General features: G+C 37.9%; 1 protein-coding gene and 1 pseudogene across 3 annotated transcripts; both read right to left on the bottom strand.

Annotated features, from left to right (window-relative positions):
* Positions 1-26270: 26270 nt before the first annotated feature.
* Positions 26271-27098, bottom strand: LOC308416088 (caspase activity and apoptosis inhibitor 1-like; annotated as a pseudogene). Its single transcript has one exon. The product of its transcript is annotated as a caspase activity and apoptosis inhibitor 1-like (transcript).
* A 7067-nt stretch (positions 27099-34165) lies between these two features.
* Positions 34166-51561, bottom strand: LOC308416089 (vomeronasal type-2 receptor 116-like; the record flags this gene model as incomplete). Of its 2 annotated transcripts, none has more annotated exons than XM_080942578.1 (6): positions 34166-35052; positions 42903-43026; positions 46607-46831; positions 47638-48441; positions 48804-49086; positions 51359-51561. In XM_080942578.1, 6 exons carry the CDS (start codon positions 51559-51561, stop codon positions 34166-34168), a joined length of 2526 nt encoding a protein of 841 aa, XP_080798704.1. The 2 variants fall into 2 exon arrangements, with proteins under 2 accessions (XP_080798704.1, XP_080798705.1); XM_080942579.1 differs by having other exon boundaries at positions 34166-35049.
* Positions 51562-63730: the final 12169 nt, after the last annotated feature.

Here is a 63730-nt window from a genome sequence, read left to right as displayed (position 1 = left end):
TTTTTGTACATCAATTTTGATGTTATCTTTTAGTTAGGTAAAAACACTTTCCCAGTTTTATTTTAATAAATACCTCAGTTTTTAAATCTTTTCCAAACTTTAAGTGATGCCTGAGCACTGAGAACTTTTCTCCATATGAAATATTTTCATCTGTTCAACACTCCATTAGCATATATGTTGCTATTAGCTATATAAATTGAAGCACGTTATACTGAAACCAAATTAAACAGTGACACATTTGAAACTATTAAAATAATGATTGATGTGCTATACAATTTTCAGTGGTTCCTCATGCTACAATGAAAAGAACATGACAGAATCCCACAGCTTATATGTACAGATATAGATTTATAATTTATGACATTAAAGTACAAAATTAGACTTACCTAAAACTGATAACATCATTGTAAAACTTTTCATCCATAAGTTGCTTGCTTGGGAAAAGAAGAAAACCACAGTCACTACGAAATTCTTCATTATCTTCATTATTCTGTATCCTCCAGAAGCAATGGGGTTCAGTCACACTGCACAAGATGAGAGAAAATATCAAGAGCAAGAAGAAAACGTTGAAAGCACACAGCTTCTTCATGGCTGCTATGACCTAAGATGGGGCGGTTATGAAATACGTTTCTTATGCAGACAAACATCACACACATTGACACCTATGTTTCTGTTTTAAGGGTTTTGCTGTCTGGAGATCCACTGAATTATATTCTACAATTTCTTTCCACTCATCCTGTGTCATAGTCCCTGGATATATCTGGAAATTTGTGTCCTCAAGCACTACATCTGAGGTCTGAAATCTTTTGATCAAAACACTTCTGAAAACATGTTGTGAAGGTCATGTTTTTCATCCTCAGGTGCCATGATTTCATTAATATCCCATGGCAGACACTCCAGGGACCGTCTTCTCCTGAGTAGCTTGGGAAAGACTATGTATCGACAGCCATATGTAAGAACACTATTGGAAATTATAATGAAGTTCATCAGAAGTTTCATATTAAACAAAGAATTGAGAAAGTTATAAATATCCCATGTTATTCAGACTTTGAGTTGATACATGGAACATTACATGTTCCACTGTCTAGTCTAGAGAAGGGCAATCTCATATGCAACATGAGCCAGGAGCCAAACATTCTGTCTGTTGCATATACACTATTCTATGTCAGCCATATTTGGAAAATCTCCTCCAACTTTCTGTGATTCCTGTCAGCTGGAGAATCTGTGATCATGTTACATCCAGTAATGCCTAGAATTACAGGGATTCAACACCCTCCTGTCCAATATCACTACCTGTGATGACATTCACTGAGTTATAATGCTTATTGCTTGCCTGATAATCAGTCCCTGGCAGTCAGTGCCATTTAATGAAACATTGAATTTGGTTGATGTTTATCCATATATCATTAAGATGATTAAGAACATTTTTATATGTTTTACTCAAAGGAATGAGATAATTTCATTGTCATTTATAAGCAAATTTAATCTGTAATATTAGTATAAACCTTACCTTTTTTTTTTCATTTACTCGGTATTTGTTTTCATACAGTGCTCTTTTGGATGACTTTGCAACAACGCAGTTGAATGTCTGATATACTAATTTATGTAACTTGTTTCAATTACAATGAGTTACACAAATAGAGCATTGATTTTAATTTGTAATAGTTTGAACTACCTTATATGTATGCTCATGATTGCCACACTGAATCCTATCCCCATTAGAAATTGTTGTTTTTAAAACTATCTATTCAACACCACTGAATGAATTTTAAGAATGGTTGATACTTCATTGGCTTAAAATAGAATCTTTCTATTGAGCTTGTTGCACTAAATGTGTTAATCTGAATAAAAATTTGTCACATCCTTTGGTTAAATTATACCTTTGTCAGTTTAAATACTATTTCAGTACTTTTACAGACCTACTTACTAAGTAAATTTGTATCATTTTGTACACTGGATGTATACATTTCATATAATATATGGCTATGTTTAATCTACTAATAATATACATTCTGTCTATAATGGAGACAGACTGTGAAATCCATTGTGGTTCTATGGAAATGCCATCCCGAGTTGTGGCCGTTCTAAGCATGTCAGCTGGTTTGCTTGAGCATTGGGCTGGGATCCATAAAGTACTTATTATATGAAGCCATCTAATCAAACATTCAGATTCTTCAATAATGTTGAATTTTATTTTGCAAAAAATGAGATATGAGCGTTTTTGTAGTCTTCTGAAAAGACAAACTCTATATTGCTTGGAACACACAAAGTGTTACTTGAACTTTCTCTTTTTGCCTAAAAGTTATGTTACTGGCTTGCCATGGTGAAAAAATGCACACCACGTACCACATGTCCTTTCTGGTTATCAAGGAATGGTTTCTTCCTTTCCATTTAGGCTATCCTATTGGCTGGAAATGTTAACATATTCACTACTATGCTTGATTAGTATGTAAAATGAAATTTGCTGATACATTTATCAGCTATTATTTCACAGTTTCCTTCAGGTTTGTTGTCTCATTACTTCTTGTTCATACCAGTTCTCTGATGCCATGTTTTTCTATGGGCAACCTGTGATAGTCTCCATCCCCTTCACATTGTGTAGAATACTATTAGAAGTATTGGTGTTGTATTTTCACTAAATGTTTGATACCATTTGTTAAAGAAACATCATTGTACTATTTGTTCCCCATCAGTTGGACACACTTTATTGATTTTTAAACCACTTAAAATATGGTGAGATACAGCACAGAGGCAAGATTTAGTCAAAGCACTGAAGCAGTTAGGAGAATCCACAGTCATTATTTTATACAGATGAAAAAATATCCTCTTCCATGATTGAGACATGCAATACAACAGATCTCACTGATTACCCGCTGATATTTTGCATACAATATCCTTGTGGTGTACTCACTCTTTACATATGGTTCACTGAACAGCCTTGACTTGATGGAAGTGGTGAAGAATAATGTAGGTATAAAAGTGGATTTCAGCTCTACAGATGATTAAGAAGATTTTGATCTGGGAAAGGCCATTCTCATGACTAAATGCACAGGCTCTCTTCCACTTGGACCTGCAGAGATCCTGGAGCACAGGCCTGGTGACTTTGCACCATGAGTGAACATAGCACAGAGAAGGCTTGGAACCGATCCCGGAAAAGGTTCCCCTCAGGCCCACAGTAAGGGTCAGGCCTCTTTCAGAGGTACTCAGAATCTGTCCGGGAAATGCCATGCTTGCAGAATAAATGCACAGTCTCCTTTCAACCTGGACCAGTAGAGATCCTGGGGCACAGGCCTAGTGAGTTTATGCCATGAGTAATCAGAACACAGAGAGGACTTAGCAGTGCTTGTGGAAAAGGTTTGTTTCCAGCCCAGAGTAAGACTCAGGCCTTTGTCAGAGGAAACTGGGGTGTGACCAGGAAAGGCAGTGCTTGAAGATCAGTTCCACAGGTTCTCTTACACCTAGACCTACTTTTCGAAAAACAAGCCCCAATGGATATAAGAAGATTGAAATACTCCCATGCATCTTATCAGATCACCATGAACTAAATGGTCTTCATTAACAACAAAGACAACATAAAGCTCACATACACAAAGAAACTGAACAATGTTCTGTTCATCGATAGCATGGTCAATGAAGAAATAATGAAATTAAGGATTTACTAGAATTTAATGAAAATGAAAGGACAACATACCCAAACCTTGGGGATGAAATGAAAACAGTTCTAAGAGGAAAACACATTGATATACAGAAATTCATCAATGTATTTCACCATTTAAACAAACTAAAAAAAAAACCCACATAATCATCTCAATAGATTTCCATATATTAAACTATCCCTACGTCCAAGGAATGAAGCCTACTTGTTCAAGGTGAATGATAGTTTTGATATGTTCTTGGATTCGGTTTGCAAAATTTTTATTAAGTATTTTTGCATCAATGCTCATAAAGGAGATTGGTCTGAACTTCTCTTTCCTTGTCAGGTTTTGTGTGGTTTAGGAATGAGTGTTATTGTTGCTTTGAAGAATGAACTTAGTAGTATTCCGTCTAACTTTATTTTGTGGAATAGTTTGGAGAGTATTGGTATTAGGTATTCTATAAAATTCTGATAGAATTCTGCACTAAACGCATCTGAACCCACTTTTATTTTGGAGGCTTTTGATGAGTGCTTATATTCTGGAGAAGCTTGGAGCAAACATTTAAAAAACTAATAGTCACATAACAGCGATCTTTCTGAAACTGCTTCAGTGGGTCAGTAGGTCCCATGTTCTGATGCTATATGGTGTGGCAAAGAGGCGGACATAGGGAATGGTCTAGAAAGTCTGCCATGGGAATCTTAAAGATACACATCTTTACAGATTCCAATAGGTGTCTGTATTTAATAAACACTAATGTTTAAATAAAAAAAAACACTATCAGAAACTACAGGCAAGCACCTTTAAACCTTTCCTTACACCTCATAATACAATGGGCTTTGTTTTGTTTTTTTTTTAACGACTTTATTTTGCAAAACAAAGATAAATGTACAGATTTTAAACATTTTTTGCTTGAAATTATACATTTTTGTCAGTACTGTTTTTTCAGACATTAAAATAAATTTTACATAAAACCATGTGAATATATTTTTTAGTCAGTACTTGATTTTTTTCAAAGGCTTGACAGTATGCATTGCAAACCTACTAGTTACAATAAGCGTAAAGTACATGTAAAACAAAACGCAACATGGAAATAGTCAAAGTCTTCTTGTTTTGTGAATATATGTATATTTTTTTGTTTTCTTTATTTCTTGGACTTTATACAGTCTGTGAGTTGTTTTGGGGGAGTGCAAGCCTCTGGGGTTAGCATCCCACTATCAGTGACTGCATATTATCTCTGTTCTTTTGTGACTGGGTTATCTCACTCAGGATGATCTTCTCTAGATGCAGCCATTTTCTTAAGAATTTGGTTAAGTCATTGTTTCTGGTGGCTGAGTAGTATTCCATTGTGTATATGTACCACAATTTTTGTATTCATTCGTCTTCTGAAGGACATCTAGAATCCTTCCAACTTCTGGCTATTATACATAGAGCCGCTATGAACATTGTGGTGCATATATCTTTGTTGTGTATTAAAGTGTCTCTGGGGTATATGCCCAGAAGTGGAATAGCTGGGTCTTCAGGTAGTACTATATACAATTTTCTGAGGTATCGCCAGACAGATTTCCAGAGTGGTTGTATTAGCTTGCAACCCCACCAACAATGGAGAAGTGTTCCTCTTTCCCCACATCCTCGCCAGCATCTGCTGTCATCTGAGTTTTGGATCTTGGCCAATCTGACTGGTGTGAGGTGGAATCTTAGGGTTGTTTTGATTTGCATTTCCCTGATGATAAGGATATTGAGCACTTCCTCAGATGTTTCTCGGCCATTCGGTGTTCCTCAACTGAAAATGATTTGTTTAGCTCTGTACCCCATTTTTTAATAGGGTTATTTGATTCTCTGGTGTCTAGCTTTTTGAGTTCCTTGTACACCATGGATATAAGGCCTCTATCTGATGTGGTTTTGGTAAAGATCTTTTCCCATTCTGTTGGTTGCTGTTTTGTTTTCTTGATGATGTCCTTAGCCTTACAGAAACTTTGCAATCTCATTAAGTCCCATTTGCTAATCTTTGACCTTAGAGCTTGAGCCATTGGTGATTTGTTCAGGAAATTTTCTCCTGCGCCTATGTATTCTAAGGTTTTCCCTACTTTCTCATCTAATAGTTTCAGTGTATCTGGTTTAATGTGGAGATCTTTAATCCATTTACACTTGAGCTTTGTACAAGGAGATAAGAACGGGTCTATTTTCATTCTTTTGCATGATGAGTGCCAGATGGACCAGCACCTTTTGTTGAATAGGCTGTCCTTTTTTCCATTGAATGTTTACTGCTCCTTTGTCAAAAATCAGGTGACCATATACATGAGGGCTCATTTCCGGATCTTCTATTCTATTCCATTGATCCACCTGCCTATTTCTGTACCAGTACCATGCAGTTTTCAGCACAATTGCCTTGTAATATAGCTTGAGGTCAGGGATAGTGATTCCCGCAGATGTTTTTTTTGTTGTTGAGGATGGATTTCGCTATTCTAGGTCTTTTGTTATTCCATATGAAATTGCACATTGATCTTTCCAATTCCATGAAGAACTGGGTTGGAATTTTGATGGGGATTGCATTGAATCTGTAGATTGCTTTTGGTAGGATGGCCATTTTTAATATGTTGATCTTTCCAATCCGTGAGCATGGGAGATCTTTCCATTTTCTGAGATCCTCCTCAATTTCTTTCTTTAGAGGTTTGAAGTTCTTGTCATACAGGTCCTTCACTTGCTTAGTTAGAGTCACACCAAGGTATTTCATAGTTTTGTAACGATTGTGAAGGGTACCTTTTCCCTAATTTCTTTCTCCACATGTTTGTCCTTTGAGTATAGGAAGGCTACTGATTTGTTTGAGTTAATGTTGTATCCGGCCACTTAGCTGAACTTGTTTATCAGCTGTAGGATTTCTCTGGTGGAATTTTTGGGATCACTCAAGTACACTATCATGTCATCGGCAAAGAGTGATGTTTTTATCTCTTCCTTTCCGATTTTTATCCCCTTGATCTCCTTTTGCTGTCTAATTGTTCCAGCCAGGACTTCCAGTACTATGTTGAATAGGTAGGGGGAGAGTGGGCAGCCTTGTCGAGTCCCTGATTTAAGTTGGATTGCTTCAAGTTTCTCGCCATTAAGTTTGATGTTGGCTGTTGTTTTGCTGTATATTGCTTTTATTATGTTTAAATATGGGCCTTGGATTCCTGTTCTTTCCAGGACTTTTAACATGAAGGGGTGTTGGATTTTGTCATATGCTTTGTCAGCGTCTAGTGAGATGACCATGTGATTTTGGTCTTTAAATTTGTTTATATGGTGGATTACATTGATGGATTTCCTTATGTTAAACCATCCCTGCAACCCAGGGATGAAGCCTACTTGGTCATGATGAATGATGGTTTTGATGTGTTCTTGGATTCGGTTTGCAAGGATTTTGTTGAGTATTTTTGCATCAATGTTCATAAGTGAGATTGGTCTGAAGCTCTCTTTCCTTGTAGGGTCTTTGTGTGATTTAGGTACGAGGGTTATTGTAGCCTCAAAAAATGAGTTGGGTAATATTCCATCTGATTCTATCTTTTGGAATAGTTTGGCGAATATTGGTGTTATATCCCCAATAAATGTCTGATAAAATTCTGCACTGAACTCGTCTGGACCTGGGCTTTTTTTGGTTGGGAGGCTTTTGATGACTTCTTCTATTTCTTAAGGTGTTATAGGGTTATTTAGATGGTTTACTTGGTCCTGGTTAAACTTTGGGACCTTGTATCTGTCTAGGAATTCGTCCATTTCCTCCAGATTTTCCAATTTTGTGGAGTATAAGTTTTTGTAGTAGGATCTGATGATTTCTTGAATTTCCTTAGTTTCAGTTGTTATGTCACCACTTTCATTTCTGATTTTGTTAATTTGGATACTCTCTCTTTGCCCTTTAGTTAGTCTGGCTAGGGGTTTATCAATCTTGTTGATTTTCTCAAAGAACCAACTCTTTGTTTTGTTGATTTTTTCAATGGTTCTTTTTGTTTCTATTTGGTCTATTTCTGCCCTAAGTTTGATTATTTCTTGCCGTCTACTCTTTTTGGGTATATCTGCTTCCTTTTGTTCTTGGTCTTTTCGCTGTGCTGTCAGGTTACTGATATGAGCTCTCTCCAGTTTATTTTTGGAAGCATTTAGGGCTATGAGTTTTCCTCTCAATTCTGCTTTCATTGCATCCCATAGGTTTGGGTATGTTGTTTTATCGTTTTCGTTGAATTCTAGAAAGTCCTTAATTTCTTTCTTTATTTCTTCTTTGACCCTGCTATCCTTTAACAGAGCGTTGTTTAGTTCCATGTGTATGTGGGCTTTTTGTTGTCTTTGTTGTTGTTAAAGGCCAGCCGTAGACCATGGTGATCTGAGAGGATGCATGGGAGTATTTCAATCTTCTTATATCGGTGAAGGCTCGTTTTGTGTCCAATTATGTGGTCAATTTTCGAGAAGGTGCCACGGGGTGGTGAGAAGAAGGTGTATTCTTTTACTTTAGGATAGTATGCTCTGTATATATCTATTAATTCTAGTTGGTTCAAAGTCTCTGCTAGTTTTGCAGTGTCCTTGTTCAGTTTCTGTTTCCCTGATCTGTCCATTGGTGAGAGTGGGGTATTAAAGTCTCCCACTATTATTATGTGGGGTGAAATGTATTTTTTGAGCTTTAGTAGAGTTTCTTTTATGAATGTGGGTGATTTTTTATTTGGAGCATATATGTTAAGGATTGAGAGTTCCTCCTGACAGATTTCCCCGGTAATGAGTAAAAAGTGTCCTTCTTTATCTTTTTTGATAACTTTTGGTTGAAAATTTACTTTATTCGATATTAGAATAGCCACTCCAGCTTGCTTCTTGGAGCTGTTTGCTTGAAAGTTTTTTTCCCACCCTTTTACTCTGAGATAGTGTCTGTCTCTGTCTCTGAGATGAGTTTCCTGTATGCAGCAAAAGGCTGGATTTTGTTTATGTATCCAGTCTGATAGTCTATGTTTCCTTATTGGGGAGTTGAGACCATTTATGTTAATAGATATCAAGGAATAATTGTTTCTGTTTCCTGCCATTTTTGCTTTTTTGGGTTGAGTTGTGTCTGTGTTTTTTTCTTCTTTTAGTTTTCTTGTTTAGGAGTTTTCTTGTTTTTACTAGGCTGTATTTTCCCTCCTTGTATTGGGTTTACCACCTATAATTCGTTGTAGTGCTGGGTTTGTGGTCAGATATTGTGTGAATTTTGATTTGTCTTAAAATATCGTTGTCTCTCCATCGATGGTGATTGATAGTTTTGCTGGGTATAGCAGCTTGGGCTGGTACTTGTGCTCTCTTAAGGAGTGCATGATGTCTGTCCAGGCTCTTCTAGCTTTCATAGTCTCTGTTGAGAATTCGGGTGTGAGTCTGATTGGTCTGCCTTTATATGTTACCTGACCTTTTTCCCTTACTGGTATTAGTATTCTTTTTTTACTTTGGGCACTTGATGTTTTTACTATTATGTGTCGGGAGGTATTTCTTTTCTGGTCCAACCTATTTGGAGTTCTGAAGGCTTCTTTTATGCTCGTGGTCATCTCATTCTTGAGGGTAGGGAAGTTTTCTTCTATGATTTTGTTGAAGATATTTACTGTGCCTCTTAGTTGATACTCTTCTCTCTCTTCTATTCCTATTATCTTTAGGTTCGGTCTTCTAATTGTGTCTTGTATTTCCTGGACATTTTGGGTTAGGAGCTTTTTGTTTTTGCATATTCTCTGGCTGTTTTGTCTATGTTTGCAATGTTGTCTTCTGCCCCCGAGATTCCCTCTTCGATCTCTTGTAATCTGTTGGAAATGCTTGCTTCTGTGACTCCTGATTTCTTATTTTGGTGTTCTGACTCTAGGGTTATCTCTTTTAGAGCTTTCTTTATTGTGTCAATTTCTGTTTTAATTTCCCTCTTCCATTTTTTTATTTCTTTGGTTCTGTTTTCTTCTCGTTCTTTGAGTTCTTTGAGTGTTTTTCTTGTTTCTTCTTCAAAACCTTCTGAATTTTTTTGCTTTTCCTCCCTTTCTTGTTTAAGTAACTCTATCAGCATCTTGAGGCATGATTTCAGGTCTGTGTCTTCTTTTTCTGGAGTGTTTGGAATTCCGATGTTTGCTACTATGGGAGAGCTGGGTTCTGGTGTTGCTAGATTGTCTTGGTTTCCTTGGGATATACCCTTTCTCTTTCCTCTTGCCATTTTGTTGTCAGTGATATGTTCTTGCCTTTCCCTTGTATCTAGTCTGTGTCCCTGGTACACTTTCCGTGTGCACTCCGCAGAGAACTCTCTACTCCCCGGCAGCCCAGGTTCTGGGTGGCAGCTGGGCCAGGCTCCACTCTGCGTCCTGAAGTCACCTCCGGGTGGAAACAGACATTCCTAAGATCTGTTCCTGGTCACAGATGCTCAGCCTCTACAAGCTGCCTTTCCGGCTGGTAGGTGGGCCAGGCTCCGCTCTGTGTCCTGAAGTTGTCTCTGGGTGGGAACAGAAGTTCTAAGATCTGTTCCCAGTCACTGGATCGGGGAGGACAGGGCAGGTCAGGGAAGGGGTTGCCCTTTCCGTGTGCACTCCGCAGAGATCCCTCTGCTCCCCAGCAGCCTAGGTCTCCCACTCACCAGTTGCTCAGCCTGTACGAGCCGCCTTTCTGACTGGCAGTTGGGCCAGGCTCCGCTCTGTGTCCTGAAGTCATCTCCAGGTGGGAACAGAAGTTCCTAAGATCTGTTCCCGGTTACAGTCGCTCAGCCTGTAAGAGCCGCCTTTCCGGCTGGCAGTTGGGCCAGGCTCCGCTCTGCGTCCCGAAGTCCTCTCCAGGTGGGAACAGAAGTTCCTAAGATCTGTTCCCGGTCACTGGATCGGGGAGGACAGGGAAGGTCTGGGCAGGGGGTGCCCTTTCCGTGTGCACTCCGCAGAGATCCCTCTGCTCCCCAGCAGCTTAGGTCTCCCACTCACCAGTTGCTCAGCCTGTACGAGCCGCCTTTCCGGCTGGCAGTTGGACCAGGCTCCGTTCTTACAATGGGTTTTGTATCTCCGGCCAAAAATCATTAGTCTGTTAGAGCAGCTCCTGGAGTCCTTGTCTGGCTTATGAGGGCCTTTATGGTACTTTAAGCTCTAGTCCCTCTTGCTTATTTTGGTGCCTCTTATTTTCTCAAGTGTAACAAACTGCTTTAGAACTGACGCCTAGGCTCACTCCATATCCCTGCAGTAATGGGCTTCTAGGAGCAAACAGAAGTGGAGGTGTGGCTGTAATCTCTGAGTCTACTCCTCCATATTGTCATCCCCTTAGCAAGTTCCCAAAGGCAACACAGTGAATTTGTAGCTCAGACTTCCACACCCATGGATTCAGCATAAAAAAACCTGGCATGACATACAAACCTATAATCTCAGCCTTCAAGAGGCAGAGGCAGGAGGATTTTCAATTCAAGACCATCCTGTGTTACACGTGAGATTCTACCTTAATATATCTCTGTCCTCATGGGAAATAAAGAAATGGAAAGTAAAAGGAAATGTAGAAGAATATAGATGAGGAAAATGGAAGAAGGAGAGAAAGGATAAAATGACTATTTAGAAGATGTTATTTCTGCATCAAACATGCAGAGATCTATCTGTGTGTCTTGATTTCCAAAAAATTCAATGTGTTTTCTTAGAATCAATATTGTATTGAAGATTATAAAATATCTACGTTGATTTCCCATGTAAGAAGGATTGTGTTTGGGTTCATAAAGTTTACATAAAGTTTACATAGGAGACCTGGCCATCCCTAGATGTGATATTGATGAGGGGGCTGAAACCAAAGTCCCATTTATACTGAGAACTGACTGTTGATTGTTAACTACATCTTATGGAAATTGTCAAGGTGACAATCAGAATCTAGGGAAGATTCATTAATACAGATGAGTCATTCTGTCCCATGTATGATCAGACAGGGTGAGAGTAAAGAAGGTGGCACAGAGTCAAACAGTGAGCACCAACAGCCCTCCCATCTTGTCTCTTACATAGTATGTTCTATGACAAGAGTTGTCCAAAGGAATAAAAAAAGAAGGCAAAACCCAGAGTTAATAGCCTTCATTGTTCTCTGCTTTTTAAATTCTTTCTGAAGATATGTTAGGAGCCCACATACAGAAAGTATATTAAACAGCATCTAACAGAAACCTTACCAATCTCTCCCCTTCTGTGCAGAGCTAGTACCCATTACTCAGAGGTGCAAGAGTACTTTTCAAGGGAGGACACAGGAAGAAAGGTGGGATCCACTTCTTCTGCTTGCCATAGGTTAGCCTATTTGTGGTCAGTTGAAGCAAGATTTTTTTTGCATTCAAAGCAATAAAACATCTATTGCTGTATGCTAAGAGTCGCGGCTTTGGCATAGTGTGTTCTATTTTTAAAAATTTCATTTTATGTATGTTAGTAAACTGTCATTGTCTTCAGACATACAAAAGAGGGCATCAGATCACATGACCAATAGTTGTGAGCCACCATGTGGTTGGTGGGAATTGAACTCGGGACCTTGTAGATTGTCCTGTAGCTTGTTTATATTTTAATGATAATGCCACTTCCAGAAGAAGGCTACAACTGAACATTCCCATTTTAATTAGTAAAATAAAGGAAAGGCAGTGACTGGGTGGGGTGGGGGAAGTATGAGGGCTGAGAGGTTGGAAGAAGGTCAGAGGATAGAGGTTAGAGGTCGAGGCAACATGGAGCTCCACAAAGGCCAGCTGGGCCAAGGTGGTATTTATTGGTGTTAAAAAGCTATGATCATTTAGGATTTTACAGGTCTAACATCTCATAAAAAAGGTCAGTTTTATCTTTGTCTATTTGATGCAATCTTGTTGTGTAGAGAGTTTTTGGATTGAGAGTTGAATATATAAATCGATATGAAAAGCTATTGGGCTGTAGAGTTATGTTTGTGTGAGATTTTGGGGTACAGAATTACCCTGGGACAGAGGCAGAGAACAGGTGGTAGAAAACTGCCAAGGGAAGGGAGTTGCACCAATGAGTTGAGCCATGGTGGCAACTCAGACTGACACCCTGTCCTACCTAAAGCATTGAGATTCCATTAGGTTTCTATTATCACATCTTTGTAAAGATTCTTCTGTGAAGGATAAAGCAAAGCCCATTCTTCTTGAGTGAAGTTCACATGCACATCATCATAGGTCACTGCATCCTAAAAGTTCCCATACATTTGTAAGACAGAAACCATGATACAGAAAATCACATAAACATATACTTTGCTGACAATATATTCATATAATTCTGGTGGTTCTTCCACTTATTACTTGACCTAGAGGTTCTTATGTAATCACCAGGTGATCCTAGAAGTAAACTGTCATTTTTTGCTCTGTGAATAGGATATAAATATAGCCTTGCAAGAGAAATGTCAACACAGAAGGGGGGTGGTGAGAGAGGGATGAATGGAGAGAAAGAAGGACAGAAAAAGAGAAACCACAACAAGCAAACAGTACTAAGCACACATCAGAGAAATTATATGAACAATTACTAACTACAAAAAATGATGGGGAAACTGGATGTATTGACTCTTGCCTTCCTTTAATCCCATCATTCAGGAGGTAGAGCGAGGTGTATCTCATTGAGTTACATGCCTGTCTGGTCTATCGAGGACAGACACAGATACATATTAAGATCCTGTCTCTCCTATGAAAAACAATCAAACAAGAAATAGGCAAAGAACTCAGATGTTTTACTAAAGATTATTATACATTCATTCTAGTTGTGTATTCATCTTCCAAAATCTTCCAAAAGTGCCCAAGTTTAAACTGTAACATTAATAAGATCTTACTAAAATGGATCTATGTTTAAATAGTTACAAATAAACAGATAAAAATATTAGTAGTGTAAATGTTGATTCTCAATAACCAACATAAGACAGGAGAGTTGGCTCGGCAGTGAAGAGTTCTTGCTGGACTTGTAGATAATTGCACTCAATTGCCAGTACTTACAAGGGGCCTCTCAACCATCCATTACTCCAAGTTCAGGAAGTCTGAGGCCATCCTCTGACTACAATGAGGAACAGGCACACATGAGGTACTTATTCATGCATACAGGCAAAGTACTCGCATTCTTTATGAAAACCAAAAACATCCAGAACAGGTAGGAAGAATGTTATACAGGCACAGTTCAATGACTTCAGAAGCTCAGGAAATATAAATGTCATGAATACATGCCATCCATAGACACAATATTCTCTCTGCTAGATTTCAAGTCACATGGATGAAGATCAATACAACAGCATATGCTTGACATGTAGCTAAATCTACATTTCAGGGCCATCAGCCAATAATATAAAAACAAACAAACGGACAAAAAAACAGCTAGGCATGCTAACCCACATTTAATCCCAGCACTGGTGAGTCAGAGTCAGGTGGAACTTAAGTTTGAGGCTTACATGTTCTATATACATACTTTCAGGATAGCCATGGCTACACAGAGAAACATTGTCTTCAAAACCCAAAATAAAAATAAAAAAGCAGGCTATCAAAATAGCATAGCACTGAGTAGTAATTACTTCTGCTGCATCTCATGTGACTTATGGCTATGGTCTATAATGGGGAAGGTATGACAGCATGAGAAGGAAGCTAACCAATCAGTTTCACCCACAACACAGTAGAAACAAAACACAGGAAACGGATCAAAACCCATGCTCAATAAGAAATCTAGAAAGGTTTTTCCTACAAAAACTTCTATAACCTGCCTAGAGAAAGTAACAAAGGAGAGACAAGTGTTTAAAGATACCATTCTATTTGGGAATTCTTTTTTTTTTCTTTGAAAATTTCATTGGATATTTTGTGTAATTATATTTCAAATGTTATCCCCTTTCCCATTCCTCCTCTCCCCTCTTTCTGCTTCTATGAGGATGCTCCCACTCCCACCCACCCTCTCCCAAGTCAACACCCTAGCATTCCCCTACACTGGGGAAATGAGTTTTGTACTTTTAAACATGATTAACAAATGGGACTTAATGACATTGCAAAGTTTCAGTAAAGCTAAAGACATTGTCAAGAAAACAAAAGGGCAGCCAACAGAATGGGAAAAGATCTTTACCAACTCCACATCAGATAGAGGCCTAATATCCAAGGTATACAAAGAACTCAAAAAGCTAGACACCAGAGAATCAAACAGCTCTATTAAAAATAGTGTACAGAGGTAAACAAAACATTCTCAATTGAGGAATATCAAATGGCTGAGAAACATCTAAGGAAGTGCTTGACATCCTTAGCCATCAGGGAAATGCAAATCACAACAACGCTGAGATTCTACCTCACACCAGTCAGATTGGCCAAGATCCAAATCTCAGATGACAGCAGATGCTCTCGAGGTTGTGGAGAAAGAGGAACACTTCTCCACTGTTGGTGTGGTTGTAAACTGATACAACCACTCTGGAAATCAGTTTGGCGATTCCTCAGAAAATAGGACTTAGTACTACCTGAATCCAGCTATTCCACTTCTGGGCATATACCCCAGAGACACTCCAATATACAATAAAGATACAGGCACCACAATGTTCATAGCAGCTTTATTTATAATAGCCAGAAGGTGGAAAGAACCGTGGTGTCCTTCAGTAGATGAAGGGATACAAAAATTGTGGTACATTTACACAATGGAATACTACTCAGCCACCAGAAATAATGACTTAACGTAATTCTTAAGAAAATAGTTGCATCTAGAGAATATCATCCTGAGTGAGATAATCCAGTCACAAAGAAAAGACATAATATGCAGTCACTGATAGTGGGATGCTAACCCCAGAGGCTCGGACTGCCCCAGAAACAACTCACAAGCTGTATGAAGTTCAAGAAAAAAAAATTAGTCTCAATCCTTACACACTAAGAAAACATTCACTATTTCTGGGTCACATCCTGTTTTGCATGTACTTTTTGCTCATTGTAACTAGTAAGATTTTAATTCAGAGTATCAAACCTTAAAAAGATGCTTAACATTTGTACATTTATCTTTGTTTTTTTAAAAAATAAAGTTCTATATAAAAGAAAAAAGAACCGCCAATGTTGTGTCTTTCCTTTTGTAATGAGGTTGGGCACGACATTATTCCTACTCTAGTGCTGGCTTCCTCAGGGACATATGGCACTCTGGGGATCTCTAGCTGGGTGCTTCATGCCACCTCTATGAACTCAGGCATGGTTCGTACCACCACTCCTGATGCTTCTGTCCTAGATGTCTTATGGCTTCCTCAGTGTGTTGATTTCACTCACTTTCCTTCATCACCCAGTAGGAATAAAACTCACAACCATTATGTTATCGAGCAGGTTTAGATGTTAAATTCTCAACCCACAAACTTTCTATACAATAAACTTACAACCAATAAAGAATGATATAAACTGCCCATCTATATGAGATAAAATGACCCATAGAAACCCTTAGAAATAATAACAACCATATATATAATGAAGAGATGCACTTAGAAAAACATAAACATCTGCCTCCATCTGCCTCCATCTCCATTCCTCCTGGAATCTCCCCCTCTTTCTCCCTCCTCTTCCGTTTCCTAGCCTTTTCTCCACCTACATTTCTACTGTCCAATCGTATATCACCTAAGCATAAACCTACAAATTTCTTGGACAAGCATATAATAATCATTATAGAGAGATAGAAGCATTCTTATTTATACCTTCATTCTAGTTAAACTTCTTATGGTCTATGGGTTGTATCCTGGGTATTCTGTTCTTTTTGTTAATATCCGCTTATCAATGAATATATACCATCCACATCCTTTTGGATCTAAGTTACCTCAATGAGGATGATATTTTATAGTTCCATCATTTTGCCTGCAAAATTCATGACATTCTCATTTTTAAGAGTTAACAATATTTCACTGTGTAAATGATCCACATTTTCTATACCGATTCCATAGTTGAGGGACATATGCATTGTCCCCAACTTCTGGCTATTACAAATAACGCTGCTAAAAACATAGGGGAGCATGTGTTCTTGGGTTGTGGTGAGGTATCTTTTGGGTATATAGCCAGGTGTGGTATATCTGGGTTTGAAGATAGAACTATTTCCAGTTTTCTGAGAAGCTGCCACATTGAATTCCAAAGTGGTTGTACAAGTTTTCACTCTAACCTGCAATGAAAGAATGTTTTCCTTGCTCCACATCATCACCAGCATGTGCTCAACTTTGAGATCTTAATATTAGCCATTCTGATGGGTGAAAGGGGGAAGCTCAAAGTTGTTTTCATTTGCATTTCCCTTATGACTAAGGCCAGATCATCATGTCCAAAATTCTTCTACCTTCCATAGCCTGCCTTTCTCCAAGGAAGCTCATAATAACCAAGAACATAGGTGAGACTCGCACCCAATACCCATGCCAGCTAGAACACTAACAGAGCCTAGCTGACACTAGTACTACCCACCCTGTGGAGCTCCGATTTCTTTTAGGCCTATATCTTCACAGAGGCCAGATCAGTGGGCCTGATAACCTCTCACACCCTAAAGCCTCTGACTCCTAGGAAGTCTTCTGTAACCAGGGACAAAGCCTGCCTATCTCCCAGGAGGTCTGCAGTAACAAAAACACAGGAGTACTGCATTAACATGGGAACAGTCCTTTCACTTTGCTCCTCCATTTGCAACTAGAGCATATCCTGTTCCCATAGCTCAGGACCTGTCTATCTACCAGGATGTTCTCCCTGGGCAGGAATACAGGAGGTCTGCCCTAACCAGAGATGCAGGAAGCTCACTCTAACCTGAGACAGTACTGCCTGCTTCCCAAAAGACTGGCTCTTACCCAGGTCACAGGGTTTTAATTGCCTCCATAGAGGCTGACTGCATACAGAGATACCCAGTCCAGTTATCACCGGAAATAAACAGATGTCAATCCCAAGAGAATAAGCTAGAGTCCTGTGAGGTTGGCTGTGGTCCTGCCATTCACCACACCCAGAGGTAGCCTCTGAATAACTTCACTATTGGAGCTTCATCTGTGTAGAGCATTTAGAACAGTGGCTTCTGTGTAGAAACATCCTTGGCATGATGCTAAACTCAGAGAGCCCTAGTTTCTCTAAGTTCTGTTCTTATTTAACATTAAGGTGATGTAAAAGAACAGACCTGATGATGTAAAGGATTTACTAATGCTTAGGAGATGGTGACACCTAGTAGAATTTAGCAGAGAGAGGACTGCCTATAAAACAACCCACAGATAAACAGTATGCTAACCTGGCCTGGTAGAGATTAGAATGTTAGGGTACACAAGTTTATTTACCAAGATTGTCCAGGGTATGGCTCCAGACCATAACAAAGCAATAACCCTAATTTATAACCAGCCACCAAGCCCATCCCATATCAAGGAGCAGACTTTTAACAAGCTGCTTGATGAGGATTACAGGATCACAGTCAACAGTAAGGCCTGAAGTGGTAAAGGCTAAGATATCTTCTTGAGAAAAGCATACTCTGCCACATGAGCAAGATGACACCAGGTAACAACCATTTTCAAAGTTAAACCAGAAACAAAACTAAACACTATTGTGTTGAGTGCTGGCCTGATTAAACCAGGTTTTCTTTCCTTGAGGTCCCAGTGCCCCAAAGGGCCCAGACCTTTCCCAGCTCTTGCAAACATATTTCTGGTTTTAGGGAAGGAACTCTGTCTTATCTCAATAATTCAGAGTCTAAGTGAGTGGTTGCATCAGATTCTGAGAACATAACTCTTCCCAGTGCTTGGGGCTGTAGTTATCAGTCCTATGGCCACTATAGCCTTGGTCAGGAACGTTCTTGAAAACCCCTGTTTGTTTAGACTTCTGAGTGTGCCCCATTGCATGATGCTTCTGCTAACTTCAAATTTTCCTCTCTCTGCTGACTTCATAGACCTCCCCTACTTCCTTTCATTTGCCCCAAGTAAGTAGTATGCAAGATGTTATTCTTAAGAAGCTTAGTTAGCATAAAACATAGCATGTGCAAGGCCTTCCCACCCCAGCATTTACACATTTTATCATCTCCTTTTCCTATGTTTTTCCTTCCCATTTGTAACCTTCCTCAAAAGACCCTGTCACTGAAGAATGATCAGGAGTTTTAAGAAACTGTATTTAAGAAATGTTCCTGCCCCGGAACGGTAGATTGTAAAGGCTGAACAACTGGTGAGTGGGAGACCTAGGCTGCAGGGGAGCAGAGAGATCTCTGAGGAGTGCACACGGAACGTGCACCCCCTGCCTTGCCCTTCACTGCCGTGCTTGATCCAGAGACCAGAAACAGAACGTTGGAACTTCTGTTCTGACCCGACGACTCTGAGGCATAGAACAGGGCTCGGCCCATCTGACACCTGAACCAGTGGAGATCCAGGGACACAGACCAGATACAAGGGAAAGGCAAGAACAACAAAATCGCAAGAGGAAAGCGAAAGAGTATATCTCAAGGAAACCAAGACAATCTAGCAACACCAGAACCCAGCTCTCCCATAACAGCAAACATCGGAATTCCAAACACTCCAGAAAAAGAAGACACAGACCTGAACTCATACTTCAAGATGCTGAGAAAGATACTTAAACAAGAAAGGGAGGAAAAGCAAAAAGATTCAGAAGCTTTTAAAGAAGAAACAAGAAAAACACTCAAGGAACTCAAAGAACTAGAAGGAAACAGAACCAAAGAAATAAAGGAATGGAAGAGGGAAATTAAAACGGAAATTGACACAACAAAGAAAACGCTAAAAGAGATAACCCTAGAGTCAGAACACCAAAAAAAAAAAAGAAATCAGGAGTCACAGAAGCAAGCATTTCCAATAGATTACAAGAGATCGAAGAGAGAATCTCGGGGGCAGAAGACAACATTGCAAACATAGACAAAACAGCCAGAGAAGATGCAAAAATCCAAAAGCTCCTAACCCAAAATGTCCAGGAGATCCAGGACACAATGAGAAGACTGAACCTAAGGATAATAGGAATAGAAGAGGGAGAAGAGTATCAACTAAGAGGCACAGTAAATATCTTCAACAAAATCGTAGAAAAAAACTTCCCTACCCTCAAGAATGAGATGACCACGAGCATAAAAGAAGCCTTCAGAACTCCAAATACGTTGGACCAGAAAAGAAATACCTCCGGACACATAATAGTAAAAACATCCAGTGCCCAAAGTAAAGAAAGAATACTAAAAGCAGTAAGGGAAAAAAAGCAGGTAACATATAAAGGCAGAACAATCAGACTCACACCCGATTTCTCAACAGAGACTATGAAAGCTAGAACAGCCTGGACAGACATCATGCACTCCTTAAGAGAGCACAAGTGCCAGCCCAATCTGCTATACCCAGCAAAACTAACAATCACCATCGATGGAGAGAAAACGATATTTCAAGACAAATCAAAATTCACACAGTATCTGACCACAAACCCAGCAGTACAACGAATTATAGGTGGAAAACCCAATACAATGAGGGAAAATACAGCCTAGTAAAAACAAAAAAACTCCTAAACAAGAAAACTAAAAGAAAAAAAAAAACACAGACACAACTATACCCAAAAAAGCAATAATGGCAGGAAACAGAAACAACTATTCCTTGATATCTATTAACATAAATGGTCTCAACTCCCCAATAAGGAGACATAGACTATCAGACTGGATACATAAACAAAATCCAGCCTTTTGCTGCATACAGGAAACTCATCTCAGAGACAAAGACAGACACTATCTCAGATTAAAAGGGTGGGAAAAAAACTTCCAAGCAAACAGCTCCAAGAAGCAAGCTGGAGTGGCTATTCTAATATCGAATAAAGTAAATTTCCAACCAAAAATTATCAAAAAAAAAAAATAAGGAAGGACACTTTTTACTCATTACCGGGGAAATCTGTCAGGAGGAACTCTCAATCCTTAACATATATGCTCCAAATAAAAAAGCACCCACATTCATAAAAGAAACTCTACTAAAGCTCAAAAAATAAATTTCACCCCACACAATAATAGTGGGAGACTTTAATACCCCACTCTCACCAATGGACAGATCAGGGAAACAGAAACTGAACAAGGACACTGCAAAACTAGCAGACACTTTGAACCAACTAGAATTAATAGATATATACAGAACATACTATCCTAAAGTAAAAGAATACACCTTCTTTTCACCACCCCATGGCACCTTCTCGAAAATTCACCACATATTTGGACACAGAACGAGCCTTCATCTATATAAGAAGATTGAAATACTCCCATGCATCCTCTCAGATGACCATGGTCTACGGCTGGTCTTTAACAACAACAAAGACAACAAAATGCCCACATACACATGGAAACTAAACAATGCTCTGTTAAAGGATAGCAGGGTCAAAGAAAAAATAAAGAAAGAAATTAAGGACTTTCTAGGATTCAACGAAAATGATAACACAACATACCCAAACCTATGGGATGCAATGAAAGCAGTATTGAGAGGAAACTCATAGCCATAAGTGCTTCCAAAAAGAAACTGGAGAAAGCTCACATCAGCAACCTGACAGCACAGCTAAAAGACCTAGAACAAAAGGAAGCAGATATACACAAAAAGAGTAGACGGCAAGAAATAATCAAAATTAGGGCAGAAATAGACCAAATAGAAACAAAAAGAACCATTGAAAAAATCAACAAAACAAAGAGTTGGTTCTTTGAGAAAATCAACAAGATAGATAAACCCCTAGCAAGACTAACTAAAGGGCAAAGAGAGAGTATCCAAATTAACAAAATCAGAAAGGAACGTGGTGACATAACAACTGAAACTAAGAAAATTCAAGAAATCATCAGATCCTACTACAAAAACTTATACTCCACAAAATTGGAAAATCTGGAAAAAATGGACGAATTCCTAGACAGATACAAGGTCCCAAAGTTTAACCAGGACAAAGTAAACCATCTAAATAACCCTATAACACCTAAAGAAATAGAAGAAGTCATCAAAAGCCTCCCAACCAAAAAAGGCCCAGGTCCAGACGGGTTCAGTGCAGAATTTTATCAGACATTTATTGGGGATATAACACGAATACTCTCCAAACTATTCCAAAAGATAGAATCAGATGGAATATTACCCAACTCATTTTTTGAGGCTACAATAACCCTCGTACCTAAACCACACAAAGACCGTACAAGGAAAGAGAACTTCAGACCAATCTCACTTATGAACATTGATGCAAAATACTCAACAAAATACTTGCAAACTGAATCCAAGAACACATGAATACGATCATTCATCATGACCAAGTAGGCTTCATCCCTGGGATGCAGGGATGGTTTAACATAAGGAAATCAATCAATGTAATCCACCATATAAACAAACTCAAAGAACAAAATCACATGGTCATCTCACTAGTCGCTTAGAAAGCATTTGACAAAATCCAACACCCCTTCATGTTAAAAGTCCTAGAAAGAACAGGAATCCAAGGTCCATATTTAAACATATTAAAAGCAATATACAGCAAACCAACAGCCAACATCAAACTGAATGGCGGGAAACTTAAAGCAATCACACTAAAATCAGGGACTCGACAAGGCTGCCCACTCTCCCCCTACTTATTCAACATAGTACTGGAAGTCCTGGCTGGAGCAATTAGACAGCAAAAGGAGATCAAGGGGATACAAATCAGAAAGGAAGAGATAAAAACATTACTCTTTGCCAATGACATGATAGTGTACTTGAGTGACCCTAAAAATTCCACCAGAGAACTCCTACAGCTGATAAACAAGTTCAGCAAAGTGGCTGGATACAAAATTAACTCAAACAAATCAGTAGCCTTCCTATACTCAAAGGACAAATATGTGGAGAAAGAAATTAGGGAAAAGGTACCCTTCACAATCGTCACAAAAACTATGAAATACCTTGGTGTGACTCTAACTAAGCAAGTGAAGAACCTGTATGACAGGAACTTCAAATCTCTAAAGAAAGAAATTTAGGAGGATCTCAGAAAATAGAAAGATCTCCCATTCTCATGGGTTGCAAAAATAAACATCTTAAAAATGGCCATCCTACCAAAAGCAATCTACAGATTCAATGCAATCCCCATCAAAATTCCATCCCAGTTCTTCATGGAATAGGAAAGATCAATGTGCAATTTCATATGGAATAACAAAAGACCTAGAATAGCGAAATCCATCCTCAAGAACAAGAAAACATCTGCGGGAATCACTATCCCTGACCTCAAGCTATTTTACAAGGCAATTGTGCTGAAAACTGCATGGTACTGGTACAGAAATAGGCATGTGGATCAATGGAATAGAATAGAAGATCCAGAAATGAGCCCTCATGTATATGGTCACCTGATTTTTGACAAAGGAGCAGTAAATATTTAATGGAAAAAGGACAGCCTATTCAACAAATGGTGCTGGTCCAAATGGCACTCAGCATGCAGAAGAATGAAAATAGACCCTTTGTTATCTCCTTGTACAAAGCTCAAGTGTAAGTGGATCAAAGATCACATTAAACCAGATACACTGAAACTATTAGATGTGAAAGTAGGGAAAACCTTAGAACACATAGGCACAGGAGAAAATTTCCTGAACAAAACACCAATGGGTCAAGCTCTAAGGTCAAAGATTAACAAATGAAACTTAATGAGATTGCAAAGTTTCTGTAAGGCTAAGGACATCGTCAAGAAAACAAAACGGCAACCAACAGAATGGGAAAAGGTCTTTACCAACAGTACATCAGATAGAAGCCTAATATCCAAGGTATACAAGGAACTCAAAAAGCTAGACACCAGAGAATCAAATAACCCTATTAAAAATGGGGTACAGAGCTAAACAAAACATTTTCAGCTAAGGAACACTGAATGGCTGACAAACATCTGAGGAATTGCTCGACATCCTTAGCCATCAGGAAAATGCAAATCAAAACAACCCTGAGATTCCACCTCACACCAGTCAGATTGACCAGATCCAAAACTCAGATGACAGCAGATGCTGGCGAGGCCGGGGAGAAAGAGGAACACTTCTCCACTGTTGGTGGGGTTGCAAGCTAATACAACCACTCTGGAAATCAGTCTGGCGATACCTCAGAAAATTGGATATAGTACTACCTGAAGACCCAGCTATTCCACTGCTGGGAATATACCCCAGAGACACTTTAATACACAACAAAGATATATGCACCAAAATGTTCATAGCGGCTCTATTTATAATAGCCAGAAGCTGGAAGGAACCCAGATGTCCTTCAGAAGATGAATGGACACAAAAATTGTGGTCCATATACACAATGGAATACTACTCAGCCACCAGAAACAATGACTTAACCAAATTCTTAAGAAAATGGCTGCATCTCATCATCCTGAGTGAGATAACCCAGTCACAAAAGAACAGACATAATTTGCAGTCACTGATAGTGGGATGCTAACCCCAGAGGATTGCACTCCCTCTGAAACAACTCACAGACTGTATGAAGTCCAAGAAATAAAGAAAACAAAACAAAACAAAAAAATATTTACAAAATAAGAAAACTTTAACTATTTCTATGTTACATTTTGTTTTACATGTACTTTATGCTCATTGTAACTATTAAGTTTTCAAGGCATACTATCAACCTTGAAAAAAATCAAGTACTGACTAAAAAATATATTCATATAGTTTTATTTAAAAATTATGTTAAAATCTGAAATAAAATTACTGACAAAAATGTATAATTTTAAGCAAAAAATTTTAAAATCTGTACATTTATCTTTGTTTTGTAAAATAAGGTTGTTTAAAAAAAATTATCAGGCCTTGAGGTTATCAGGCCTTGAATTTAATTTTTTTTCATTTTCTGTTCCGCCCTATACCTGATTCTTCCACCCTTTCCCTCCCCACCTCTTCCTTTCATGTCCCTCTCTCCCTCTATCTCCTGTGTTTATTTTGTTTCACCTTCCAAGTAGGATTGTAGCATCCACACTTTGGTCTTCCTTCTTGTTAAATTTCATATGGGCTGTGAGTTATATTGTGGGTATTCTGAGGTTTTGGGCTAATATCCAATTATTGGTGAGTACATGCCATGTGTGTCCTTTTGGGTCTGGCTTACCTCACTCAGGATGGTAATTTTTCGTTGTACCTATTCGCCTGCAAAATACATGAAGCCATTGTTTTTAATAGCAGAGTAGTACTCCATTGTGTATATTTACTGAATTTTTTGTATCTGTTTCTCTATTGATGAACCTCTGGATTATTTCTAGCTTCTGGCTATTCTTACTATTCAAGTAAGGCTACTATGAACATAATGGAGAAAATGACCAACTTTTAGGTATATGCCCAGGAGGGGGTTATAGCTGGTTCTTCAGTTAGACCAATTTCCAATTTTCTGAGAAGCTCCCAGACTGATTTCCAGAGTAGTTGTACCAGTTTGCAATCTCACCAGCAATGGAGAAGTGTTCCTCTTTCTCCACATCCACACCAGCATCTGTTGTCACCTTGGTTTTTGATCCTAAGGATTCTGATTAGTGTGAGGTAGAATCTCAGGGTCGTTTTGATTTGCATTTCCCTGAAGACTAAGGATGCTGAACAGTTCTTTTTTCTTTTTTCCCCCATTTTTTTCTATATTCTCTGTATTTACATTTCAAATGTTATACCCCTCCCCTCCCTCTTCCTCCTTCTCAACTTGCTTTCAGGAAGGTGCTCCCTCTCCAAGTCATCCTTTCCACCTCAGTGCCTTGGCTGGTTGATGATGTTCTTCCCATGAGGTTGCAAATCTTTCAGCTCTTTTAGTCCTTTCTCTAGCTCTTTAGATGGGGTCCACCTATTCAGTTTGATGTTTGAACATTTTTTTAGATGCTTCTCTGCCATTTGAGATTCCTTAATAGAGAATTCTTTGTTTTTATATGTACCCCATCTTTTAAAGGTGATAATTTGTTTATTAAAATTATACAAACTTAGCTTAATTATAACATCAACTTATCAAAGGTTCTAAAAGTCAATTTTGCTTCAGGAAAAGTATCAAGTCTTCATATCCAGAATCTCAGCCATTTATTATCTTGATTTATGGAACTATACACCAGTTCTTCTAACAATGACATCAAATGTAATCCTGTATCATATTGTTCTTTTACTCATAGCTTGGAATGTATATTGAAATTTGTTTTATTTTATTTTATTGAGAAAAAAATGTGAACAAAAGACCAAACATATGTCAGAATGGCTTGTTGCTGGATTTCAACATGGAAAAATTAACTTTACATTGTTTAAAAAATAGCCTTAAGTTGATTTTTTTTTATTAAAGAAGTTTTAAAGCAAGTTTGATCTCTGAGCCTTATAAAAACAGTTAGTTAATTTTAGCTAGGAAACTCACACTCACAAAAAGGCATCCTCCAACAGTACTTATGTTAAAAGTACACAAAAGTAAATAAAGTGTTTAAACTGCTAAGAAATCCAGGAAGAGCAATCTAACATTCTGTTGAAAAATTTAGTTAACCTTAAGAGAAACATGCTTGGTCAATCTTTCTTAAAGCTTTTGTGTTTGTTGCCCAAATGTTTAAAAACAAAGGAAAAAATATTCTGTTTACTTCCTGTTGGCTTTTAAGATATCAATTTATAAACATTGACTTAAAGAAATATCCAGGGTATCTAACCATATTTGTCATGAATTTAAATACTCGCCTAGAATCTATGATATAAAAGTAAAAAATATATATACTTTTAGCCTAAGATGAGTATACCTAACAAGTTTTACAAGGGAAACATCACATGAGACCCAAATAAACATTAGGAACAAAATTATATGACATAGCTTCATTCAAACACACATAATATCCAAGTCAGAAAACTAGACTGGCTTTTCTATATCGCCAGCTTTCATAAGAGCCTTACTTGCTCTTGCCCTTATTTCAAGTTCTAGAAGCTCCAGTTACTGCGCAGAAGGCTGAACATCTGCTGGAGGAACAGTCAGGGTAGCCGCTTGGGTTCCTTTGGGCTAGACTCTGCCAGTCCCCAAATCTCATTCAAACTGTTTCAATATCTCTCTCCAGGTCATCTATCTGACCAACTTCACTCTGGACTGTATTTTCTGGGACCCCTGAAGCAGCAGCAGCAGCAGAGGCAGGAACCATGTTGACAGCAGCAGCAGCTTCTTCATTGCTTGGGTCTTCTATATCACTGTCATAAGCATCTGCATTAATACTGAGTACTTCACTGACTTCACCTTTCCCTTGTTTTCATTCCAAACCTTCTGGTTGTTCTCTCTCAGGGATGAAGGGATCTTGCTGATTGACCAAATCAGGTGCCACCTTACAGCCTTCATCTGCTTCCTCTTCCATATTAGTCCAAACCATTGTTACCCTCAAGAATCATCAAGTTTTTTTGTTGTTGCTTGTTTTTGTTTTTTAAGACAGGAGCTCTAATTGTTCCTGGCATAGTTTATTAATTTCTTCTACTGAACAGTTCTTCAGCACATCAGGGAGCATCGTCTGTGGCTTCTTTTCTCCTATCATACAGAAGGACTGACGCAGCATTTCTCTTGTCTCATACATAGAAACTAATAGGTTTTATGAGACATTCAGAAGACCCACCCACCTTCTTCAAGATCACTGTGCTTCGTCAAGAGTAATAATTTTTCCAGACTTGGTAAAATATTCTTGGTTCCCTGCTGCAGGGAGCCTGAGATGCTCCTCTGCTCTCAGCACTTGCTTCTGCACCACCTACCACACAAGTCCCACTGCTGGCTACTAGGCACTGCTACCCCCTCAGCCACCAGTGCTCCTGCTCAGCATAGGGACTGGGTCCAGAGCTGCCAGAGCCTCAGCTGCCTCCTGCCTAGCGCCACTTCTCCTGGAAAGACTTTTTCCTGTCCTGGTCCTCTCACTACAAGTATCAGCAACAGCCCGCATCTCTGCAGCAACCCACCTCCCTCCATAGCTGCTGCTCAGCCTTTTCGTTCTTGAAGAGCTCCTCCATCTGGCCAAGCAGGCTGGCTGTCTCTACTTCACAAGGTGTGCCTTAAACGTGCTGCTCACCAGTCCCAGCTCCACCTACCACCTCTGGCCTGTCTGGGCACCACCAGATCCTCACACAGTTAAGGCAGCTCAGAGAAAGGCCATGAAGCAGATTTACTGACACTTGTAAGCTGTCTTTCCCATTGTCACCACATGCTATGCTGGAAGGCATGCAAATTTTAATAGGGTTATTTGGTTCTCTGGATTCTAACTTCTTCAGTTCTTTGTATAGTTTGAATATTAGCCCTCTATTGGATGTAAGATATATTTCCAAGCTGTAAATTGTGATCTGGTCCTATTGACAGTGTCCTTTGCCTTACAGAAGCTTTGCAATTTTATCAGGTCCCATTGGTCAATTGTTACTCTTAGAGCCTAAGCCACTAGTGTTCTATTCAGGAAATTTTCCTATATGCCAATGTGTTTGAGAGTCTTTCCCACTTTTCTTTTATTAGAGTCAGTGAATCTTGTTTTATGTGGAGGTCCTTGATCCACATGGACTTGAGCTTAGTAGAAGAGGATAAGAATAAATTTTATTCTTATATGGATAAGAATCAATTTTATTGCTGATGCCCAGACTTACTGGCAGGAGCCTGATATGGATGCCTCCTCAGAGGCTCTGACAGAGTCATACTGTTATAGAATAGGGTGCTTGCAGCTAACCATCAACCTGAACACTGGGACCCAAATGAAGCTTCTCTTACAAGCATGTCAATATCTTCTATGGTATCTTCCACAACTGAGACTCTCTCTTCTATATCTTTTATTCTGTTGGTGATGTTTGCATCTATAGCTCCTGATATCTTTCCTCAGTTGTCAGTCTCTAGGGTTGTTTCCATTTGTGATTTCCTTATTGTTTCTATTTCCATTTTTCAAACGTGGACTCTTCATCTACTTGATTATATTTTCTAGTATTTCTTTAAGTAATATATTTTTTCCCCTTTAAGGGCTTCTACCTGTTTGCCTGTGATTTCCTGTATTTTTAGAAGAAGTTATTTGTATCCTCCTCAAGGTTCATCATCTTCAGAGATGGAATTTTAAGTCAGAATACTGCTTCTCAGGTATGTTAGAGTATCACGATCTTGCCCTGGTGGTAGAATTCTGTTTTAATGGTGCTTAATTGTATTGGACTCTGTAGCTTATGCTCTTGGGCTTGACATCTGTTTATCTCTGGTGATAACTGTTCTGGGTATCTCTGTATGGAGGCAGCCTCTTTGGAGGCAATTAAAACCCTTTGACCTGGGTAAGAGCCAGTCTTTTGGGAAGCAGGCAGTACTGTCTCAGGTTAGAGTGGGCGTCCTACATCCCTGGTTAGGGTAGACCTCCTGTATTCCTGCCAAGGGAGAACATTTTGGTAGATAGGGAGGTCCTGAGCTTTGAGAACAGGATATGCTCTAGTTGCAAATGGAGGAGCAAAGTGAAAGGACTGTTCCCCTGTTAATGCAGTACTCCTGTGTCTTTGTTACTGCAGACCTACTGGGAGACAGGCAGGCTGTGTCCCTGGTTACTGAAGACTTCCTGGGAGTCAGAGACTGTAGGGTGTGAGAGGTTTTCAGGCCCACTGATCTGGCCTCTGTGAAGATATAGGCCTAAAGGAAAAGGGAGCTCCATAGGGTTGGTAGGACTAGTGTCAGCTGGGCTCTGGTAGTGTTCTAGTTGGCATGGGTATTTGGGTGGGAGTCTCACATATGTCCTTGGTTACTATGAAATACTTTGTAGACAGGCAGGATTTAGGCGGTAGAAGAATTTTGAACATGATGATCTGGCCTTAGTCATAAGGGAAATGCAAATGAAAACAACTTTGATCTTCCTCTTTCACCCATCAGAATGGCTAATATTAATATCCCAAAGGGGAGCACAGGCTGTTGATGATGTGCAGCAAGGAGAACATTCTTTCATTGCAGGTTGGAGTGAAAATTTGTACAACCACTTTAGAAATCAATATGGCAGCTTCTCAGAAAACGGGAAATAGTTCTATCTTCAAACCCAGATATACCACTCCTGGCTATATACCCAAAAGATACCTCACCACAACACAAGAACACATGCTCCTATATGTTAATTGCAGCCTTATTTGTAATAGCCAGAAGTTGGAGACAATGCACATGTCCCTCAACTATGGAATCCGTATAGAAAATGTGGATCATTTACACAGTGAAATATTGTTAACTCTTAAAAATGAGAATGTCATAAATTTTGCAGTCAAAATGATGAAACTAGAAAATATCATCCTCAATTAGGTAACTTAAGTCCAAAAGGATATGGATGGTATATATTCATTGATAAGTGGATATTAACAAAAAGAACAGGATACCCAGGATACAGCCATTAGACCATAAGAAGTTTAACTAGAATGTAGTTTTAAATAAGAAAGCTTCAATCTCTCTGTGATGATTATTATATGTTTGTCCAAGAAAGTTATAGGTTTATGCTAAGGTGATATGCAATTGGACTGTAAAAAGGTAGGTAAGGAAAAGGCTAGGAAATGGAAGAGGAGGGAGAATGAGGGGGAGATTCCAGGAGGAATGGAGATGGAGGCAGATGGAGGCAGATGTTTACTATTTTCTAAGTGCATCTCTTCATTATATATATGGTTGTTATTATTTCTAAGAGTTTCTATGGGTCATTTTATCTCATATAGATGGGCAGTTTATATCATTCTTTATTGGTTGTAAGTTTATTGTATAGAAAGTTTGTGGGTAGAAAATTTAATATCTAAACCTGCTTGATAACATAATGGTTGTGAGATTTATTCATACTGGGTGATAAAGGAAAGTGAGTTAAATCAACACACTGGGGAAGCCATAAGCCATCTGGGATAGAAGTATCAGGAGAGGTGGTATGAACCATGCCTGAGTTCATAGTGGTGGCATGGAGCACCCAGCTAGAGAACCTCATGGTGCCATATGTCCCTAAGGGAGCCAGCACTGGAGAAGATAAAATGTTTACTCCTTTTTAAAAAAAAAAGATACTCTGTATTTCCATTTGAAAAGTAATCTCCTTCCCCCACCCTTCTCCCATCTCCAACCCCCTCTTTGTCTTCACAAAGGTGCACTCCCTTCTAATCACACTCTCCACTACATTGCCTTGGTATTCACTTACACTGAAAAAAAATGTGCCCTCCTTGAACCAAAGGCCTATTCTTACACTGATGCCAGCACTGTTATCTTCAGCTAAATATGCAACTGGAGCCATTTGTTTCTCAATGTGTGCTCAATGGTTGGTGTTTTAGTCCATGGGAGTTTTGGAGGGTTTGGTTGGTTAATAAAGTTATTCTTCCCACGAGGTTGGCAGCTTCAATCTGTAGACTGTGGATCTCCTGCTGTGAAAAGGCAGGGTAACACAGTGAGAAATTAAAAGATGTCTGATTCATTGACAGAATTGTTTGGAAAATATATTAATAAGTTGATTTCTTTGTGTTAAAGATGGTATACAGATTTAATGCTCAAGTCAAATTTGTTTTTCTAGTTAGAAGAAGAGAGTACAGAGTTTACTCTAATCATTTTGAGATTTCCACCCATAGTTATGAATTAGATTAGGAAAATTAATCAGTGACTACAAGGGAGAGAAAGAATAGTGATTTTAAAAGTTAAAAAGTTATTATATATAGAAGTCTGTACGTCAGGCAGAATGAATAAAGATATATTTTAGGGAAATTATTAATAAATGTAGATCAGACCCTCCAGATTGAGACCTGGACAGATCAAAATATTTTGGGCTAAGATCTTGGTTATACAAGTTGCTTACTTATTGATTTGATACTGAGAGTAAATTAGTTTGTTTTGTGAATTAACCTGCTAAGCACACATGGCTCATCAGATGCCAGCTAGTGAATATTTGTGATTATCTTAAAATTACCACAAGAAGCTCATAATTTCTTAACATGGAATGCATTGGGAACTTGAGTTGATTTCTTCACACAACAGATTATTAGACCTAAGAATAAAATCATACAGTTTTTAGTTCATCTATTTGTTTTATATTGTTTTAAATTTCAAATTAGGTGTGATATTGAGTTTTGTGGTTATATTATTTCCCTGGAAGAAAATACAAAATACAAAATATTCTAGTTGCCAACTAAGGGACAAACTACTTTGGGTGGAAGGTTTTGTTTTTGTTTTTGAAAAAGGATGATTCGGGTTTACATGAATTCTGGAGTTATATAGATCATATTTGAAACTAAATTCAAGAGATCATACAAAATACATCTCGATACTAAAATGTTTTCTGTTGAGTTTTGGATTTATTACAGGATGTGCAGCTATGGTGAAGTGGGTGTTTTTAGGGCCAAAGTTGGAAATGTGAAAGGTCGAGTTCGGTCGAGTTCCGAGGTCAGGTAACTGTCAACTGGGAGGTGCTTTCTGAACTCCTGATTGCAAATCCACTTTGCCTGGATACACCACAGTGGGGTAGATGTACAAGGCTTTAGGTAAGCCCCAAACACCAACTCCATGGGAGAGAGTGATGTAGACTCTAGCCTAATCAGCCACTCCCTAACTCCTTCCCCTGCACACACACAGAGACAAATGCACATGAACAAGCAGGAACTCATGTATGTATGTAGCATTAGAAAACAACTATGGCCAATCTTAGAGGCAAACACATGGGAATCAGGTGGTTGGATCCCAGGCTGTTTAAAAAGAACAGAACAAAGGAAAGAGGCGAACGAAAATAAAGACACTCGTTGAAACTTTCTCCTCTGTCCTGGCTTTTTTGTGGTCCTGACTCCTTCGTCCTCTGGGAACGCTTTACCCCAGAGCCTTCTCGCAAGCTCTGCACTTTTCAAAGAGTCAGTTTATGGCCCTGGCCAGCAGGGCTATATAATCTCAGCACCCGAATGTGCATTGTCCCACCAGAGTTCACAAGCATGGCAGCACCCAGCTGTGAGTTGCTCCCATGCCACCCAGTCTGTGAGCCAGGCAGAGCACGCCCGAAGAAGCCTTCCCTGGGACCTGCGGTATAAAAAGCTACCTTAGCCTGGAGGAGCAGAGTGGGACCCCCTCCCCCAAACCAATATGTGCAACACTGAAGCTTGTCATCAGAATGCTAAACTGACCTGATTCCAGGCACCAGAGACAACACCAATCGTCTGTGTGGCTTTCCTTATTGAGGTTGTCGTGGTTCTACATTCCCCCTCCCTGCTTCTAAATTCACAATACTCATATATTCATCTTGAAGAAGCTATGAAGAGTCCTTGACCCCATTCCCTGGACTTTAGCAGGAAAGAGGTGGATATTCTAAGGTTGTTTTTATCAGGAATTTAGAAATAGTCATAACAGGGAGGAATAAGTCAAATGTTATTGCCACAAAAGGGAACAAAGACTAACCATGTATTACCAAATAATGAGCAATATGAATATAATTGCATGCAATTTTTCATGATTTCTACAGATATATTTCAAAATATATATATTTATACAAGTACACATAGACATTCCATAAGAATTAATTGAATAAGAAGCCATGTCAATTTTAAGATTGCAGAAAGTAGTACAAAGAACATTTTAGAGACATAAAATGTAAAGATAAAAATATTAAATTACATGTAAAAACACAAACTATTAATATAAAATTTAAAAATAAAGCAACAAACAGCACTTTGAGAGAAAAAGGACACTGAGTTCAACAGGAAATGTTCAAAAATAATAATGTATGGTTTTGTATACATATGTTGTGGTTGTAATATGAAGCTCAAATAAGATTTAGCAACTCTTATTCTGGTAAAATTTATGAGACTCTTCATCTAGAATGAATTATATGTTCATATAATTCATTGACCTTATTGTGATAAAGGTATGGTGTATGATACTATTTTAACTACCGACATTGCTCACTGAATGAACCACATTTAATTCGTGTTAAAATGGGTTTTCATATGAAGTAGAAAAGCTTTATATTTCAAGCACAATGTGAACCCCATTGTTATTTCATATACTGTACTCTTCCTAGTATGTTATCTGATGTTATTAACATCTTCATAACACATTGTAAAGCCACTCAAAATCCAATCCTCTGTGATGGCTGTCAATAATATGCAATGCTATCACTATGTACCATGGGCTATTAACATTCACTCTTGTTTCTCTTTTCAAATTGGTTCTTTTTATTACATGAGTAATCTATGATATTCCAAATTACTAATTAGGAAATTTACAATTTTTCTAATATCTTAGTTACTGTTGCTGTAACAAAACACTAGAGTCAAAATGGAACACATAAAAAAGTGTTGATTTCCCTGAATACCTCTATCACAGTTATTTGAATGAAGCCAAGTCAAGAACATATGTGCAGGAGTCCAATCCATGTCCATGAAATAATGCTCATTACTAGCTTCATGTGCACATTGTCTAAAATCTTTTTTAAATTCCCAGTACAAGTTGCCTAGAGGTGGCATTGTACACAAAGAGTAGTGCCACTTTATATCAGTCATTATTTAAGAACATAGCTTACACCCATACACATGTCAACATGATGGCAGCCATTATTCAAAACAGATTCCCTATTGTAACAGTTGAGGTTTGTGTAGTCAAGAATGAACCCATTTTCCACTGAACATAGTACTTCCTATTTTATTAGACAGCACTAATAAATGATGAGTTATTATGATTTTAGTATATTACTTAGCATTTTGTTATAATATAGTATTATTTTTCTTAAGACAAAGTAGTAAGATATGTTGAGTACCATCAAACATTTTTAAACTATTGTAATTTCAATAATAATGTTTATTTTTTTACTTCTGCAGAAATTTTGAATCTGATCTAAGTAAAATAGCATAACACTTTGGGAAAAAAATACACCCAAGCAACCCTGCACTAGAAGCCAAAATGGAGAAGACCTCCACAACTACCATGAACTTTCCCCTAGTGCTGTGGTAGACAGGGAGGAAGGTGATCCACACACTGCAGAACACCAGCATGCTGAATGTTAGGAATTTGGCTTCATTGAATCTGTCAGGGAGGTTCCTAGCCAAGAAAGCCACAGCAAAGCTCCCCAGAGCCAAGGAGCCCAAGTATCCCAGGACAAGATGGAAAGCAATGACCGAGCCTTTGTTGCAAATGATGATAGTCTTCCCATGTTCAGATTGTATATCACTGTCAATAAAGGGAGGAGATGTTACCAACCAGATGCCACAGAGAACAAGTTGGATGAGGGTACAAATGGGAATGACCAAGTTAGGTACCCCTGTTACCAACATCCCTCTCATCCGATTTCCTGGAGATGTGAGCTTGAAAGCCATGACCACAGTTATTGTTTTGGCCAACACTGTAGAAACAGCCCCTGTGAAAAAGACTGCAAATGTGGTCTGCTGGAGGATGCAGGTAGCTTGGGTGGGATATCCAATAAAGAGCAAGGAGCAAAGAAAGCACAAGATGAGAAAAATAAGGAGGATGTAGCTAAGAATTCGGTTATTAGACCTCACAATGGGGGTATCCTTGTTCTTCACAAAGGTGACTAGTACTACAACTGTGAGGGCGGAGAAACACAGGGCCATGCAGCCTAGAGCCATCCCCAGGGGATCTTCATAAGCCAGAAATGACACTGCTCTTTGGAGGCAGTGGGTTTGCTCAAAATTTGCATATTCATCATCTGGACACCTCACACACTGCTCCATATCTGCTGACAAAAAAGATAAACCCCAAATAACATACCATAGTTATGTTCTAGATAAGGAAGTATTTTTAATAATAAGAGAATACTACAAAAATCTTTGGATCTTTAGTATTTATGTCATTCCTTATTGCTGTAGGGACCACTGACATAGAGCTGTTCGGTATTACCCTGTATTTGGTGATATAAAAACATACCACCTTACAGAATGGAGGCGAAAAATACTTATTAATTATATAAGAAAAAGGAAACATACATTTAGAGCGCATTTTATACAATAATATGTATGAAATCATATTATTTAATTCCTTTAACTTTAAACTATCACAGATCTCTGCAGTGTGCTGGCATAGTTCACAATGTCAGATAATAAAGTGCATTATGCAATTTGTTGGCCTTGATGGTTGTGCCCTTAGTCAATATCTGAACATTGCGTAAAAACTTTAAATTATTAATGTAAATATACTTTGCATAAAGCAATATTTCTTCAATGAGCTGTGATTGATGATGAGCACTTTCACATTTTTGGGTGCATTCCTAAAAACTTTACAGGTGTTCTAATTCGCAGACACCAAACTTTTCATCTTTAATGATATCTAAGCTCTTAAAGTATATTTCATCTAAAGACAATTGTTATACTGAGCATCTGGATTTTGTCAGGGGCCAAGCTGGATGGTGATACCAGGGAAAAGTTTTATATGGATTATGTAGTCAATTTACTTTGTTAAAATAATCAAGCAAGATTAAATATATACATAGAGTATGTGTAGAATTTATTGTGTAAAATATGCTTATAGAATTCCACTGATCAGTTGGACCAGGTTCTGCTTGGTCATTCCCTCAGTCTCTGTTCCATCCTCCATCCCTGCATTTATCCTTGTGTGTAGGATAAATTTGGGGTAGAAATTTTTGTGGGTGGATTGGTGTCCCTATGGTACCACTGGGATTCCTGCCTGACTACATACAAGAGGTGGCCTCTTCAGGTTTCATATCCCCACTGTGCAAATACAGTTTAGATGAAAGAACTCCTTACTATATTAAGTTTGCATTCCAAATCACTCAGTATGCCATCAGCATGCCAGCCAACTCTTGCTGTGCCACTTCCGGGGCACCACAATGACTGAGCCTCCTATCCTTCAGAAGAGGAGCTGAAGCTCAGAAGTGACTCCTGCCCTGCTGGGAAAAGACCTCAGTAAGTGATCTTTGCATGGCAGGATCCCTGCTAGTGAGGAACAAACCAGCATCTTCTGATGCTATGAGAGCTAGCCTTCAAGCAAGAAGCTTCCAAGTCAGCTTGGTTCCTCCAAGTCCTGTGTCTGAAGCAAGTGGTATCTTCAGCAATAATAAGGTCTTACCTTCAAGTTCTTCGAGTTACTCCAGGTCATATACTCTGAAGACTTACAAAGAAGAGAAACCATGAAAGCACTCTATACCCAAATATGGAGACACTTGGCTGCCCATGCTCATTGATGCTCTATTCACAACAGCTAGGCAATGGAAACTGCCTATGATTGGTGAATGGATAGTAAAAATATGGCACACAGTGGGATTCTGTGAATCTATAAAGAAGAGTAAGACTTGAAGGTTAAACTATGTGGATGTCTCCCAGAAATGAAGACCGCCCACCTCAGTCTCCTCTGCTGTTATATGTGTCCAAGTGAGAAAAATTCTGGCTATGCGGCATAGCATATATGGCATGTGGCAGCTACTTGGAACCAAGCATCTTTCTTCATTTCTTCTTTTGCCCTCTAGGATGTGGGAGTGATGGTTGCAGCACATCCTGATTACTGATGATGAGAGCAACACACAGGAGGAAGTTGAACAGGGACTTAGAAACAGTCCCTACTGTGGTCAGTGCCTACTGAGGACTGCACTAAAACACACAAGAGGATAATAGAAATGGCTTGTTGTTTAGAGTTCTGTTTATGCTTCTGAAACTAGCCGTGGCCAATATGAGGTTTTTATTTGGTTAGCTGTCTTTAGAGTAGCATGTATAACCCCTTGATAAAATGTGTGAAGAAAACATCAGTCTCCAGCACCACTGTTAGTCTCTTTTCTGCCACTGATACTGAAAATCCAGTGCAAGCATCTTGATGGATGCCAATACAGTTTAAGTATGTGACCTATAGCTTTGCTGCTGTACATTAAGCATTTAATATGTGTCTATGGCTTTTGGGGTTTCTTAAAGATTTGCTTATTTATATGAGTACACTATAGCTGTCTTCAGACATACAAGAGGAAGGCATTAGATCCCATTACAGATAGTTGTGAGTCACCATGTGGCATGTGGTTGTTGGGAATTGAACTCAGGATTTCTGGAAGAGTGGTCAGTGTTCTTAGCTGCAGAGCCATCTCTCCAGCCACCATGTATCTTTTTGTTTATAACTTAAATAATAATGGGTAGGCTTTGTTCTTGAACCTTATTTCCTCACATGAAAATTTGCACTGTTAATGATTACTTCTCATAAAAATTAGGCTTATGTTCATGGATACTATAGTGGTACAAACATTACATGGTTAACCAACTCCTTTATGATTAGATTTAAGACCTACTCCATAGAAGAAAACACATGCTCCCTTCAATAAATCTGACCAAGAATTCACTACAAATTTCTAAATGAAAATAGCTAAATAAGTTTGACTCACATTTGAGTAAGACTTTGCTTTGTATTGTAAAAGTTGCTAGAACCAACTTTAATTTTAGCAGCCCCTAAAGAAAAAAAGGGTTGGGCAGAAAGATCTCAGATGAAACACTCATTGTTTCGGAGAGATGGAGATTGAACACATTGCTTCATGTTTGTTAATATATACTCTGTCACTGAACTTCAACCCCAGACCCAAAGCATTCCTACCCTTTATACTATAGCATAAGACTAATTTATTCAACATGCATTTTGTAGTTTTATGATCATTCCATGATTTAAATTGAGATTGAATAAAACTCCAAAGTGAAAAAAAAAAGAATTCCACTGCTCTCTCTCCTATCTTCATCACATTTACTGAGCATGAACTATAAAGTTAATCTACTCATCCTCATCCATCTTTCATGCTTGCATTGGCTCTGAAACAAGCCAAGCTACTCTGAACATCCAGCTATTCCAAAAGGACTTTCATTCTCCCCCTTCCCACCTCTCCACTTGTTGTTATCAGACCTATGAATCCTAAACATTACATGCAAGCTTCCCAAATCACACCCGTAATCACTGCTTGCTGAGTCTCTGGAGCAATCCAAGCTACCCCAAAAAGTCTGCTACTGCAAGGAATAAACATCCGTTCTGCCACCATTCTTTGTCCACTTTCAATAGATCTGTAGCTCCCAGCCAAACGGACGCGAGGATCTTGAATCATTTAGGCCTGCAGGTCCAGAAATATATTCCCCAAAGGCCTCCCACACTAAGACCATAGAGATTAACTCTCCCAATACCTACTACAATAAGAACATTCAATGACCAAAAACATCTTGATTGCTAAAGGTCCTTCAAAGAACAGAATCAATAAAAGCCATCAAAATAATCCTTCAGAGCACAGCTATCCTTCTATAGCAAGAACAGGATATCCTATTACAACTGAAGCACAAGAAAATGATCATAAATCCAGTCTTAAGATGATAGAGGATGAGTCTCTGGCAGTGCCTGTGCAGACCTCCTTTGGAAATGATGTACTTAAGCCTGTAGAGATAAGGGTCCAGGGAAGGAGGAGACTTGGAAGCAGAAGGGGAGCACCCTCTTAGAGACAAATGGGAAGGGAAATGGGATGGAGAACTGTGGGATGGGGCATTGGGCAGAGGGCAATATCTGGATTGTAAATAAATAACATAATTAATAAAAAAGAAAGAAAATATGTACATTATACAATGGACTATTACTCAGCCTTTAAATATGAAATCACTAAATATGTATGTACATAAATAAAATTGGAAAAAAGATGAAAATGAAAAAAATTCCTGAGAAAAGAACAGGAAAATACAATCTAACAGGTAGAGGTCTTTAAAGAGCAAAAAAAGGGGGTTCCTTGGTCTATTCTCGTGCCAGAGCACCCTGTACACATACCCTGTGGGGAGAGAGCAAGTCTCAAAGAAGCACTAACACATGTGAGAGGACTGGTGAGACCACCAACTCTGCTCAAATTCCTGGCCCATTAGGAACCCACAAGAAATCCTCAGGACACAGGATTCAAGGAGCAGTTTGGGACAAGATCCTTTCTATATCTGCCTGTGCCTGGAGCTTACCTAGTGACAGAGCACTCTGTACACAGATCCAGCTGGAAGAGAGCTAACCTAAAAGGAACACTGACACATTTGAGAGCACATTGGAGACCACCACCTATGCTCAAATTCCTGGTCAAAGAGAAACCCAAAAGGAGTCCTTACAACACAGGAACCAAGGAGCAGTCTAGGAGAGGATCCCTCTAGTGTCTTCCTGCACCCAGAGCTGACCTGTACTAGTGTTCTTTATACCCAGACCCTGCTGGGATAGAGCTGGTCACACAGAAGAGTTTACACACCTGTGAACACAAATACATCCACAACTGCTGTTCTGAGAGACCTGAGGATAATAGGCATAGAGGAAAGCAAAGATTTCCAACTTAAAGAGCCAGTAAATACCTTCAACAAAATTATAGACGAAAACTTTCCTAACAAAAGAGATGCTCATAAATGTACAAAGAGACGAGAGAACTCCAAACAGATTCAACCAGAAAAAAATTTTCTCCTGTCACATAACAGTTGAACAACAACTGCACAAAATAAAGAAAGGAAATTAAAAGCAATAAGGGACAAGTTGAAGTAACCTATAAAGGCAGACCTATCAATCGCACCCCATTTCTCAACAAAGACTATGAAATCTAGAAGATCCTGAGTAGATGTCCTGTAGATCCTAAGAGAAAACAAATGCCAGCCCAGGCTACTATAGTTAGAAAAACTCACAATTTACATAGATGAAGAATCCAAAATATTTCATGACAAAACCAAATTTTCACAATACCTGTCAACAAATCCAGACCTACATAATAAAATAGATAGAACATTTCAACATAAGGAGGGAAACTGCACCCTACAAAAAGCAAGATGTAATCTTCTTTTGACTAACACATAAGAAGACAATCACACAAGCATAATCCAGCCTCTAAAAACAAAAATAACAGAAAACAACAGTCATTGATCCCTAACACTTCTGATAATGAATGGACTCAATTTAAAAATTAAACGACATAGATTAACAGACTGGATAGACAATGAGGACCCAGAAATTTGCTACATACAGGAAACACACCTAAGGACAATGACAGACACTGCCTCAGAGTAAAACCTGGAAAATAATTTTCCAAACAAATTGTCCCAGAAACAAGCTGGAGTAGCTAATATAATAGCTAATAAAATCAACTTTCAACCAAAAATTCTCAAAAAATAAAAAGAAGGAAACTTAATACTCTTCAAAAAACCCACCAACATAAAAATCTCAGTTCTGAATATCTATGTCCCAATAGCAAGGGCACCTACGTTCATTAAACTAAAGCTCAAAGCACACATTGCACCTCACAAAATAATAGTGGAAGACTTCAACACCCCACTATCAACAATAGACAGATCATGAAACAGATACTATACTGAGACACAGTAAAACTAACAGAAGTTTTGAAAAAATAAAACATTTCATTCTAAAATCAAAGAATATAACTTTTTCTCAGCAACTCATGGTACCTTCTCCCAAAGTAACCATATATTAAGTAACAAAGCAGGCCTCAACTGATACATGATTAAAATAATCATATACATTCTATTAGATCATCAGGGATAAAGACTGGTCTTTAATTACAACCACAAGAATAAAATAAATACATAAAAAGCCCATATATACATAAAAGCTAAACAATGCTCTACTCAATAATAACTTGGTCAAAGACAAATAAAAAAAAATTAAAGACTTTTAGAATTTAATTAGAATTTAAAATGAAGGCACAACGTACACTAATAACTAGATCTTGGATTAAATTCTGTAAATATCCTCTGACAGCCACATCCAGCAGCTGACTTAGAGAGATAGACACCCACAAACAAAACCAATGGATAAACCTTGGGGACAAAAAAGTTGGAGGAAGGATTGTGAGCCCCAAAACAAATAAGAACTCCATAGGAAGTCCAAAAGAGTCAACTAAACTAAATTTTAGGAGTTCTCACATGCAGAACCTCCATCCAAAGAAAATACAAGGGGTAGACATAGACATCCCTGCACATATGCCACATATGTGCAGCTTGGTCTTCATGTTTTGTCCTAGGCCACTAAAACAGAGGCTATCCAAAAACCTGTTATCTGGGTGGGGAATATGTTCTGTTAGCTGGACTGCCTTGGCAAACCTAGCAACCTAGATATCCCTCAAAAAAAAAAAGCATTGATAAAGTAAATGTGGTGCATCTACACAATAAAACACTATTCATCTATGAAAAACAAAGATATCACAAATTTTTAAATAAATTTTACAAATAGATGGATCGTGAACTTATTATCCTAATAAAGTAACCAAGTCCTAAAAGAATATACATGGCACATATGCACTTTTAAGTGTGTATATAAGCTATAAAGTACAGGAATCCTATGCTACATTTCACAGACCCAAGGATGCTTCACAGGCAAAATGACCCAAGCAAGGATGTTTGAGACTCACTTAGAAGGGGCAAGGGGTGAAAATGGTCATGGAAAGCTTATGAAAGTAGGAAACTGTGTGGAAAAGAGGATCTGGATGAGAGTGTGGGAGTTTGTTTAGAAAGTGAAAAGCAGGATGGCCGGATAGGGTGGCCATGAGAATTAAAGGAAATCTGCAACCAGTAGTGTGTGGTGGGGAATTATGGAGAATCTCCAGAATAAACACAGAGACCTGAGATAGTGGAGGTGAGAAAATCCAATGCAGGTGTGCTTAGCTGTGACTCACACCACTGGAGATATGAATACTGGTAAGACTGCCTCTCAGGGCCAGGCTGAAACCCCAATGGAGCCAGAGGAACACCAACTCGCCCACAAAATGTTCATCACAAAATTTATCATAGAAGAAATGCAGAGGTTTGGAATGCAGCAGACTGATGGGAAGACCACGCAATAACAGGTCCATCCTGTGGGCAAGTACCAGTTCCTGACACTATTAATAACAATCTGTTATGCTGGAAAACAAGAGTCTACCATGACTGTCCTCTGAGAAGCTCTACACGGCAGCTGACTGAAACAGATGCAGACACCAACATCCAATAATTGGATGGTACTTAGAAACCTAATGGAAGAATAGGAAGAAGACTTTCAGCCCCTTAAAGATATTATCTCGACAGGGACACCAACTGAATCAACTAAACTGGTTGTTTGGGACTCTTGGAGACTGAACCTCTAAAAGAATATACACAGGCTGGGCCTAGAATTTTCAAATCTTATGTAGCAGATAGGCAGCCAGGTGCCCCTGGGTTCTGGAATATCTGGAGAAGGGGTCTATTCCAAAAGCTGATGCCTATATGTGGGATGTGCAATTGCCTATGGGCTGCCTTGTCTGGCCTTAGAAGGAGCTGAAGCACTTAATCTCACACGGACTTGAAGAGCCACAATGAGGGGAATAATAAAAAAGAGTTACAAATATTTCTTCCCCTAAAAGTTTTCTGCAAAATATAAAATCACTGGCCATAATATTGTGAAAATAATGAGTTGTTTGTAGAAGATATTGAAGGTTAATTTGCAGGGCCCAAAATTGTTGGTATCATGAAATGATTAAAATCTGAAACTCATAGATTTTAGGGCCTCCATTTCCACCTAGGAAAATTTGCACTTCTAATATAAAAAGCAAAGATACTTGAATTCCGCAGGTGTTTTTTTCATAGAAGGATGTACCTGTCTCATTGGAAACCTCATTTTCTGGGCACTGGGCACAGTCAAAGCAGCAGTCTGCAGTTTGTTGCTGATAAATTTTCCTGAATCCAGGAGTGCATGTCACACTACACATGGAGGTGGGAACCTGAGGATATATATATGTATAATGTATGTATATATCAAGTGTATAATGATACACATATATGTATAGGTATACATTTACAAATCTGTACTTAATTTTCAAGTTTTATATGTAGTTATATAATTTTAATATATGTATGTCTATGTATATACTTAACAGATATATATATATATTCCCTTGAAAAGTCACTTATCAACTTCAGGCACTTTATTATTTTGTGTAAGCCTCTAGTGCACCAACTGTCAGACAATATTTACTACATCTTGTAATATTAAGTATATAATGTTTGTGCTATATAGATTTTAAAAGTTTCCTTCCTAAAGTTATAAAATTCAAATAGAATATTTATGTGACATAGGTTATATCACATAATTTAAAATAAAATAATAAGAATACTAAGTTGGCTGAGAGGAGAAAGTAGGGTAGATCAAAAACATTCTTTGATGACTTTGAACAAAGCATGTTATATATGTTTCTCATAGAATTAATAGACTATTTCTAAGTTTAAAACAAGGCTGTTAATGAAATATGCTGTACTTAATAGGCTATAACAATGTTCAAACAGAATCACAAAATTTTATGGTTTATTGAAATTATAAATTTTGATATAAATATACTCATATATTGTTCTAAATTTCATAAATATGTTTTTATTGTGGGGTGAATAGGCATGTGAGTACAGTAGAATATGGAATCTGAAGACCTTTGACTCCTATGACCCAGATTCATAGGAAGTTGTGAGTTATCACATTTTCATGCTGCTAACTAAGGATAGGCCTGTTGCACAGAAATGCTACTCAGCTATTAAAAGTAAGGTCACCATGAATTTTTAGGCAAAAATGGCACTAGAATATATAATCCTGTGTCAGGTAACCGGGACAAAAACCACATGCATGGTATGTACTCACTATTAAGCTAAACTTAAGCCAAGAGTTCATAATATCCAACATACAACTCACAGACCATATGAAGTTTACAAGAAGAAAGGCCTAATTGTGGATGCTTAATGCCTTCTTAGTAGGGAGAACAAAATAATCCTGGGAAGCAGAGGGAGGGAGGGAGGAACCTGGGAGAGACAGGAAAGGAAAATGGGGGCAGGATCAGGTATGGAGGGGAAAAGACAGAAACACAGAGGCTCAGAAAAATGAATAGAAATATATAGCAGTGTGGGATGGGGGTGTAGAGAACCTCTAGAAAATACCAGATACAATGGATGCCATTTGCTGAATTTGCCAAAAGTGGGGAGATGGAACTTGAAGAGACCAGGCCCAATAGCTAGACATGTACCCCAGTTGAGGTATGGGGCCACCTGTCCATATCAAAAATTTTGAGCAAAAATTGTTCCTGCCTAAAGAAATTGCAGGAACAAAATGCAGGCTATCCAGAAACCATTCAACTTAGAATCCATTCCATGCACATACACCAAGTCCCTATAATATGGATGTCTTCTGAGAGGCTCTACCAGCTTCAGACTGAGATAGATGTACATACTTATAGCTAACCTTTGGTCTCAGCTGGGGGACCCAAGCAGAAGAGTTGGGGTAAGGACTGGAGGAGTTGAAGGAGATTGCATCCTCATAGGAAAAACAACACGATCCAGTAATCTAACACCTCAGAGCTACCAGGCATTAAGCAACCAACCAAAGAACACATATAGGGTGAACCATGGCCCCTGCTTCATACATAGTAAAGGACTGCCATGACTAGAATCAGTGGGAAATAATGTGTTTATTCATTAGCAGGTATGATTCCTCATTGAAGGTTAATTGTAGAGGTGTGAAATAGGAATGGGTGGAAGGGTGAGGGAGCACCCTCTTAAAGGTTAAGGGGAGACAGATTGATTGTGGTTTTCATAGAGTGAGAAATAGAAAAGACACAGCATTAGTAATGTAAAAGAAATAAAATAATAAAAATGTAAAATATAAAATATTTTATATGTAATTCTAAAATATACCTTGTATGCATCGAAAAATTAATTAAACATTTTATTATATATGTATATATGTACCTAAATATCCATACAAACAAATTTAAATTTTATAAAACTGTTTCTGCATTGTGGGGTGGATAGGCATAGGAGTGCAATTGAACATGGAATCCAGAGGCCTTTGATCACTTTGACCTAGATTTACATGAAGTTATGAGTTATCAAATTCTGATGCTGGTAACAGAGGATGTGTCTATTGCAACAGCAGTGATTGGTTTTAACTACACATCCATAACTTCAGTGCCTCATATTTTAAAATTACATATACTGGATGTCCCATGACAGAAAATGGAGACAGAAAGTGTGGTTCATATACAGAATAAAATACTACTCAGTTATCAACAACGAGGGCATCCTGAGTTTACGAGCAAATGGATTGAACTAGAAAATATCATCCTGAGTAAGTTAACTCAGACCAGAAGGACATTCATGGAATGTACTCATTAATAACAGAATATATTAGACAAAACAGTATGGAATAACCAAGATACAGTCCACAGAACTCAAAAAGGTCAACGAGCTGAAGGGCCCAAGTGAGGAAACAGCAGTCACATTTTGGAGGAAGAAGAAAGCAATCAGAAAAGTGGAGTGAGAGAGAAAATTGGAAGGGAAATGTGATAGAAGGGAGAAGAGGGGAACAACACATTATCTGCTATTTAGAGGGGGGAAGGGCTGAAGCCCTGAGAGCCTCCAGAAAGAATGGAAACAGGCAAACTCAGATGGTAGGAATTTAGTGGGACACTGTAAAATGTACCAGAGACCAGGGAGGTGAGAGACCTTCAAGTTCTCAATGAAGGGGTCCCTAGGTAAAATGTACTACAGAGGGGATAGGGAACTTATAGAGCCCATATCCAATAGAAAGTCAGAGAATAAATGGAGAGATTGTGTTGCCATCCCACAGTCCAAACTCTGACCTATAACTGTTCCTGTCTCAAAGAACTGAAGGGATGGAAATGAAGAAGAGCCCGAGGATAAAACAGTCCAGCCACAGGCTCAAACTGGTATACAGCTCAAGTGGAGGCCTCAAGACCTGACACTATTACTGAGGCCATGGAACACTCATTAAAAAGGGAGATAACATGGCTGCCCTTCAAAAGTCCCAAGAAACAGCTGAAAGAGTCAGATGCAGATATTTGCACCCAACCAATGGACAAAAGTTGCTGACCCCTGTGGTTGATTTGGGGACTAGCTGGAAGGAAGTGAGGAGGAAGATAACTCTGTAGGAGGACCAGCAGTCTCAAAGGACCATAACCCCTGAGATCTCTCAGACACCGGACAAACAATCACACAGCATTTACCATCTGATATGAGTCCCGCAACACATATCCAGCAGAGATTTACCAGGTGGTGTTAAGTCAGAGAAGATTCACCTAACCACAAAGAAACAGGAGACCCTCAAGGAACTTAAGACCTGGTGGGGTGGGATGAAGATATCCTCCTGGAGACAAGGGTGCAGGCAGGAGGTATGAGAAGTGGAGTAGTTAGGGATGGACTAGGAGAGGAATAAAATCTGGAATAAAAGAAGAGAATAACAAGAAAGAATATGTTTTTGAAAATAGATCAAAAAGAAAAGAATGAAAATTGTGGTGTACACACCGAAGTTTCTCCTGTGGCCCATTCCAAGTCTTCCAATTCATGAAGTTTTTGGCTCTGTGGGTCACAAGAAAAATAGCTTCCTATTTTCACTTTTAATCCAAGGCCTTGTGGAAAATTCCAAATGTTGAAAATGTCATACTCCGCACACTGATTTTCCCTATGTTTCATGTTCACAAGTTCTCCAACTGGACTAGTAAATACCCTGGTCTTTAGCACTGAAGCAACCTAAAAGAGATGGATCATAAGATGATTATATATGCATATCAATTAAAGCAATACAAAATTCATATTTCCCTAAATTTTAATGTCTTCCAGTGAATACAGCTATATTAAAGTTATACCATGTAGGAAAATACAGTATGCCTAGTTGGTAATTAAAGAGCTTACCAAATAGAAAGTAACATGTATGAGTGAGTGAGTGAGTGTGTGTGTGTGTCTGTGTGTGTATGTGTGTGTATGTGTTTGTGTGTGTGTGTGTGTGTACATAATGGGCAAAATTTATTTAAGAAATTGAAGGCATGTATGTAATAATGAGTGGGCAGTCAGAATATCTGGAAGTTGTGGAAACAAATAGTGGTAATGGGTCATTCTTGCACATAGAGTTTACATACATGAAATAATAATAAACTTAAGAAATGTGCTGTGTTGATCATTTGGGTTTTTTAAATAATGTTACTTTCAATGACTATTAATTCTTGTATCACTTCTTGTGAACACTACTCTACTTATATAATAAGTTAAGGCATTCATGAGAAAACTCATGGCTCCTATATAAAATATTGAACTCATTCGATAAAATGTTGAGGCACATTTCCACAAAACTCACTTATGTTCACATATAAAATATTGTCTTCTATAAATTTTTATCTTTGTGCAGGAAACATGAGCCAATAAACAATCCGTTGGGGAGTTTTGTACTGTAGAAATCTGTCCACCGAGAGAAGAATCTCTAACAAATATACATGAGTTTCTAGAGGTCATTTAAAGGTCTCACTGTAAACCTCAGCATAATGAAATGTAAGAGACTTTACCTGCCGACAGTCAGTGAAAACTCCTGGTTCTGTGATTTTCTGAGATTCTACTTGTTGAAGAAATAGTTCATTGTATGTGTGGGCCACAGCATACACAGCATTATACAAATTGTAGCCTTCTTCACTCAGAGTCATGTCAAAGTTGTGACATGCTAACCATTCCAAAGTGTTCTTGAATGTGAAATGGTCCATTTTGCAATGGCTGTTCTTAGACATTGAACAATTCAAATAATTCCACAGTAGCATAGACTGAGAAATGTCTACTGGATATATAGAAGTGTTAATTGTTTGTGAAAAATTCCTAAATAAAGTAATCTCACCATTGTGGTGTGCAAAAGTGAGAGTCCCATGGAAAAAATCAAGGCTGAAATCTCTTTTATTTGTGAAGACATCCAATTGTGAAGTTGTGATCCAGATTTTCTGTGCACCTAAATCTGCCCATCTTCTAAAGCTGACTTCCAGAGTAGAGTTCCTTTCACCATATATGATGACAACCTTGGCTGATGATGTCATTATTTGTATGTCATATATTTTACTTCTTACCATGTATATCTGTTTGTTTTCAGGGATCATATTCACAAAAGCTAAACAGATTCCATGTCTTTGCATTTCTTCTCTCAAGTTAGAAAGAAACTGAATACCCTGGTCATCATCTGAGATGACCAGTCCAATCCAGGTCCATCTAAAATGATACATCAAGGAGACCATGGAATGGGACAAACATGTGTCCTTTGTTGCTATCTGATAGACATAGGGAAACTGATCATGGTCACTCACGTGGGGATTAAATGGTCCAAAGAAAATCTAAATGACGTAAAAAGAGAATTAAACATTCCAAAAAGGAATATAATTGTTAAGAATTTGGACTTATGTACAAGTGACATTACTTACTTCTCAGACTCATATTGAGGATAGTAAGATTATAGTATAAATATCATGTATCGTTACTATTAGATTCTAATCTATTCCTGACAAATTTCAGTTTTGTAGAAACCAGATTTATCTATTTCCCCAATACATCTATGAACTTATTATCTAAACATTAATAATATATGTATAAAATATGGAACACAACACACAGAAACCCATGTAAAACAATTTGTTTCCCTAGGCACCTATGAGTAGATTTAAAATTTGTTACTTCATTCAATGTCACACATCCTCACCTTTGGATTCCTAGAAAGAATTGCCAGTTTTAAAGATGTTGTCCATGATGGTCCTGTAAGTTCTACATCACATGTTGGCCACATTGCACAGTCATAATTAAGAAAATCCAAAGAAATATTTCGCCGTGAATTTAGTTCCTCTAGATATCCTAATGTATCCTCACACGTACCAGAATTGATATTGAAATACAAAGATATATTTGATAAAAGATGAGGATTCCTGTTGATCTCATCAGTTGCAAAAAACAGTACCAAAAAATACTCATATCTTCTTGCTGGTATTCTACAAGAAGTCATAGGGATGGTTGAGCAGTATTTTAGAAACATGAAAATTTCCCTAAATTGCAGCAAATTTTGTACTAAGAAATGTATAAATGCTCCCTTGCCTGAAATAAGCTTGGGAAATTATTGAAATTAAGAGATGAATGACCCTAAGAACTCCCCTAAATAGGTCACTCTGATATGAAAATTTTTATATTTGTGAAAATGAATACATATTTGTTTTATCTCTGGATGCATTACATGGACTACATTACAGTCCTATAAACTAAGATTGCTACACAATAGTCTTCAAATTCTAATAACACTGAATCAGGCATCTTTACAATCTTGGAGTCTACAAGTCAACTTCAACTTCACAGCTTCTAGTTCCAATGTGTGGGATTTGAACATGATCTTATGGGTTCTTCAAAGGTCTTGTGTCATTTCTCCAGCTCTTCCCTCTGTATAACTCTAGGCTTTGATTGACTCCACTCCACAGCTGCTACTTTACTTCATAGTCATTCCTTGGTTCTGGCAATTCTGACATGGAAAACTTTTGATGCGTCCAGGCTTCCTCAATAGCATCCCATCTGCACTCTTCATAGTGCCAAAACTCACCTTCTATAATGACCCATTTAGTACTGGGCCATTAACTGAGGCTGCAACTTTACCAATGGCCTTCCCTTGCATCTTTTACTGCCAAACTACAGCTGTTCTCCATGGCAGCTTTATATCTTTAAAATCAGTACCACCTGGGCAATTCTTACACATTACTAACCCAGCTGCAGCACAAGGGATGACCTTGGTTATATCTGGTCATTCACAGAGATATTGCTAATGCCAAGAAGTGCTTGCTGATAGAGATGTCTCCTCAGAGGCTCTGCCAGAGCCATACTGATATAGATGAGGATGCTTGCTGTTAACCATCGCACTAGGCAGGAGGACAGATATGAGAAAGATAGAGAAAGAACTGAAGGAGCTGAAAGGGTCTGCAAACTCAGGGGAAGAACAATGTAAATCAACCAAACCCCCAGAGCTTCAGAGAGTAACACAAACTAATGAGGACACATGGAGAGACCCATGGCTCCAGCAGCATAGGTAGCAGAAGATGGAACTGTCTGGCAACAGTAGGAGGAAAAGCCATTGGTCCCGTGAAGGATGGTTTACCAAGTGAAGTGGAATGCCATGGCAAAGAGGTATGAGTGGGTTGTTTAGTGTGGAAACATCATCATGGAAGGGATAGGAGGGGGGATGTGATATTATTTGAGCAGAGAGGGGACATCATTTCAAATGGAAATATGTACAATATCTGATAAAAAAAATATTAAGACATTATCCATGTTTCTATGTGAGAATTTAAGTAATTGGCAAGAATTATATATATAAATATATAATAGGAAAAACTCTTTGAAGTCAAACATTAGGTATATGTTAATTCGTTGTTATTGACAAATAACCTTTTTACAAAGAGCATACATTTTTGGTCAGTGGCCCCTGGCACATATGTAGCAGAGGACTCTCTTTTATGACCTCATTGGGAGAGCATGTGCCTTAACTTGTAGAGATCTCTGAGGCTGGATGGATGAGTAAAGAATATGAGGTGTGGGGACTATCTAGAGAGGTGAGTATGGTAGGGAGATGAGACAGTCAGGGTTGGGGAACACCCTCTCAGAATATCAACGTAGGGATCTGGTAAAGAACTTTGGGAAGGGCTACCAGAAGGGTACAGAATTCTAAAAGAAAATATATAAAATTATTAAATTTTTAATGTTTGTAAAAAAGTGTAACATTATTTTCAAATGTTAAAATTTATCAATCAGGGTAATTAATTTAATACAAATGTATCCATATCAAAATATACAAAATAATACAATATACTACATGAGTAGATTATTAACTTTTAGACTTTTTCATATCAATTTTGATGTTATCTTTTATTTAGGTAAAAATTCTTTCCTAGTTTTATTTTAGTAGATACCCAAGTTTTCTTACTTCTTTCCCAACCTTTAAGTTATGGCTGATCACTGAGAACATTTCTCCATATGAAATATTTTTATTTGTTCCACATTCCATTAGCACATATGTTACTATGAGCTATATAAATTGAAGCACGTTATACTGAAACCAAATTAAACAGTGACACATTTGAAACTATTAAAATAATGATTGATGTGCTATACAGTTTTCAGTGGTTCCTCATGCTACAATGGAAAGAACAGGACAGAATCCCACAGTTTATATATACAGATATAGATTTATAATTTATGACATTGAAGCACAAAAATTAGACTTACCCAAAACTGAGAACATTATTGTAAAACTTTTCATCTAGAGGTACCTTGCTTGGGAAAAGAAGAAAACCACAATCACTTCGAAATTCTTCATTATCTTCATTATTCTGTATCCTCCAAAGGCAAGTGGGTTCAGTCACACTCCACAAGATGAGAGAAAACATCAAGAGCAAGAAGAAAATAGTGAAAGTACACAGCTTCTTCATGGCTGCTAGGACCTAAGATGGGGCAGTTATGAAATACGTTTCTTATGCAGACAAACATCACACACATTGACACCTATGTTTCTGTTTTAAGGGTTTTGCTGTCTGGAGATCCACTGAATTATATTCTACAATTTCTTTCCACTCATCCTGTGTCATAGTCCCTGGATATATCTGGAAATTTGTGGCCTCAAGCACTACATCTGAGGTCTGAAATCTTTTGATCAAAACACTTCTGAAAACATGTTGTGAAGGTCATGTTTTTCATCCTCAGGTGCCATGATTTCATTCATATCCCATGGCAAACACTCTAGGGACCATCTTCTGAGTAGCTTGGGAAAGACTTATGTATCGACAGCCATATGTAAGAACACTATTGGAAATTATAATGAAGTTCATCAGAAGTTTCATATTAAACAAAGAATTGAGAAAGTCATAAATGTCCCATGTTATTCACACTTTGAGTTGATACATGGAACATTATGTGGTCCACTGTCTAGTCTAGAGACGGGCAATCTCATATGCAACATGGAGCCAGGAACTAAACATTCTCTCTGTTGCATATACACTATTCTATGTCAGTCATATTTGGAAAATCTCCTCCAACTTTCTGTGATTCCTCTCAGCTGAAGAATCTGTGATCATGTTAAATCCAGTAATGCCTAGAATTACAGGGATTCAACACCCTCCTGTCCAATATCACTACCTGTGGCAACATTCACTGAGTTATAATGCTTATTGCTTGCCTGATAATCAGTCCCTGGCAGTCAGTGCCATTTAATGAAACATTGCTTTGGTTGATGTTTATCCATATCTCATTAAGATGATTAAGAACATTTTTATACCCTTTACTCAACGGAATGTGATAATTTCATTGTCATTTATAAGCAAATTTTATCTGTAATATTAGTATACACCTTGCTTTATTTTTCATTTACCTCAGTATTTGTTTTGATACAGTGCTGTCTTGGATTACTTTGCAACAACACAGATGAATGTCTGTATTTATGTAACTTGTTTCAATTAAATGAGTTACACAAATAGAGCATTGATTTTGATTAGTAATTTTTTGAACTACCTTATATGTATGCTCATGATTGCTGCACTGAATCCTATCCCCATGAGAAATTGTGCTTTTTAAAACTATCTATTCAACACCACTGAATGCATTTTAAGAATGATTGATACTTCATTGGCTTGAAAGAGAATCATTCTATTGATTTTGTTGCATTAAATGTGTTAATCTGAATAAAAATTTGTCTCATCCTTTGGTTAAATTATACCTTTTTCAGTTTAAATACTATTTCAGTACTTTTACAGACCTACTGACTAAGTAAATTTGTATCATTTTTGTACACTGGACATATACTTTTTGTATAATATATGACCATGTCTAATCAACTAGTAATATGCATTCTCTCTATAATGGAGACAGACTCTGAATTCCATTGTGCTTCTATGGAAATGCCATTCTGAGCTGTGGCAGTTCTTAGCATGTCTGCTGGTTTGCATGAGCACTGGGCTGGGGTCCATAAATTACTTATTATATGAAGCCAGGTAATCAAAGATTCAGATTCTTCAATAAAGTTGAATTTTATTTTGCCAAAATTGGGATATGAGCATCCATGTAGTCTTCTGAAAAAACAAACACTATACTGCTTGGAACACAAAAAGTGTTACTTGAACTTTCTCTTTTTGCCTAAAACTTATGTTACTGGCTTGCCATGGTGGAAAGAATTCACACCACTTACCACAGTGTCCTTCCTGATTATCAAGGAAAGGAATCTTTCTTTCCATTTAGGCTATCCTATTGGCTGGAATTTTTAACATATTCACTACTACGCTTGATGAGTATGTAAAATGAAATTTTGCTGATATATTTATCAGCTATTATTTCACAGTTTCCTTCAGGCTTGTTGTCTCATTACTTCCTGATGATATCAGTTCTCTGATGCCATGTTGTTCTATGGGCAACCTGTGATAGTCTCCATCCCCTTTACATTGTGTACAATAATATTAGAAGTGTTGATGTTGTATTTTCACTAAATGTTTGATACCATTTGTTAATGAAACATTGTTGGTACTATTTGTTCCCCATTAGTTGGATGCACTTTATTGATTTTTAAATCACTTAAAATATGGTGAGATAGAGCACAGAGGCAAGATTTATTCAAAGCACTGAAGCAGTTATGAGAATCCACAGTCATTATTTTATACAGATGGAAAAATGTGCTCTTTCATGACTGAGACATGCAATACAACAGATCTCACTGATTACCCGTCGATATTTTGCATACAATGTCCTTGTGGTGTGCCTACTCTTTACAAATGGTTCACTGAACAGCTTTGACTTGATGGAAGTGGTGAATTATAATGTAGGCATAAAAGTGGATCCCAGCTCTATAGACGATTAATAAGATTTTGATTTGGGAAAGGCCATGCTCGAAACTAAGCGCACAGGCTCTCTTCCACCTGGATCAGCAGAGATCATGGAGCAAAGGCCTGGTGAGGTTGTACCGTGAGTAACCATAGCGAAGAGAGGGCTTGGCACTGCTTCTGGAAAAGGTTCTCCTCAGGCCCACAGTAAGGGCCTGGCCTCTGTCAGAGGTACTCAGAATCTGTCCGGGAAAGACCGTGCTTGCAGACTAAGTGCACAGGCTCTTTTCCACCTGGACAAGTAGAGATCCTGGGGCACAGGCCTAGTGAAGTTATGCCATGAGTAACCAGAGCACAGAGAGGGCTTATCAGTGCTTGTGGAAAAGGTTGGTTTCCAGCCCAGAGTAAGACTCAGGCCTTTGTCAGAGGAGACTGGGGTGCGACCAGGAAAGGCAGTGCTTGAAATTTAGCTCCATCAGTTACTGGTTTCCTTTGACAATATATAATGGTTTACTGCTGTCATTGTCCATGCCTACAGATAATTTATTTTGTATTTTTGAATAAAGACATTTGTGCATTCCTGATGCTGGGTGCAAGAGCCATAACCAGTGTCCTGCTTTTAACTTAAATCACTGAGGCATCTCTACTGTTTTGTTAGCATCGGGACTGTAGCACTGTGTCACCACATGAAGTTCAGAAGCAGCCTTTCAGTGGAGGGTGGGAATGATTGTGTACAAAGTAGAAAAGTATCCAATTAAGTGACAACATTTGTGTAATAAAATTTTGTTTAGAAAAAAAGATCAGCTCCACAGGTCCTCTTACACCTTGACTTTCTTTTCAGCACCTCATTACACCTATTACAAAATTGAGCATATTGTCAGTCAGAAAACAAGCCTCAATGTATATAAAAAGATTGAAATACTCCCATGCATCTTATCAGATCACCATGAACTAAGGTTGGTCTTCATTAACAACAAAGACAACATAAAGCTCACATACACACAGAAATTGAACAATGTTTTAATATACAAAAATTCATCAATGAAATTCACAATTTAAACAACCTAAAAAAAACCGCCCATAATGATCTCACTAGATTTCCATATATTAAACCATCCCTGCATCCCAGGGATGAAGCCTACTTGATCATGGTGAATGATAGTTTTGATATGTTCTTGGATTCTGTTTGCAAAACTTTTATTGAGTATTTTTGCATCAATGTCCATAAGAAAGTTTGGTCTGAAGTTCTCTTTCCTTGTAGGGTCTTTGTGTGGTTTAGGAATGAGTGTTATTGTTGCTTCGAAGAATGGGCTTAGTAGTATTCCATCTGACTCTACTTTGTGGAATAGTTTGAAGAGTATTGGTATTAGGTATTCTATAAAGTTCTGATAGAATTCTGCACTGAACCCATCTGGTCCTGGGCATTTTTTGTTTTGGAGGCTTTTGATGACTGCTTATATTTCTTTAGATGTTATGGGATAGTTTAGATGGTTTTTCTTGTCCTGACTTAACTTTGGAATCTAGTATTTGTCTAGAAATATATCCATTTCCTCAAGATTTTCCTGTTTTGTTGAGTATAGGCTTTTGTAGTAGGATCTGATGGTTTCTTCAATTTCCTCAGTTTCTGTTAAGTCTTACCTTTTATTTCTGATTTTGTTAATTTGGATACTATTTTTTTCTTCTAGATAGTCTGGCTAAGGATTTATCAATCTTGTTAAATTTTCTCAAAGAACCAGCTTCTTTTTTTGTTTTTTGTTTTTGTTTTTTTATTTATATTTTTGAATATTTGTGTGGTTGTTTTATTTCTTCTTGAGTTCTGCACTGAGTTTGATTATTTTTGCTCTCTACTCATCTTGTTATATCTGCCTCTTTTTGCTCTAGAGCTTTCAAGCTGCTAGTGTATGCTATCTCCAGTTTTTTTTTTTTTTTTCAAAGAGGCACTAAGAGCTATGAGTTTTCCTCTAAGTACTGCTTTCATTGCATCCCATAGGTTTAGGTATGTTGTGCTTTCATTTCCATTAAGTTCAAGAAAATCCTCAATTTCTTACTTATTTCTTTTTGACCATGCTATCATTGAGTAGAGCATTGTTCAGTTTCCATGTGTATATGGGCTTTTTGTTGTCTTTGTTGTTATTAAAGACCAGCCTTAGTCCATGGTGATCTGATATGATGCATGGCAGTATTTCAATCTTCCAATATCTATTGAGGCTTGTTTTGTGACAGACTATATGGTCAATTTTGGAAAAGGTGCTATGAAGTGCCAAGAAGAAGGTGTATTCTTTTGTCTGTTAATTTCATCTAGTCCATAACCTTTGATAGTATCACTGTGTCTCTTATCCAATTCTGCTTCCATGATCTGAGTCCAGTGATGAATGTAGGGTGTTGAATATTCCAATATTATTGTGTGAGGTGCCATGTGTGTTTTGAGCTTTAGTAGGGTTTCTTTTATGAATATGGGTACTCTTTTATTTGGAGCATATATATTTAGGATTGAGACTTCATCCTGATATTTTTTTTTCCTGTAATGAGTAAAAAATATCCTTCCTTATATTTTTGAAAACTTTTAGTTGAAAGTCTACTTCATTTGATATTAGAATGGGTACTCCAGCTTGTTTCTTGGGGTCATTTGCTTGGAAGATTATTTTCCCAAACTTTTACTCTGAGGTAGTGTCTCTCTTTGTCTCTGAGATGAGTTTACTGTATGCAACAAAATGTTGATTTCTGTGTATGTATTCAGTCTGATAGTCTATGTCTCTAAATTTAGGAATAAAGTCCATACTTTAATACACAACAAAGATATATGTACCACAATGTTCATAGCGGCTCTATTTATAATAGCCAGAAGCTGGAAGGAACCCAGATGTCCTTCAGAAGATGAATGGATACAAAAATTGTGGTACATATACACAATGGAATACTACTCAGCCACCAGAAACAATGACTTAACCAAATTCTTAAGAAAATGGCTGCATCTAGAGAAGATCATCCTGAGTGCGATAACCCAGTCACAAAAGAACAGACATAATATGCAGTCACTGATAGTGGGATGCTAACCCCAGAGGCTTGCACTCCCCCAGAAACAACTCACAGACTGTATGAAGTCCAAGAAATAAAGAAAACAAAAAAGTATATATTTACAAAACAAGAAGACTTTGACTATTTTCATGTTGCGTTTTGTTTTGCATGTACTTTGCGCTCATTGTAACTATTAGGTTTTCAATGCATACTGTCAAGCCCATGAAAAATTCAAGTACTGACTAAAAAAATATATTCACATAGTTTTGTGTAAAAAATTATTTTAATATCTGAAAAAACAGTACTGACAAAAATGTATAATTTTAAGCAAAAAATGTTTAAAATCTGTACATTTATCTTTGTTTTGCAAAATAAAGTCGTTTAAAAAAAAGGAATTAAGTCCATTTATGTTAACAGACATTAAGGAAAAGTGATTGTTGGTTCCTGTTATTTTTGCTGTTTGAGGTAGAATTTTGTCCCTGTGTCTTTTTTTTTCTTGCTTAGTTATTTTCTTGCTTTTTCTAGGGTGTATTTTCCTTCCTTGTGTTGAGATTTACATCTATTATTCTTTGTAGGTTTTACATCTATTATTTTTTGTAGGTCTGGATTTGTGATCAGATAGTGTATAAATTTAGTTTTATCCTGGAATACCTTGGTCTCTACATCAATGGCAATTTAGAGTTTTGCTGGATCTAATAACCTGAGCTGAAATTTTGTTCTCTTTGAGTCTGTATGTTGTCTGACCAGGATCTTCTCTTTTCATAGTCTCTTTTGAAAAGTTGTATGTAATTCTGATTGTTCTGCCTTTATATGTTACATGTCCTTTTTCCTTTAATGATTGTAGTATTCTTTCTATGTTTTAAACACTTGATGTTTTGACTATTATGAATCAGGAAGAATTTCTTTTCTGGCCCAATCTATTTGTAGTTCTGTATACTTACATTCATCTCATTCTTATGGGTAGGGAAATTTTCTTCTATGATTTTGTTTAAGATATTTACTGTGCCTTTTAGTTGATATTCTTTGCCCTCTTCTATTCCTATTATCCATAGGTTTGGTTTTCTCATTGTGTTCTGGATCTCCTGAACATATTGGGTTAAGAGCTTTTTGGTCATTACATCATCTCCGACTGTTTTGTCTATGTTTTCTATGTTGTCTTCGGCAACTGACATTCTCTCTTCCATTTCTTGTAGTCAGTTGTTGATGCTTGCATCTATGACTCCTGATTTTTTTTAGGTTTTTTTTCTTTTTTTTTATTTTACAACTTTATTTTACAAAACAATGATAAATGTATAGATTTTAAGCATTTTGCATAAATTTATACAATACATTTTTGTCAGTGCTTTTTTTCAGATTTTAAGATAATTTTTATGTGAAACTATATGAATATATATTTTTAGTCTGTACTTGATTTTTTTAAAGGTTTGAGAGTATTCATTGAACACTTAATAGTTACAATGAGCAAAAAGTACATGCAAAAAAATGGAACATGGAAATAGTCAAAGTTTTCCTGTTGTGTAAAGATTTTTTTTGTTTTGTTTTCTTAATTTCTTGGACTTCATACAGTCTGTGAGTGTTTTCTGAGGGAGTGCAAGCCTCTGGGGTTAGCATCCCACTATCAGTGACTGCATATTATGTGTGTTCGTTTGGGACTGGGTTATCTCACTCAGGATGATATTATCTAGATGTAGCCATTTTCTTAAGAATTTGGTGAAGACATTGTTTCTGGTGGCTGAATAATATTGCATTGTGTAAATGTACCACAATTTTTGTATTCATTCATCTTCTGAAGGACATCTGGGTTCTTTCCAGGTCCTAGCTATTATAAATAGAGCTGCTATAAACATTGTGGTGCATATATCTTTGTTGTGTATTAAAGTGTCTCTGGGGTATTTGCCCAGAAGTGGAATAGCTGTGTCTTCAGGTAGTACTATATCCAATTTTCTGAGGTATCACCAGACTGATTTCCAGAGTGGTTGTATTAGTTTGCAACCCCACCAACAGTGGAGAAGTGTTCCTCTTTCTCCGCAACCACGCCAGTATCTGCTGTCATCTGAATTTTGGATCCTGGCCAATCTGACTGGTGTGAGGTGGAATCTCAGGGTTGTTTTGATTTGCATTTCACTGATGGCTAAAGATATCAAGCACTTCCTCAGATGTTTCTTGGCCATTCAGTGTTCCTCGACTGAAAATGTTTTGTTTAGTTCTGTACCCCATTTTTAATAGGGTTATTTGATTCTCTGGTGTGTAGCTTTTTGAAGTCCTTGTATACCTTGGATATTAGGCTTCTATCTAATGTGAAGTTGGTAAAGATCTTTTCCCATTCTGTTGGTTGCCGTTTTGTTTTCTTGACAATGTCCTTAGCCTAACAGAAAGTTTGCAATCTCATTAAGTCCCATTTGTTAATCTTTGACCTTAGAGCTTGAGCCATTGGTGTTTTGTTCAGGAAATTTTCTCCTGTGCCTATGTGTTCTAAGGTTTTCCCTACTTTCTCATCTAATAGTTTCAGTGTATCTAGTTTAATGTGGAGATCTTTGTTCCACTTACACTTGAGCTTTGTACAAGGAGATAAGAAAGGGTCTATTTTCATTCTTTTGCATGCTGAGTGCCAATTGGACCAGCACCATTTGTTGAATAAGCTGTCCTTTTTCCATTGAATGTTTATGGCTCCTTTGTCAAAACTCAGGTGACCATATACATGAGGGCTCATTTCTGGATCTTCTATTCTATTCCATTGATCCAAATGCCCATTTCTGTACCAGTCCCATGCAGTTTTCAACACAATTGACTTGTAATATAGCTTGAGGTCAGGGATAGTGATTCCCGGAGGTGTTTTTTTTTTGTTGTTGAGGATGGATTTCGCTATTCTTGGTCTTTTGTTATTTCATATGAAATTGCACATTGATCTTTCCAATTCCATAAATAACTGGGTTGGAATTTTGATGGGGATTGCTTTGGTAGGACGGCCATTTTTAAAATGTTGATCTTTTCAATCCACTAGCATGGGAGATCTTTCCTTTTTCTGAGATCCTTCTCAATTTCCTTCTTTAGAGGTTTGAAGTTCTTGTCGTACAGGTCCTTCACTTGCTTAGTTAGAGTCACACCAAGATATTTCATAGTTTTTGTGATGATTGTGAAGGGTACCTTGTCCCTAATTTCTTTCTCCACATGTTTGTCCTTTGAGTATAGGAAGGCTACCTATTTGTTTGAGTTAATTTTGTATCCAGCCACTTTGCTGGACTTGTTTATCAGCTGTAGAAGTTCTCTGGTGGAATTTTTGGGGTCACTTAAGTACACTATCATGTCATCGGCAAAGAGTGATGCTTTAATCTCTTCCTTTCCAATTTGAATCCCTTGATCTCTTTTTACTGTCTAATTGCTCCATCCAGGACTTCCAGTACTATGTTGAATAGGTAGGGGGAGAGTGGGCAGCCTTGTCGAGTCCCTGATTTTAGTGGGATTGCTTCAAGTTTCCCACCATTAAGTTTGATGTTGGCTGTTGATTTGCTGTATATTGCTTTTATTATGTTTAAGTATGGACCTTGGATTCCTGTTCTTTCCAGGACTTTTAACATGAAGGGGTGTTGGATTTGTCAAATGCCTTCTCAGCATCTAGTGAGATGACCATGTGATTTTGTTCTTTTAGTTTGTTTATATGGTGGATTACGTTGATGGATTTCCTTATATTAAACCATCCCTGCATCCCAAGGATAAATCCTACTTGGTCATGATGAATGATCATTTTGATGTGTTCTTGGATTCGGTTTGCAAGGATTTTGTTGAGTATTTTTGCATTAATGTTCATAAGTGAGATTGATCTGAATTCCTCTTTCCTTGTAGGGTCTTTTGGTGGTTTAGGTAGGAGGGTTATTGTAGCCTCAAAAAATGAGTTCGGTAGTATTTCATCTGATTCTATTCTTTGGAATGGTTTGGAGAGAATTGGTGTTATATCCCCAATAAATGTATGATAAAATTCTGCACTGAACCCGTCTGGAGCTGGACCTTTTTTTTTTTTTTTTTTTGTGGTAGGAAGACTTTTGATGACTTCTTTTATTACTTTAGGTGTTATAGGGTTATTTAGATGGTTTACTTGGTTTTGGTTTAACTTTAGGATCTTGTATCTGTCTAGGAATTCGTCCATTTCCTCCAGATTTTCCAATTTTGTGGAGTATAAGTTTTTGTAATAGGATCTGATGATTTCTTTAATTTCCTCAGTGTCAGTTGTTATGTCTCCACTTTCCTTTCAAATTTTGTTAATTTGTATACTCTTTCTTTGCCCTCTAGTTAGTCTGTCTAGGGGTTTATCAATCTTGTTGATTTTCTCAAAGAACCAACTCTTGGTTTTGTTGATTTTTTCAATGGGTTTTTTTGTTTCTATTTGGTCTATTTCTGCCCTAATTTTGATTATTTCTTGCCGTCTACTCTAATTGAGTATATCTGCTTCTTTTTGTTCTAGGGCTTTTAGTTGTGCTCTCAGGTTGCTGATGTAATCTCTCTCCAGTTTCTTTTTGGAAGCACTCAGGGCTATGAGTTTTCCTCTCAGCACTGCCTTCATTGCATCCCATAGGTTTAGGTATGTTGTGTTTTCATTTTCGTTGAATTCTAGAAAATCATTAATTTCTTTCTTTATTTCTTCTTTGACCCTGCTATCATTTAACAGAGCATTCTTTAGTTTCCATGTGTATGTGGGCTTTTTGTTGTCTTTGTTGTTGTTGAAGACCAGCCATAGACCATAGTTATCTGAGAGGATGCATGGGAGTATTTCAAACTTCTTATATCGATTGAGGCTCATTCTGTGACCAATTATGTGGTCAATTTTTGAGAAGGTGCCATGGCGTTTTGAGAAAAAGGTGTATTTTTTTACTTTAGGATAATATGTTCTGTATATATCTATTAATTCTTTTTGGTTCAAAGTCTCTGCTAGTTATGCAGTGTCCTTGTTCAGTTTCTGTTTCCATGATCTGTCGATTGGTGAGAGTCGGGTATTAAAGTCTCCCACTATTATTGTGTGGGGTGAAATGTATTTTTTGAGCTTTAGTAGGGTTTCTTGTATGAATGTGGGTGCTTTTTTATTTGGAGCTTATATGTTAAGGATTGAGAGTTCCTCCTGACAGATTTTTTCGGTATTGAGTAAAAAGTGTCCTCCCTTATATTTTTTGATAACTTTTGGTTGGAAATTTACTTTATTCGATATTAGAATAGCCACTCCAGCTTCCTTCTTGGGGATGTTTGCTTGGAAGCTTTTTTCCCACTTTTTTACTCTGAGATAATATTTGTCTTTGTCTCTGAGATGAGTTTCCTAGATGCAGCAAAAGGCTGGATTTTGTTTATGTATCCAGTCTGATAATCTATGTCTCTTTATTGGGGAGTCGAGTCCATTTATGTTAATAGATATCAAGGAATAGTTGTTTCTGTTTCCTGCCATTATTGCTTTTGTGGGTTGAGTTGTGTCTGTGTCTTTTTCTTCTTTTGGATTTCTTGTTTAGGAGTTTTCTTGTTTTTGCTAGGCTGTATTTTTCCTCATTGTATTGGGTTTTCCACCAATAATTCGTTGTAGTGCTGGGTTTGTGGTCAGATATTGTGTAAATTTTGATTTGTCTTGAAATATCTTTATCTCTCCATCTATGGTGATTGATAGTTTTGCTGGGTATAGCAGCTTGGGCTGGCACTTGTGCTCTCTTAGGGTGTGCATGATGTCTGTCCAGGCTCTTCTAGCTTTCATAGTCTCTGTTGAGAAATACGGTGTGATTTTGATTGTCCTGCCTTTATATGTTACCTGCCCTTTTTCCCTTACTGCTTTTAGTATTCTTTCTTTACTTTGGGCACTTGGTGTTTTTACTATTATGTATGGGAAGGTATTTTTTTTTTCTGGTCCAACCTATTTGGAGTTCTGAAGGCTTCTTTTATGCTCGTGGTCATCTCATTCTTGAGGGTAGGGAAGTTTTCTTCTACGATTTTGTTGAAGATATTTACTGTGACTCTTAGTTGATACTCTTCTCCCTCTTCTATTCCAATTATCCTTAGGTTCGGTCTTCTCATTGTGTCCTGGATCTCCTGGACATTTTGGGTTAGGAGCTTTTTGTTTTTTGCATTTTCTCTGGCTGTTTTGTCTATGTTTACAATGTTGTCTTCTGCCCCCGAGATTCTCTCTTCCATCTCATGTAATCTATTGGAAATGCTTGCTTCTGTGACTCCGGATTTCTTTTTTAGGTGTTCTACCTCTAGGGTTATCTCTTTTAGTGTTTTCTTTATTGTGTCAATTTCCATTTTAAATTCCCTCTTCCATTCCTTTGTCTCTTTGGTTGTGTTTTCCACTAGTTCTTTGAGTTCTTTGAGTGTTTTTTTTGTTTTCTCTTTAAAAGCTTCTGAATCTTTTTGCTTTTCCTCTTATTCTTGTTTAAGTATCTCTATCAGCATCTTGAGGTATTATTTCAAGTCTGCGTCTTCTTTTTCTGGAGTGTTTGGCATTCCGATGTTTGCTGTTATGGGAGAGCTGGGTTCTGGTGTTCCCATTTTGTCTTGTTTTCCTTGGGATATACTCTTTCCCTTTCCTCTTGCCATTTTGCTGTTAGTGATATGTTCTTGCATTTCTCTTGTATCTGGTCTGTGTCCCTTGATCTCCACTGGTCCAGGTGGCAGATGGGCCGGGTTCTGTTCTGCTCCCTGATGTCTCTGCCGGGTGGAAACAGAAATTCCAAAATTCTGTTCCTGGTCGCTGGATCAGGCAGGGCAAGTCGGGGAGGGGGTGCACTTTGCATGTGCACTCTGCAGAGATCTCTCT

The sequence above is a fragment of the Micromys minutus genome, assembly GCF_963924665.1.
Source record: "Micromys minutus genome assembly, contig: SCAFFOLD_678, whole genome shotgun sequence".
Classification (NCBI taxonomy): Eukaryota; Metazoa; Chordata; class Mammalia; order Rodentia; family Muridae; genus Micromys; species Micromys minutus.
This window is presented reverse-complemented; position numbering and strand designations above follow the sequence as displayed.